At 34.0% G+C, this 72089-nt stretch overlaps 3 protein-coding genes and 1 long non-coding RNA gene across 14 annotated transcripts; 3 read left to right on the top strand and 1 right to left on the bottom strand.

Moving 5' to 3' along the window:
- The first annotated feature begins 22394 nt into the window (after positions 1–22394).
- LOC111917800 (uncharacterized) lies at positions 22395–23171 on the top strand. The gene has a single exon (XM_023913438.1). The coding sequence runs from the start codon at positions 22395–22397 to the stop codon at positions 23169–23171; it is 777 nt and encodes a 258-aa protein (XP_023769206.1).
- A 2370-nt stretch (positions 23172–25541) lies between these two features.
- On the top strand, positions 25542–26675 carry LOC111917801 (uncharacterized mitochondrial protein AtMg00810-like). Its single transcript, XM_023913439.1, has one exon. It carries the CDS (start codon positions 25542–25544, stop codon positions 26673–26675), a length of 1134 nt encoding a protein of 377 aa, XP_023769207.1.
- A 9516-nt stretch (positions 26676–36191) lies between these two features.
- Positions 36192–45476, top strand: LOC111917821 (uncharacterized). Of its 11 annotated transcripts, none has more exons than XR_008231450.1 (12): positions 36192–36444; positions 37182–37215; positions 37301–37361; positions 37556–37631; positions 37785–37813; positions 37887–38001; positions 38104–38137; positions 39035–39167; positions 39418–39857; positions 40683–41796; positions 42449–42817; positions 43600–45476. It is a non-coding gene; the product is annotated as an uncharacterized LOC111917821 (long non-coding RNA). The 11 variants fall into 11 exon arrangements; XR_008231449.1 differs by lacking the exon at positions 43600–45476 and having other exon boundaries at positions 40683–40725; positions 41405–41796; positions 42449–43593; XR_008231447.1 differs by lacking the exon at positions 43600–45476 and having other exon boundaries at positions 40683–41573; positions 41655–41796; positions 42449–43593.
- Positions 45477–46895: 1419 nt separating this feature from the next.
- LOC111917819 (pentatricopeptide repeat-containing protein At1g08070, chloroplastic) lies at positions 46896–50278 on the bottom strand. Its single transcript, XM_023913462.3, has 2 exons — positions 50011–50278; positions 46896–48865 (listed from the first exon to the last, which is right to left on the bottom strand). The coding sequence occupies exon 2, from the start codon at positions 48848–48850 to the stop codon at positions 46991–46993; it is 1860 nt and encodes a 619-aa protein (XP_023769230.1). The 5' UTR covers positions 48851–48865; positions 50011–50278; the 3' UTR covers positions 46896–46990.
- Positions 50279–72089: the final 21811 nt, after the last annotated feature.

Below are 72089 nucleotides of genomic sequence, written 5' to 3'. Positions count from 1 at the left end.
ATAGGCCTTTCCATGAGATGGCTTTCTGACTTCATCGTCCTCAGAATCGGTTGACCAGACCTCCACGCCACCGAACTCATCATCCGCTACCGAACCCTGCACAATTAAAGCATTCATAGAGGGGTTAGCAGTGGATTTCTTTCTTTTGATCTCTTCCAGCTTTTTCAACAGCACAGTTTCTTCGTCTTTCTCCTCATCCTATCTGCCATTTTCTTGAGAACACAATCTTTGGCATAGTGGTTCTTTCCTCCACAATAATAGCAACTCACACCCGAATCTCCTTCAGCTTTTGGTTCCTTCTTTGGTTCTTCTGCCTTCGGTTCTTCCCTAACTTTTTCAGAACTGTAACTTCCCTGCCAATTTCGGTTCTTATTTATAAGGAACCTTTTCTTGATGAACCTCTTTGGATTTGAGACCATCATTGCATAGTCTTCAGAGGTAAGGTCATAATCCTCTAGGTTGAGGTCTTCATCTTCCATCACAGCTTTGCTTTTGGACAGAAGGGCCAATGATCCCAAGCTTGAGACCACATTTTTCTCCTGTAACACAATCTTTTCTTGGGATTTCAAAATCCCTACCAGTTTCGCCAAAGAGTAAGATTTGAATTGCTCATGCGCTTTAACAGTGGACACAACCGCTCTCCACTCAGATCTGAGACCGTTTAAAAATGCAACCTTTTGTTCAAACAACTTCCTTTCAATATCATGTTTAATCATTTTACTAAGAAGATGATTGAAGCGATCGAACGTCTGAGTTACAGTTTCTTTAGGACTTTGCTTGAATTCACCAAATTCGGACAAAAGCAAGGTTTGAATGGAATGCTCGAGATCTTCGTCCGTAGAATATAACTCTCGCAGCCTATCCCATATTTCTTTGGCAGTGCTGCATGAACTCACCAGCCTGAAAGTGTCAGATTGAAGAGCGAATCTGATTAGTCTCAATGCTTTAATATTACACTGAAATTTATCTTTTTCGTCTTGAGCAATATCTTTAACATCTTTCAAAAGATCATTATACTCCTTCTGAGTTTTAATAATTCTTGAAGTTGCTGAATGAGCGAATGGTCCGGATATGATTGCTTCCCAGATGAGATATCCATTATCCTCAGATCCGATGACATAATCTTCAAAGTGATGTGCCCAGACTTCGTAATCCTGGGTGTAAAGGATGGGAATCTTTGTCGTTGATCCAGTGCTGTTTGAGATGTTAATGGGATTAGATTGTGACTCGTCCATGCTTGATCGGAAAACCTGTTTAAAAGATCAGACTTGTAATATATTAAATTAGGGCAACACAAATAAATGTTGAGTTACGTCAATTATGGGATGACGGCTCAATAAATATCAGTAAATGCGGAATAACCCTAATCGCAACCTTTTTCATAGAAAAGAAGTGTATGAATTACACAGCCTCCTGCTTTGATACCAATTGATGATTTAATAAATAAACTTGAAGATCGATTAGATCTTTATAACAGGTAGTGCGAAGAACATAAAACAGTAAACAAGACAAGATTGAATCACAATGTGTCGAATGATTAATTCAAACAATCCTCAGCAGAGCTCGACTAAGAACTTCCACTGTAGAGGACTTAGGGTTACAAGAACGATAATTAAAACTTCTGAATAATGCTCTGATCTATCGTTACTCTCATCTACATAAGATGCATGCAAGCACCTATATTTATAATAAACCCTACTATACTCACGGATGGACAGGCCCATACCGGAGATACAAAAACGGACTAGCTAACGAGCCCAATAGACGCAACACTTAATACAAAACACGACCCAACATATACGAGCATTGAGTGAGATCTACTTAGAGTATAAGATTTACAATAGTTGAATGGTTACACTGGAATAGGATTTCCTAGCTAAGATACTAGTTGTGACATTATCCCCCCGTTAGAGGGAATTTCGTCCTGAAATTCTTTGAAACTAGGTTTGTGTAGGAAGGAAAAAGTGAGGGTACTTCTTCTTCATTTGGTCTTCACGTTCCCATGTGAACTCCGGTCCACGTTTTGCACTCCATCGAACTTTCACGATCGGGATGCGACTTTGCTTTGTACGCTTCACCTCCCTATCCATAATCTTGGATCGTTCTCTGACAAACAGGAGATTCTTGTTTATCTCAATCTCTTCCAAAGGGACGACAAGTGTTTATTCTGATAGACACTTCTTCATATTTGAGACGTGGAATACTGGGTGCACGTTGCTGAGCTCGGCGGGTAGCTGCAACTTGTATGCCATTGGACCAATTCGGGCAAGAATCTCAAATGGTCCATTGTACCACGGGTTCAATTTTCCTCTTTTCCCACATCGAATCATTCCCTTCCATGGAGAGACCTTTAATAGCACACGATCCCCGACTTGAAATTCTAGTGGCTTTCACCGCTTCTCAGCATAGCTCTTTTGACGGTCTCGCGATGCTTGAAGTCGAGCTTTGATTTGGACTATCTTCTCGGTTGTTTCACAAATGATTTCAGTTCCTGTAAGAGCACTGTGTGGCGATTTCCCTCTTGCTAGTTGCGTGTCAGCCACCTCGGCCCAGCATAGGGGCGATCTACATTTACGACCATAGAGAGCCTCGAAGGGCGCAACCTTGATGCTTGTATGGTAACTGTTGTTATAAGAGAATTCGATCAGAGGCAAGTGGGCATCCCATGATTTGCCGAAATCAATTATGCAGGATCGTAGCATATCCTCGAGTGTCTGAATGGTACGCTCACTCTGACCATCCGTCTGTTGGTGGTAGGCGGTGCTCATATCTAGCTTTGTTCCCATTGCCTTCTGAAGAGATTGCCAGAATCTTGAAGTGAATCTACTATCTCGATTTGAGATAATAGATACTGGCACTCCATGGAGTCTCACAACCTCCTTGAGATAGATTCGGGTCAGCTTTTGCATCTTGTAAGATTCTTTTATTGGCAGGAAATGAGCGGATTTTGTTAGTCGATCTACAATTACCCATATTGCATCCAATCCGCCAGCTGTCTTGGGTAATTTTGTTACGAAATCCATGGTAATCCTCTCCCATTTCCACTCAGATATCACTAGTTGTTGCAGCAGTCCCGAGGGCTTTTGGTATTCTACTTTTACCTTGGCGCAAGTAAGACACTTGTCCATGAAAGTGGCTATCTCTGCCTTCATATTAGGCCATCAATATTGCTGCTTGATATCCAAATACATTTTTTCTGACCCCAAATGAATAGAATATCACGTCTTGTGGGCTTCAGGAATGACTATATCTCTAAATCCACCAATTTTGGGAACCCATATTCTATTCATGAAGTAGTGGGTTCCTTCGTCTTTGACTTCGAGCTCCTTCTCCATTTCTTGTAGCGATTCTCTAGCAACATTATCTGGCTTCAATGCGTCCAATTGGGCTTCCTTGATCTATGAGGCTAGATGAGACTGGATGGTGATCGATAGGGTCTTCACACGACGACTTGAATACTCCTTCCGGATCAGGGCATCAGATACCACGTTAGCCTTGCATGGGTTGTATTTGATCTCACACTCATAATCATTTAACAGTTCAACCCATCTTCGTTGCCTCATGTTTAGTTCCTTTTGATTTAGTATGTGCTGGAGGCTCTTGTGGTCTGTAAAGATGGTGTACTTGCTACCATAGAGGTAGTTCCTCCAAATTTTTAGGGCGAAGACCACCGCCCCCAGTTCGAGATCATGCGTGGTGTAATTTACTTCATGAGTTTTCAATTGTCTAGATGCATAAGCAATTACCTTCCCCCGTTGCATAAGGACACAACCTAAACCTTGATTCGAAGCATCACAGTAAACTATGAAGGCTTCAGTTCCCTCAGTAAAGATAGCACTGGAGCACTACAAAGGGCTTGCTTCAAGGATTGGAAGGCAATTTATTGCTTCTTGGTCCAGTTGATAGGTATGCCTTTCTATGTCAATGTGGTGAGGGGTTTGGCTATCTTGGAGAAGTTCTGAATGAATCTTTGGTAGTAGCCTGCGAGGCCTAAGAATTGACGAATTTCCATTGGTGTTGCCGGAGTTGCCCAGCTTTCGATTACTTTGATCTTGGAGGGGTCCACATGTATTCCTTCTTGACTGACTACATGGCCCAGAAAGTTTACACTGTGGAGCCAGAATTCGCACTTGGAGAGTTTCACATACAACTTTTCAACCTGTAGGGTTTCTAAAATCTGTCGGAGGTGTTAACTATGACCTTGTACAGTTCTAGAGTATACGAGAATAACATCGATGAAAACGATTATGAATTTATCAAGGAATGGGTGGCAGACTCGGTTCATGAGGTCCATAAATGCAGCGGGGGCATTCGTTAGACCGAAGGGCATCATGACGAATTTGTAATGACCGTAATGAGTTCTGAAAGAAGTCTTAGGAATGTGCTCCTCTCGGACTTTGAGTTGATGATAAAAGGATCTCAGATCTATCTTAGAAAAGTAACTATCTCCTTGGAGCTGGTCAAATAGATCATCGATTCGAGGAAGTAGATACTGGTTTTTGAAGGTGAGCTTATTCAATTCTCTGTAGTCGATGCACATCCTGAAGGATCCGTCTTTCTTTTTAACGAAAAGAACCGGAGCTCCCCATGGTGAGAAGTTAGGTCTGATGAATCCTTTATTTAGGAGTTCGCTTAATTGGCTTGATAATTCTTGCATTTCTGCAGGAGCCAACCTATAAGGTGATTTGGCGATTGGAGTGGCTCCAGGCACTAGGTCGATTCGAAATTTGATTTGTCATTCTGGGGGTATTCCCAGAAGATCTTCTGGAAACACATCCGGGAAATCACACGCCACTGGGATGTTGTGATAGCTTGCTTCCTCTTTAGTTTTATCCACCACGTGATCAAGGAATGCGTAGTTCTTCTTTTGTAGACACTTTTGCGCTTTGATACTCGAGATAAGGCGAAGATTTGCACTGGGTTTCTCTCCAAAGATTAATAGGGTTTCGTGGTTAGGAATATGAAGGAGAATGGCCTTCTCGTGACACATAATATCGACATGATGGGGGCTTAACCAATCCATGCCGATGATCACATCAAAACTCCTAATATTTATTGGCATTAAGTTTATTTGGAAGGTGTGATTGTTTAGAGTTAGTGTACACCCTACATAGATATCCTTAGTTGATTCAGTCTTCCCATTAGCCATTTCCACCGTGAAGGCTTCATTGAGCTTCTGGGGTTGTTGTTTTAGTAAATGTTTGAACTTATTACTCACAAAACTTCGCTCTGCTCCACTATCAAATAAAATGCATGCATACGAGTGGTTAAGTAGGAAAGTACCGATGACAACGGCTGGGTCCTGCTCTGCTTCACCCTGACCCATTGTCAGTACTCTCCCCGCGGCTCCTGTTCCTTGATTATTCGCGTTTGGGTAGTTTCGCCTAATATGCCCATTTTCCCACATCCGTAACAGGTATAGCTAGCTCCAGTATTGGCGTTGTTGTTGTTACTGTTTTTGTTGTTGTTGTTATTGTTTGTCATCTAGTTTTGCTGAAGCTGAGTCCTACAATGCTTTGTTGTATGGCCTTTCCGATTGCACCTTTTGCAACTCATCTCTCGGAACTCCCCGTAATGGTGGAAGTTGCATTTGTTACACTTAGGGAGATTTCCCGAGTACTGTTTGGAAGCATTTGGTGTAGATGAGGCTGGAGCATGAGGTGTGGTAGTAGCTTGTGTTGCAGCATGGACAAACACCGTTTGTTGCTTCTTAGATGATTCCAAGTTTTGCTTTCCTTTCCACTTGTTGTTTTCCCCTTCTTGTTCTCTTCCTCCTTCTTAGCCTCCGCTACCATTGTCTTGACACCCTTCTTATTGCCATGATCGTACAGTTTCATGGCCAATCTCTTAGCACTATTAAACGTCTTAGGGTTTGCTGCAATGACATTCCCTTGAATAGGATCAATCAGTCCCCAGATAAATCTTTCAATCTTTTTCTCTTCGGAGGTGATCATTTTGGGACACAAAAGAGATAGCTCGCTAAACCTGGATATGTATGCGTCGATGTTGGAGTTTTGGACCGTGAGGTTCCACAACTCTTGTTCCATCTTCTGAATCTTCCCTCTAAGACAGTATTCTGCTAGCATCATCTCCTTTAGCTCTTCCCAAGGCATCGCGTTCGCCACTGGGAGTGTCATGGCCTCTACGTGGCCATTCCACCAGGAGAGAGCTTGGTCAATGAACGTGTAGGCTGCGAACTTGACCTTACACTCATCCAGATACCCGCAAATTTCAAAAACAGACTCTACTTCTCAATCCATCTCTTTAGGGCTATGACGCCTCCTGTCCCATTAAAGGTCCGAGGTTTGGCGTTGGTGAAATCCATGTAGGTGCATGGTCGTGCGGCTCCGTGGTTTGTCCCTTGATTTGTGCTTCCAGCTCCCTACCTGTTGCCTTCTCCATTGTTTCCATTGCGAATTTGCGCAAGTGCTGCAGTGACCGCAGCGGACCCTGCTGCCTGGAATGCAACCTAGTTTATTTCCGACGGGGTTAGTGTTGCGTTGTTTCCACGGTTGGGTCTTTGAGGCATCTTTCTGTCATGGAACGGAAAGACGTTGTGTGCCTATGGTTTTTGCGAGTTTATGATCCTATAGACTAGGGGTATAGCATGTACTTAAGTAATTTCACACATTGACATAAAACAAGGAAGTAAAACACATAGCAGATAACAATGTCATGATAAAACATAAAACATTTTCATTAATACTAATAGTTTTGATACATGAAAATTTGTCAGAAGGCATACAGTACGTAGAACATAAAATCCAGCAACATGACGACCCTATGAGTAGTGTAATCACTTAAACATAGAGTCGATAGTACGTAGCATAGATCACATAACATAATACTGACGAAAGATACGGCTGGTCCTAGTCATGGTGGGATGTGTCAGGGGGTGGTGTTGAGGAAGTGGATGCTCCCTGAAGGCGAGCCACCTGCCGTTCCGCATCTCGGAGTCGAGTCTCCCACCTCACCAGCCTCAGGTGGAACTCTCAGATAACCTCTCGCGTTTCCTATTCCGCCCGCTCAACCGTAGTCCGCATCTGGTGCATCTGATCGGCGGTGCTCTGAGCCAGATCGCGAGTATCCCTCAATCGTCTCAACACGACTAGAAGTGCTCGATCCGCCGGTCCTCCCTCCCTCAAGACATAGAACTCACATGCCATGCCAAATGGGGGTCGCTGTCCCTGTTGCCTGCTCCACCTCCAACTGTCGATACCCCAGTGAGGTGTAGGACCACTCAGGCCTATTCGGTGAGCCGGCACCCTCACTGGGTATGGTGGGTTGATGACTTCGGACTCAGCGTCCGAATCATCATTGTTGTCATCATCAGACTCTTCTTCACCATCGTCTACCGCAGGTTCTGCAGGTCCCTCTTCAATTTCTTCTTCCTCAGGGTCCTCTTCAGGTTCCTCGTCGAACTCCTCTAGCCATCCGTTATTTCCCTGATTAGGAAAGTAGGGATCTCCAGGGTGGTGGAAAACAGCCATACTGACTACACGAGAGTGCATATATAAGTCATATTTTAATTATTCTCATAGTATTTTTACTTAATTGTGTTTGGATTCCCTAGAATTATTGGAGAGTGGGGTAGGCTTTTGGATTCATTTCCCACTATGGTTACTCCCGAACACATGTTGGTCACATTCTGAATAAATATAGTTGAAGTGACATCACCAATTTCACGGCCAGAAAAGACCGATATGTTGATGCTTTGTTTTTTCATTCAGAGTAATCGTTTAAAGAAAATTGTTGCGGAATTTGTTCCCAAAACAAAATATGATTAGAATTTATCAAAAAAATTCTTAAAGAAAAGTATTTTCATTATATAACAAAATCTCGGGATGTCATGTTCCGATACAGACACAAAAGCATAAACATAACTTACATTTATTTACACTAATGATTTACATCTCCTGTAATCTCTCTGTAAAATATGTCTTCGTATTGATACCTGTGATACAAAGAAAACTGAGTGGGTCAGGCTTGGGAGCCTGGTGAGCATATAGATTTTCAACCCACAATAATACATTTATTATTCAATCATCAAACAATCAACCCAAATACCCATCCCCATTATCTCCTTTATTTCTTAAGGTTTTAACCTAAGAACAATTATCCTTCATTCATTCATTCCTAAGAATATACCTAAGGAATTGGCAAGAAGTCCATTGCAGCCAAAATTTATCTATCAGATACTAAATCCATAGCTATTAGGCACTAATTCCATAGTCACTAAGGTTTACTCAATAGGCACGAAGTCACATCGTCACCAAGGTTTATCAAATAGGCACGAAGTCGCATCGTCACCAAAGCTTACTCAACAGGCACGAAGTCGCATCGTCACCAAAGCTCACTCAATAGGGACGAAGTCACATTGTCACCAAGGCTTTACTCAATAGGCATGGAGTCGCATCCTCCCCAAGTATTCCATCTACCCATGTTCTACCTAACATTTTTGTAGATATAAATACAAACACGGTTTAAATCATTTAACACCCGTATAAAAACATCAATTATATGCCCATCTCAAATAGACAAACAATATATAAACACATAGCACGTATTTCATAGCAAATACTTCATATTTATGTGTTAGAAGAAAGTGACTATACAGTCACTTGATCAGAAGATGATCGGACAACACTACGGCTCTAAGAGTAGTAGCTATTCGATGAAACTAGAATATCTTCAAATACATGGCTTCTCGCACGCAGAGCATCAGCTCGAAAACTCCTTTCTCCTCGGGATCTTCAGGGCTTTGGGACTCGCTTCGGGTCTCGGGATGATATCGGGGCTTCAGGTGGGGGGTTAAAATAGGGCTTAGAGAGAGTATCGGGAGTCAGAGAGAAGATACGGAGCAACCAAAATCGGCTGACCCTTGATTTCTATTTATAGGGTGAAATTTCTACACTCACGTCGTGAGTTTTAAGTGTTCACATCGTGAGCACAGTAGGTCACTGCATTCGTCACTCGTCCACTTGCTCTGGAGGCTCCAAAAGGCGTCAGAAGTCAGTTCACGTCGTGAACACTGTTTTCACGTCGTGAACCCTGACAGTTTTGGGGTTTCGCGCCCGAACTTTAGAAATTCATAACTTTCGCATACGTTCGAATTCCATTTTTGATGTTCTTTATATTGACGCGAAGGTGAGATTATGCTCTACAACTCTCATTTAGACTCCGTTGGCTAATTTTGACTTTAATTTTAATATATTATTAATATATTTTTAATAGGTTGGGGCAGGAAAACTCTGTTCGAAACTCATAACTCCTTCATCTGAACTCCGTTTTCGTATGTCTTTTTTATCATTGGACTACTATTGATGAGATCTTTAATTCTCATTTAGAAAGTTTTAGCTAAATATCACTCGACCTCAATCTCGAGTTCCGGGCTGCATATTGCTAATGCTGAAACTTCGAAAAATCATAACTTCCTCATACGAAGTCAGATTTAGATGTTCTTTTTATGCACGCTCTCTTTTTAACGTATTCTATGACTTTCATTTAGATCGCTAAGGCGAAATTGTTGTATTAGTGTCTAAGTCCATAACTATTTTGGTATGTACTTGACCCGATGGTGCATGGTCCTTTTGGGTTGCCTTCACCAAAGCAACTTGATAGGATGAATTATGGAGAGAAAGGATTAAATATGATTTATTAATATACTATGAGAATAATATATTAAAGTATAAATCGTATTGTTTAATTAATATTAGTCAAGAATTAATTGGTAATTAGTTTTGTGAGTAAAAGAGATTAATTAAATTTAAGGGACTAGAATTGTAATTATAACATAATTGCAATTGGGCTATGGATTGCCTTATATTATAAGATTGGACAAATTCTATGGGGAAACCCATTAGAAATCGTCCAAGACCTTTAAGGAAAGGAGTCCATGGGTTGCTTAGTGCTTAAGCATCCAAATTAGGGTTTCCTTGTTAGATAACCCTAATAGTCTCACTATATATAGAGCCCTTATGCTCCAAAAACGTGGTGAACTAATTAGTTAGGGTTTCCACACATTTTTTAGAGCCTCCTTCTCTTCTCTTCTTCATCCTCTTGCTCTTGGTGTTTGTGAACCATTAGAGGAGTAACATTTGTGACTCTAAGCTTTCTAAAGTCAATACAAGAAGGATTTGAGATTGTTATTGCTACATAACAATCAAGGTATGATCTAAACCCTAATTTATATGTTATCTTGTTTATCATATTCTAGATCTAGGGTTTATAGTCTTGGATAAATTGCATGTACAATAGAGAAACCTAGATCCAAGCATTAGGGTTTGTATGAGCACATAGGATGTTCTTATGACCAAAACCCATCAGTGGTATCAGAGACATGATTGGTTTCTATTGTATTGATGCATTATGTAGCTGAAAATCGAAATTTGGCTTACTGTTCGACCTGACTCGGCGAGTCACTACTTGGACTCGGCGAGTCAGCCCTACTCGGCGAGTTCCAGAGTGTGACTCGGCGAGTCGGAGCGTCAGACAGAGGAAATTTCGGATTTTGTTGCTGTTTTGCTTAAGGATAATTACAATATTCGTTTTAAACCTATAAAATACGAATTTTATTGTTTCTTAAAGAATATCCTTGCCAAAACACAAGATAATTACCAATTGATTAGATAATAACTTCCTTATATGATAAAGATTGGATTATTTGTATTAATTAGGTAACTTATTTTGCAAGAAATTGAAATTAGGTCAAATATAGATAATGATGAAATTAATTGTTTAATTTATATTATTCGTTATTTGATCCTTGTGTTATGAAAAGTTTCAATTTTCCCTTTTAGGTTTTATAGTTTAAATTTGAACTCAAAAGTTTAGTTTTGAAATTTAAATAGTTGAAACCCTAATGTTTTGAAAAGGTTTCAAAACTTGCCCTCAAGTTTTGGAATTTAAATTTGATTAAAAGTTTAATTTTGATGTATATTTAAATTCTAAACCTAAATGTTTTGAAATGTTTCAAAACTTCCCCTCAAGTTTTGGAATTTAAAAGTTGATTAAAGGTTTAATATAGGAATGTTAAATTCTAAAACCCTAATATTGTTTTGAAAAGTTCAAATCACACCCTTATGGTTTTATTAATTAATTAAGGTGTATAATTAAAAGAGGTTTAATAAATCCATAAAAAGTTTTGGTTCACAATTTAATTGAATTAAAAGTATAATTGTTAAATTTGACCACCTAGTATTTTAAAAAGTGTAAAATACACCCTATACTATATATAACATTAAAAGTCTAACATTATATATATGTATGAGTAAAGTCAGTCTTACCGTTAGTAGGCCTCATTCACGAAGCTGGTCTATAAGGGGTGTTTAAGGAAATTGTCTATAAAATGGCGATTGAATGGGTATCCACTCTTACCCACCGCACTCTTGACTAGTGGAGGGTCGTTAGCCGAACGGGTAGGATAGGACAAAACCTTCCATTATAAGTATAATGAAGTACAAAAGTAACTAAATGTTTTACAAATTCCCAATCTTAGTTACTTAGGCTAAAGTGAATTGATGCAATTCCATGAAATTACACTTTGTGCCCTTGCGAAGACGTTAGTGGAGCGTGTGTAGTTAACCGGCACACTAAATGGTTCTAAGCAAAGGTAGAAAAGGGTGACTCAATGTTTGTCATAGTTCGGTGGAGCGTGTGTGGTTTACCGACACATCGAATAGGTGACTATAACATGTGAGGGCACCATGTAAGTTTGCATGGTTATTCACACCCAATTTGTGATCCTCGGCATCCCAATCACAAACTAGAGGGGCATATCGAGATTTAAACATGCCATTGAAAAGTTCAATGAATCTCAAAGGATCTAGGAGTTTTCATAGATTTAAAACTTAAATTTCTTTTCGTTTTTCATGTCGGAAATTAGTGAATCGTCTTTCACTTACCTTCAAATATTCTGCAACTAGATTACGACATCCCTTTTCTAGGTTGTAGCGTATTGTGTTGGGTCCTAGCATTAGTATCTCATTTGGGTGATTTACTAAGGACTCAATCAATCAACTAACTTGAATTCGTTTTCTCCTATTTTGTAGATGTCAAAGTTCGACAACTATGGTCTTCCCAAATCCTGTGGAACAAGCTTTCCACATGAAGATGATATTCCACGATTCGATCAAGGAACAAGAGATAATGCTTCACTTCCTCCACCTCCTCCAATTATTCTCCCTAACCCACAAGTTCGAAGGCTTGAAAAGTTCAAACTCACTCAAGCCCTTTTGGAAAGTAAACATAAAGAAGGAAAGTCAGTGTGTGCACACGTCCTAGGGATGAAGTCACACATTGATAGGTTAAGAATGTTGGGATCCGTTGTCTGTGAGGAGATGGCTGTTGATTGGGTTCTTCAGTCACTTCCTAACTCATATAGTGAGTTCGTAAGAGAGTACTATATGATGAACTGCGACGTGACCCTTATAGATCTCACCTATATGCTTATTGCTGCTGAATCAACAATGGTTTGGCGCAATAGAAAAGCAAAGTTGATTAGTGAATCTGCCTTCAAGACCTCTATGGATATAGACAATGGCAACGAAAGACATGCTATGATCAAAAAGTTTGATCATAAGAGAAAGGCAATGTCTGAAGTAGTTCCATGTTCTGTTCCAAAAGAGTCAATTTGCTTTTATTGCCAAGAGAAGGGGCATTGGAGACGAAGCTGCCCTATTTACCTAAGAGATCTAAGAGATGGAAGAGTCAAAATGTATGGCTCTGCTTTAGGTAAAATCCATTGACTAACTCTTTTAAGCTCCTATTCTAGATTCTTAATACATAATGTGATAAGATTACAATTGATGTTTTGTAGGATCGAAGAAAAGAAAGGAAGCTTAAGGGAAGAAGTGAGCAGAATCTAACCGTGAAGAAATGGATTTCGATCGCATTACTTGAATAATAGATTCTCGAGCTGCTACATAGAGTTAGAATTAGATTGCTAAGAAAGATGTATTAGCATAGTTTTTCAATGAAATGCATTGTAAGGACAAATTTTTCCGCAATAAAATAATTTTGATTTTATATTATTTATTTATCCTTGCAATGGCATGCATGAAAATTTGATGTTTGAAGGTTTCAAATATTAGCAATAATGGATTTGATTCTTAATTATGTTGTTTGTGGAAAGTCGAGAATTTACCAAATAGGGAGAGTTTCTCATCGCCCAAGTTTCAATTGCACAGAAATTTGGAATCACGCAACTTGGTTGCATAATGAATGAGAAATTTCATATTTGGAAATTAGACTAATTCGTTGACAAAGTGTCAAGTGAAGGACTAGGAGATCGAGCACACAAAGTTGCTTGTTGATCAAGTCCACCATAAGAGTAACAAAGATATTCGTCATGATTTACTAAAGGTTTAGTAAATGTGATTATACTTACAAGATTAAGTGTAATTATAGATTGATTGAAAAAAGGTTTAAATCAATAGTATAACGAATAAGAAGAATCAAGTAGGCAGAAAGATAAAAGTTTCTCCATTCTAAGAAGAAGGGAGAGTACCTTTTATGCTTTATGATAGGTCTTAATGATTAAGAACCATATCTCAATTGATCCTCTAAGTGAGTCTTAGTAAAATTGTATGTCTAAGAAGAGGAATCAAGAATTGAAGAAATGGTTAAATCAAGAAGTCAATCATACTTCGTTATGAAACAAGTATTAGAGTTAAGATTGTGAAATTGAGTGATAAGTATTAAGAAGGTTTATAACATTTATCAAATGTGGAAAGTTTTGATGTCTAGGATAAGACAAAGACCAACTAGGACCAATTTATGAAGTGTTTTGATAAAAACTACACTAACTCTTGAGTATTTGTTTGTCAAGAAATGTTTATTGACAAGAGAATCTTATATGTCAAGGAGTCAGTGGGAGTCTTAATGGTCTTGAAAGGTTTCAGGAACAAATCAAAATAAACCTTATCGATCATCACTAACACACGGGTTGAGGTTTACAACCTATCGTGTTGAAACTATTTTGTTCCTTCTAACTCCCGCATTTCCAGGCTAGGCATTTTCGTAGATGTAATAGTCTAGGTTAACCCTTGTAACCCGTTTTGAAATAATAGAAGTATATTATTTGAGTATTATGTGTTTTGTGCTTAATTGCTTAATTATGTGATTTGATTAATTAAGAATAAAATGAGCGTCAAAATTTAAGTGTAAAATAAACTTGATATCTTTGGATAATGTTGTAGTAGTTGAAACGAGGTTTCCGAATATATAAAGAATGCCCAAATCCGACTTCGTATGAGGAAGTTATGATTTATTGAAGTTTCGACTTAGCAGTATGCAGCCCGAAATACTCGATTTGAGATCGAGCGGTTTTTAGCCGAAACAATCTAAACGAGAATCGAAGATCTCGTTGTTGGTATCGAAACGATGAAAAGTTAGGCGAGAACAGACGTCGGACGAAGAAGTTATGAATTTATAACGAATTTTTTCTGTCCCGGCCTACTAAAAATAATTAATAGAATTAAAGTCAAAATTAGCCGACGGAGTCTAAACGAAAGTTGTAGAGCGTAGTCTCACCTACGCGTGGATATAAAGAACATCGAAAATGGAGTTCTAATGAAGAAGATATGAATTTCCGAGGTTTATTAAATAATTTGTATTTAAATTTAATCTTTAATTCGGATGTATATCCGAAGGAGTCACCGATCTGATCCGAAGTACGCCCAACGTACAGCGAAGCATGACACGCCTCGCACTCGAGTTCTTCGGATGACGCATGCCATGAAGATTCGGACGCGTACGCCCCGCATACTCCGAGGCTCCAGCCTCCTATAAATAGGATGCAAGGGCAGCCAGCTCATTTGCTCTTTTTCTCTCTTCTCTCTCCCGTTTTGCATCGTTTTACGTGCCAGAAGTACCCCGAAGACCCGATATTATTCCCGAGCCCCGAAGTAAGTCCCGAAGCCCCGAAGATCCCGAGAAGTGCGATTCCCAAGTCGAAGCTCTGCCCGCGAGGAGTCCGGTTTTTGTGAAGATCTTCCAGATCTGCTGAAGAATACTACTTCTATAAGCCGTAGTGTTGTCCGATCATCTTCTGATCAAGTGAGTGTGTGATTACTTTCTTCTAACGCATAATTAGAAAGTATTTTATACGAAGTACGTGTTATGTGTATATTTTGTGTTATATGTGTGAATATATATTCACCCTCTTCTATCTCATAGATCTGATTTGTTTTTCTATGAAATACGTGTTAGGGTGTGTGACTCATTTGTTATGTGGAATATGTATTGATTAAAGCATGCTATATAGGTTTTTAAACTATGTATAAAAATGTATATTTTTATCTACTAATATGTTGGGTAGAACATGGGTAGATAGTTGGTGTGTAATAAACAGATGAGAGGCCTCGTTGTTGTTTTGATTCAGTCATCTAGCGGAGTTTAGATGACGACCACAGACTTTTCTAGACAGTCATGTGGAACACTAGCAGGCTCGCCACCTGTAGGTGTTAATGAACTTGGGTGTTCATTCGCTGTACTCCATCCCCCTCATGGTTGCCTTATTTGACTTATATTGCTGAGGAACCCCCGAAGCATGTGTTGTCGCCCCGATGAAATATTCTTAGACTAGGTCCCTTATGTCAGTTGTCTTAGGGATGTAAAGTGAGAATAACGGGAATGGGTAATTGGGTTATTGTTGGTTGGTGGAATTAAATATAATTATTTATTGTGGGTTGAAAACCCTATATGCTCACCAGGCTCCCAAGCCTGACCCACTCAGTTTTATTTGTATTACAGGAAGTGGCGCTAGGGCATAGGATGGATGAACCATCAAGTTGTTTTGTTTACAAGTCTGTATATGTATATATTGTTGAATGACTTGTAATGTTATCGTTTATGCTTTATGGTCTGTATCGGAACATGACATCCCGAGTTTTGATTATATAATGAAAATACATTTCTTTTATGAAATGCTTTGGTAAACATTGTTTTATCACATTTTGTTTTTGGGAACAAATTCCGCAACTCTTTCAAATCAAAAGGATTTACTCTGAAATTATTTTAAAAGCATAAATGAAAATCGGTCTTTTCTGGCTGAGATTTTGGGGATGACACATTTTTGTGCCATTCCAATTGAGTTAATTATGCATGTGAGTTCTATGAGTTCTCATTTGAACGCATAAAAGGCAGGCACCTTGATCAATGGAAAGTACATTGATAGGAAAGGGTGAGCTGCTTAACTACTTGGAAGACATGGTGGGCAACTGTGTTACCATAAGGCAAGAAGTCAAGATTAAGAAAGTTCGGTCCATATGAGTTTGAATTTGTCGTAAACTTTGGTTTTGTCAAATTCACATGGATAGGAACACATACAACATTAAAATCTAAGTGTCATAAGATTCCTCCTTCATGAAAATGACTATGAGGAAATGCTTTCACTAAGAGAGATTTTAAAAAGATAGTGACTGTGAAAATTGGATTCTCAAATTCGATTATGGTTACGGTATCCCTTTCCATAATTTGAATTGTGAGGTTGGCAATTAGTCTGAATTGATTAGACACACATATGAGTTATCTAAGGGAAAGGTGTGTAAGCTTAGATAAAGGATTATCAAAGCATTAGGTATTAGAAACATGAACTTAAGAAATTCAATAAGTATTGTTTGTCTGGAAGTTAAGCTGGTTTCTGAATACATGTCAAAGCCAGTGGGAGCATAAGTGTTATGTTTATAATAATCATCATGATAGTGGGAGCATAAATGTTATGATTGTATGATTATTATGGAAAGTATTGCAAGTTAGCAATATTAATTATAGAAAACTAGAGTTATACTTTGCAAAGTTGTAAGGGTTAAAAAGTTGTTTTGCTATAATTAAGGGAGAGAATATTATGATTCATTTCAAATTTAAAGGTTTAGGTTGTGAAATGTTAATAAATTTAGTCAAGGAAACATAGTGTGTTCTCAAATTTCGATTATGATTACGACATTCCTCTTCATAGTTCGAATTTTGAGAACGTAGCACATAAAATATTATGGCAGAAGATTGATAAAGTATCAAATCTTTATGTAAGACATTATGCATCGTGTCCCATACGCTTCGTGTATAGGATCGATTGCAAATGCTATAATATTTGACCATTCTAAAATTTTCCAAATGTCTAGCGCATTTAGAGGGAAAAAGGACAAGAATCGGTTTTGACTAAGATAATTAAACAACTATCAAAGGACAATCCAAAGTTCGCCGAGGATTGGTCGCTTGTGAGTAGTTGGAAGCATGATATTGGATGGACCATATCGACATTATTATGAATAGAAAAGATTCTATTAAGAATGAGTTGTCATATGGAAAAATATGGAAACGTGTCCATATTGGGAATTGAATATTGAAAATCCATGTCTAGATTAGAAACTTTTATGCAAAAGGATGTTCAAAGGAATGTACTTTGAGTGAGAGACATCACATCTAAGGAATTGTCTTGTAACAATCTCCGATAGAGGACTTTGTAATTTCATTGGCAATAGTCATCGTGACTTTAGTGTAGTGACATTACAAAAGGATCATTGCATAAAATGTTAGAATCTAGCATATTCCATAAGTGGCAAGAATTTGATATTCTTTCACTTGTGAAAAGGATTGGGAGTTGTGAAATGAGTATGACTGGAAATGTGTTCATTTGATCTATTTCACAAAGTAAGAACCATAGGTAAACATTGTGTGCATGCTAAGAGCATGAGACAAGTGTAATAATTCTAGTAAGAAGTTGATTACCCGAAACAACAAATAATGAGTAATCGATATGGTGATAAATAAAAGGTGTTTTATTTATACTCAAAGGTTTGAGGCCATATGGGATTAGTATTATTCTTGTGTTTCACTTTGCATGTTTTGACTTCCTGAATAATTTAATTGGTTTAGAACAGTCAAATTATTCGAACGGGCCACAGTCGTTCATATGTTGGAAGTAGGTATGAATAAAGATTGTCGTGAATTGGTGTGTGGATTGTCTAAAGAGTATTAGACATAAGCAAATGTTTTCTGCAACGTTCATGAGTGCTTATGAATATGATTTGAGCATTGGATTAAACCCACGCTCACTTGGACCACTCCATGAATTGTATCACGAGTGATTGGTGAGACGATAACATCTTATATTCTTGAATCCAAGATGTGTGAGTTGTATCTTGCAAATCGGTTGCACATTGATAATATGTAAACGCACCAGTAACTTGGTATCATAAAACATATTGTTGTGTGTGATTCGGTGAGTGAGTGCAAGCGAGAATTGAATCAAAGTTTATCCGTCCCTTTTATCCAAAGTAGGATAAAAGTGATATCTTTGGGCCCCTCGATGATTTAGTGATGACAAACGTAAATGCTCGACCGGGCTAGGGCTAATTTGATTTGTTCAATTAGTCAGTCGTCATAAATCAGAAGTCGAGAAATAGTACAGAGAGAATGATTAGAAATCATGTCTCATACGATATCTAGAATGGAGGAATATATGATCCCTTATCTAAAGGACACGCGTATCTGATAGGATCAGAGTTGACAGCGGCTTTGGAAAGCTACGATTGCACATCAGGATCTGAAGTCATACGCATAATAGTTATTAGACTTATCCAAGTGGGAGACTGTTGGATTAGTGTCTAAGTCCATAACTATTTTGGTATGTACTTGACCCGATGGTGCATGGTCCTTTTGGGTTGCCTTCACCAACGCAAATCCCATTAGTTTTGAGATCCATTTCTGGTAGTCATTACCCACCACCTGCTGTTCTAACAGGTACTTGAGACTGAGTTGATCAGTCCGTACAATGAACTTCCGGCCTAACAAGTATGCCCTCCATTTTAGTATGGCTTTAATAATTGCCATGAGTTCCTTCTTGTAAATGTATTTGAGCCTCGCCCTTGCCCCCAATATGTAACTCTAGTATGCTATGGGTCGACTGTCTTGGGTTAGAACTGCTCCCAATCCATGCCCCGAAGCATCAGTTTCAACCACAAAGCTTTTTTGGAAATCCGACATAGCGAGAATCGGCACTGTGGTCATAGATTTCTTCAACTGCTGGAAGGATTCTTTTGCTACTTCATTCCACCCAAACTGATCTTTCTTTAATTGACCAGGCAATGGTGAGGCGATTCTAGCATAACCCTGGACAAACTTTCTGTATTACCCGGTCAGGCCTAGGAATCCCCTAAGTTCCTTGATGTTCCTGGGAGTGGGCCAGGCGGCCATGGCCTGAACCTTCGAACTCTCAACTGCCACTCCTTCTGAAATCTCACGACCCAAGTATGATAATCACCTTTGCCCAAATTCACATTTTTTATTCAAAAAGAGTTGATGCTTTTCCTGTAGATCCAGAACTGTGATCAAGTGTTTTTCATGAGCTTCGATACTAGATCTATTTATTAAAATGTCGTCAAAAAGGACTAGGATGAACCTTCGTTAAAAAATGGCCGGAAAATCTCATTCATGAGAGATTGGAAGGTTGCAGGGGCATTAATAAGCCCAAAGGGCATTACCCTAAATTCATAGTGGCCGTCATGTGTTCGGAATTCAGTTTTCTATATATCTTCCGTCTTCATCCTGATTTGGTGATACCCCGATTGAAGGTCTAACTTACTAAAAATGATTGACCTGTGCAATTCATCAAGGAGCTCATCAATAACGGGAATGGGGAACTTGTCGGGAACAGTAGCCCGGTTGAGAGCCCGATAATCAACACAAAAATGCCAAGACCCACCTTTTTTGACAAGGATAACAAGGCTCAAATAAGGGCTTCTACTAGGTTTATTCACACCTGCCATAAGCATTCCTTGAATTATTTTCTCAATTTCTTCCTTTTCAAAGTGAGGGTACCTGTATGGTCTCACACTCACGGGATCGGTGCCTTCCTTCAACACGATTTGATGCTCAATGTGCCTTTTTTGTGGCAGTCTGGTGGGTTCAACAAAGATTCCTTGGAATTGGGACAAAATGGGCTCCAAGAATTTTGGAACCATCCGAGCTGGTTCATCTTCCCTCTCAATACTGTTGAGCTCAATCAGCACTCCAGTCTTCTCTTTCCTTATCGTTCTATCCATGTCTTTGAGGGATACTAAATACTTTCCTAGTGAGGGGTCCCCTTTTAGGCTCACTTGTTGATCCCCTACGGTGAATACCATAGTTTGGTCCTTCCAATTGGTCTGTGTAGTTCCCAATGTCTCCAGCCACTTCATTCCCAGTATCACATCTAACAAAAAGCTGTAACTTCTCTATCATTGGCTAAGGACACATGCACTACCCCCACAATCAAAATAGTGCTAAGGTCACTAACAAAAGCAAAGAAACAACCAATAAGATTATTTTCTTAGAATCATCTTCCCAAACCTCAGTTTAATGGACTGGACTCGTAATTCATAGGTCCTCTTGGGCCTTGGTCCTCTTACCCTTCCTAGAGTAAACTAGGAGTGGTTGATGCTTATCACAATCCACTGATTACAATTATACAAAGCATGGAAATGATATACAGGTGTACAAGTAGCTATAACTATGAGTCTATAACCCTGTTTGTGTATTTCTAGAAATACCCCTTTGTTCCTAAAACTTGTGCTTATTGATTCTCCTCAGGAAATGATGTGCTTATTTATTTAAATAGAAATTAAATATTCTCCTACTTTTTGTTCCTACAAATCTTCCTACACAATTAAATGATAGCATGTGTCACATTTAATGCTCATTTAATAATATTTTAGTATACTAAAATGACACATGTCATTATTTAATTGGGCAGGAGGATTTGTAGGAACAAAAGTAGGAGGATATTTAGTTTCTCTTATTTAAAAGATGTTAAATATTGCATGGAAAATGCCTTCAGCACTTGTTTAGTAGCCCTGGTAGTTCTTTACAAATTATATTTATTATTTAGTCAAATTTTTTATTTATCTAAAAATTGTACTTTCTTTTAGCAAATTGAGACATTAGGGGAAGAGAAATGCCACATGGTGTGGTCTTTGGGGGGATGAAATGTTAGAAACAAGTGGTGAATATAAAGAGGGTATTTCAAGAAAAACTTCAATTTTTGAGAACACATCATATGCCAAGTGCGATTGTGTCGGTCAATTTTTTATGTAAGGTTCATGACTATGATAGATTTTTTTTTCTTTTTACATTTGTTGGCAAGCAACTTAAGGCATTAAAATAGTGTATATCTATCTAGATTATAGGTCAAATCTTGGATTCATTGAGAGTATGTAGTCCGCTTTCTAAAAACTCTGGATGAAATTAGTTTAATAGGAGAAGATTGTCAAATAAGACATTAGTAGTTGATACATACGATTCACACATGGGGTTAAATTTGGGGATTATGTTTTAAAGGACCCTCATGAAAGTTAGGATTTGATATTAGTTGATACATACGTTTCACACATATGGGATTAATTTGGCCTAAATCAATGTACATTTTTTGTTGCTCCATGGTTTGTTTTTTTTATCAAGTATAGATTTCATGTTCATATATACACTCTTAGGCCTCGCTTGTTTTCTACAAAAGCACTTTTTTGAGCACTTTTCCCTTCTGGCGGGTAGACGTTTCTCAAGTGCACGTCTTCTTCCACAAACATGGAAAAAGACAAAAGACATTTAACCACTTCCAAAACAAACAACACCTTAATGTAAACCCTCTGGTGTCTACATTTCATCACAATAGTTACTGATTTTGTATTTGTGGTAGTTAGTGGTAGAACAAGTGTACAATGTTGTTCTTCCAAAGAAATCAAAGACAGGAAATTGGTACCTTACAATTTACATCATAATTTTGTGTTCTAATACTTTCATCACTGAAATTGTATATATCTGAAACCTTCCAAGATTCCAAGTAGATGGATTTATTAGTGGAGAGTATGTTGAGTAGTATATTATTTTTTAAGGTGGATTGGATACAAACCAAATACTTTATAATTTATTTATCTGCATTTTTTTTAAAGATACAAATGGATGACTTATCCAAGGCATGTATGTCACTTGTATACTAATTTATCCTTGTTGGTTTTGTAACTTTCCAAAGAAAATCAAGTTCATGACAAAACAACTCTTTCTTTTTGGCTTACTTACTATATGTTCAATTTTTCATTGGTGTAGGTCAACTATTAGACTAGGAAAAACTTTATGATGTATATTATATATTTTTTGTAATTCTCATGGTACTAAACTATAACATTTGTAAGTATATATACATATTCTAGTCAATGAGGAAAAGGGAGACGTGTTGAATATTTTACATTTTATTATGGTATCAGAGCGATACCTCTGATCTCCCCAATAACCCTAGCAGCCGAAAACTCCAAGTCACGGCTCAACCTACAGTGTCGATTCCATCTTTATCTTTTTTTTTCTTCCTCGGCTCTTCTGATTCTATCTTCATTATCTCTTCATTGATCTTCTTCTCTTTCACTCGAATGGCTAATCTACATCCTGCTCTTACAGTTACCAACATCAGTAATTTCATTCCTATTGTGTTGGACCATGATGACGGGCAATACACATCATGGGTGGAACTCTTCAAGATCCACTGTCACGCCCATGACGTAATCAATCACATCATTCCCGCTGAAGGATCTTCATCTAAATCACCCGGTGATAAAGATAAAGAAAAGATTAATGACAAAGTTCCATGGAAACTATTAGATTATTTAGTTCTACAATGGATTTACAGTACAATCTCTAAGGATTTACTAATCACCATTCTCAAGCCAGACTATACTACTGAACACGCATGGAAAACCTTGCAGAACATATTCATTGATAGCAAGCCTTCAAGAGCCTTATACTTGGAAAACCGGTTCTTTAATGTCCGGTTAGAATATTTTCCCAATGTTTTTGCCTACTGTCAAGAGTTAAAAACTCTCTCTAACCAACTCTCAAACGTTGATGCACCTGTTTCCAAGGATCGGTTGGTGCTACAATTGATTGCAGGTCTTGGTGAAAAATATGAAAACATAGCAACACACTTGCAACAAACCTTTCCCCTACCTGATTTTTATACAGCAAGGTCCAAACTCATTTTGGAAGAAACCCGAAAAGCTCACATTGCAACCACATCTTCCACAGCACTACTTGTTGCCACAAAAAAAGCTTCAGTAGCAGCTCAACAACCCATCTCACATAGCACAAGTAGTCACGATCGATCCACTTATGATCAGCAACAACACCACACGGGAGGCCATGGACAATAGGCTCGCGGTGGAGGAAACTCAGGTAGAGGAGGGCGTGGACGTGGCTGGGGATGTGGTCGCGGACGTGGGAACAATTTTGGTTAGGGTAATTACTTTTATACACAAACTCCTTGGAATGGTTGGAACTCTAATGGTTGGCATCCTACTTGGCACCAACAACAACAGAGGAAAGCCCCTCCTGCACCATATCCAACCACACCAGGTAACAGACACCCTAACCAAAACACATTTGCAGGTGTTCTTGGCAGCCCACCTTTTGGTTATGCAGACTCATATACACCAACAAACATCGAGCATGCTATGTACACAATCACTCTCAATCCTGATCAGAATTGGTATTTGGACTCCGGGGCTACAAATCATATGTCAAACAATAAAGGTAACATTTCCCGTTATTTCAATAATAGTATTTAAAACAACATAGTCGTTGGCAATGGTTTTCAAATCCCAATTCATGGCACCGGTCATACAACCTTACCACCACCCTTTCCACTGTTACAACTCAAAAATGTTCTTCACGCACCTAAACTAATCAAAAACCTTTTGTCTGTTCGTCGTTTAACCACTGATAATAATATATCCCTTGAATTTAACCCTTTTGGCATTCTTGTGAAGGAATTTCAGACGCAGATTCCTATCCTCCGATGTAATAGCACATGAGATCTCTATCCTCTATCTTCGTCGTCTACTCAAGTCACTCCTTCCAAATTTGTTGCCCTGTGTCAAGACCTATGGCATCTCCGCTTGGGGCATCCTAGTTCATCATTATTGCGTGTTTTGAATAAGAACAACTTTATTTCTGTTGGCAAATTTTCTGATAAACATTTATGTCAATCCTGTGTGTTTGGGAAACATATTAAATTGCCTTTCTATAGTTCTTTGACTTGCACCTCCATGCCATTTGACATATTGCATAGTGATTTATGGACCTCCCCGGTTGCAAGCACAGGAGGTCAGCGATATTACCTCTTTTTCCTTGATGATTACCAACTATCTTTGGACATTCCCATTAATTAATAAATCACATGTGTATTCCACATTTCTAAACTTCTACAAATTTATCAAGACACAATTTGAGTGTGATATTAAATCGTTTCAATGTGATAACGGAACCGAGTACAATAACAAATCCTTTCATGATTTTTGTACTAAAAATGGAATGGTTTTCCGTTTTTCATGCCCCCACACTTCACCACAAAATGGTAAAGCCAAACGTAAAATTCGATCAATTAATAATATAATTCGGACTTTACTTACACATGCCTCTCTTCCCCCCACCTTTTGGCATCATGCACTCCAGATGGCCACATATCTTCTAAATATTCTACCTACTAAAACCAAAAACCATTCCACCCCTACATACTTTCTATACCGCAAACATCCCACATACCATCACTTAAGAACCTTTGGATTCCTTTGCTATCCTCTATTACCTTCCACTTACACTCACAAACTCCAAAATCGATCCACCCTGTGTGTTTTCCTTGGTTACCCCTCTGATCATAAGGGATACAAATGCTACGAGCTATCCACACGCAAAATTATCATCTCAAGACATGTCGTCTTTGATGAACATGTTTTTCCCTTTGCTACTCGCCACTCCACCCCTCCATCTTATGAATTTCTCCACTCGTCTTCCGATGAGCTACATCCCACCATATGGAAATCAGTTTCTATGAACCAAAACACTACCCCACCACCTCCACCTACAAACCAACACACTACTACACATCCTTCATCTCCTACCCCACCCCACCCCCATCACCTTCCTCCCCTCCTCCTCCTCGCTATGATGCCACTCCCTGCTATGTTTATAGTCGGCGTCCAAAACTCACCGCACCCCCACACTTCGACATCTGTCACTACCTCTCCCACACCGAACCCCACACCAGTACCCCCTACTCAACCAACCCGCACTATGACAACTCATAGCATGATTGGGAACACAAAACCAAAACAACCCCTCAACCTACACACCTCTACTACCTTTGAACTATTACCCCATAACCTCACCGAGGCCCTTAACAAACCCGTTTGGAACCGTGCCATGACTAATGAGTTTAATGCTCTTATTGACAATAATTCTTAGGGATTAGTACCTCGTGAGCGGCATATGAATGTTATATGTTGCATGCGGATTTACAAAGACAAGACCAAGTCAGATGGTTCACTTGAGTGCTACAAAGCGCGACTGGTCTGTGGCGGGAGAACACAACAGGTTGGGGTCGATTGCGATGAGACATTCAGCCCGATTGTCAAACCGGAAACTATACGCTCAGTTCTTAGTATTGCATTATTTCACGGATGGGAGATTAATCAATTAGATGTCAAGAATGCTATTTACATGGACATCTGGCAGAGACGGTTTATATGCATCAGCCTGCCGGTTTCCGTCATCCATCTGATCATCATCATGTCTATAGACTTAGGAAATCATTGTATGGTCTAAGACAGGCACCACGGGCATGGTACCAAAGGTTCACAGATTATGTCACCACTTTGGGATTTCACCATAGTTCATGCAACCATTCACTATTTGTTTATAGAAATGGTCACGACATCGCTTACCTTTTACTCTATGTAGATGATATCATTCTTACCACGTCATCACCGATATTAAAGCAACATCTCGTGTCTTGCCTATCACACGAGTTTTCCATGAAGGATTTAGGGCCTTTGCATTATTTTCTTGGTATTGTTGTCACCAGAAATCCAGGAGGCCTATTCCTATCTCAACAGACATATGCCACAGACATCCTCCGTCGTGCTAATATGAAAGATTGTAATTCAGTTGCTACGCCTGTTGACTCTGAAGGAAAACTAAGTCAATCTCCAGGAGACCTTATAGATGATCCAACCACTTACCGGAGCTTGGCAGGTGCCCTACAATACCTGACTTTCACCCAACCCGATATCTCATACGCGGTACAGCAGGTGTGCATGCATATGCATGCTCCTCGTCTAGCACACATGAATGCTCTTAAATGCATTCTCAGGTATATTAAGGGGACTCTATCTATGGATCTTCACATGCATCACAGTAACCCATCTATTCTTATAGCATACACAGATGCTGATTGGGCTGGTTGTCCAGACACTCATCACTCTACTTCAGGATATTGTGTTTTTCTTGGTGATAACCTTCTCTCATGGTCCTCTAAACGGAAAACCACAATCTCACAATCGAGTGCAGATGCAGAATATAGGGGTGTTGCAAATGCAGTGGCTAAAATATGTTGGCTACGTAATTTATTACTCGAATTGGGTCATCATCCAATGCGTACTTCTCTAGTATATTGTGATAATGCTAGTGCGATTTACATGTTGGGCAACCCATACAACATCAACACACTAAACATATTGATATTGATATTCACTTCGTTAGAGAAAAGGTACAATGCGGCCAAATCAGGGTTTTACATGTCCCGTCACGATACCAACTTGCCGATATATTCACCAAAGGTTTACCACGAGTATTTTTTCAAGATTTTCGATCCAGTATAAGTGTCCACAATCCTCCCCCTTAGACTGAGGGGGTATATTAGACTAGGAAAAACTTTATGATGTATATTATATATTTTGTAATTCTCGTGGTACTAAACTGTAACATTTGTAAGTATATATACATATTCTACTCAATGAGGAAAAGGGAGACACGTTGAATATTTTACATTCTATTATCAACAACTTGGAATTGTTGGATGACATGGCGGAAATGAGTTCCACATACTATGTTACACGATTATATAACAGAGCATATGATGGGTGGTGTATAAATGATAAATTTATGTATTTTTCAATCATTGATGCTCAGTTATGTGTGTGTGTGTGTGGTTGGTTATTGCAGTGTTATGAATGCAGTGGGGGGTTTTAATTCTTTAATCCTCTTGGTGTTCAAAAAAGGTTAAGGTGTTGTTTGGTTGTGGAAAATTGTTTCATTTTTTAGAAAATAGAATTGAGTTTTAGTTTTCAATTTTCAATGAAAATTTTAGAAAACGCGTTTGGTTGAAACGGAATTTTCATTCTCCATTTTAGAAATTTAGAAAACTGTAAAACTCACTTTTCTAATTTACATATATAATTTGACAAACTAAAAGTTTTCATTTTTTTTGGACATCTTTTGAAAACTGGATCAACCAAACGTGTTTTAAAAAATTTCATTTTCATTTCAAAATTTTCGACAACCAAACACACCTTAAGCATCTCTTTGTCAACACCAATTTTTCCCTCAGAATTAACAATTTCCTTTGATTTCAAGAGGTCATCAAGCCTTCTTTCAGCGAAGTCTCCCTTCTGTTTGAAATGTTTGGTTCCCTGTTTTCCTGCTTTTTTGTCTGCCACATGTCCTCCCCCTCTTCTATTTTGAAAATTTTGTTCTATTTTTTAATTCAATTTTAGATTAGTTAGGGTTTCACTGCTTCCCTGATTACATATGGCCATCTGGTAAAACCTAATTGCATCTCCAAACTGATATTTGTTATACTTTCCTTGATAATTATCTTTCTGTTACAAAAATATCTTACTAATAATATCTTATTTTATCCCTTGTTATAGTAGCAGTTGACAAATTAGTTGTTTCTAATGCTTTAATGCTTTTGTGCTTCACTTATTAGAGGGCAGTGGTTGTTTAATTGAACCCTAAACAAATGAAAAATCTATCTGCATGTGGGATCAGAACATAGTCAACCCCAACAGCAAGGCTGCCAAGTACTTTGACTTTATAATGTATAGTTTGTTTTCTTTTACTGCCTTATGATTTGAAATTTGTTTATATTTGTTGTTCTTTTATTACAACCTTTTCTTGATTTTGGAATGGAAGAAGCAATCAAGGTTGGTTTTTTTCATGAAAGATAAGCATTTCAAATTGGCTTTATAGTTGTATGGAGTAGTATTATGAATCTTGGGTTGTTTGGCACTGTTGTCTACACACCATTAGGATATCATGTAAACAGGGCAATTTTTTTTACTTGTCCATGTCATCTTCATCTCTTTCTATTCCATTTTCAAGGAGCATGATGAAATGTCAACAAAATTTCTCTCTTTCCTTGGAAACTATTGTCATATATGTTGAAGAGGCATAACTAAACCCTAAATCCTCAAAAAATAAACCCTAAATCTTTAAAAATAGTATCTTTTTGAAAATATGATACTCATTTCATTGTTTGATAATATTATGTTTGGTCTCTTGTTCTCAACTTTAGCAGCCTATATGTTAAATTTATTATAATGACCATTTTTCCAATGTATTCTTCATCTCTTCCATTTGCATGTTTAAGGAGCATAATAACTATCTCCTAATAATCCCAGAAAAGATTCTCTAAAAAGAATATTTTTTGAAATTTCGGTACACATTTCATGGTTCCATAACGTTTTTGTTCCATGGGTCTGCTTTGGTGCCTTAGACCCACTAAACCTAGTGAGGAAACTCACCTTGAATGCTTAGTCTCATTGAAATAAATCCCTAGTTGTTGGCCTGACGACTCCCCGAGCTGACAATACAAAATAACACCGAATAAACACTTGGGTTCCATTCCAAAATAAATGATCCAATCTTAGAGTAAAATGACCATTTTACCCCTGACCTAATATGATCCAAAACCAAGGCACAAAACCACTTTTTTCCTTCAAGGCCCATTTATGGCCCAATTTTCCAAATTAGGCCCAAACCCCCAATATGGGCCTTATCCCTAGGCTCAATAAACTCACTCAGTCCAAAGGCTCGATTTCAGATGTCCCATTAAGGCCCAAAACAATAATGTTCAAGGAAATAGCCTACCTGAGGCCCAAAAGACGCAAAGCCCAAATCATTGAGTGTACCGGGGTGTACTCAACTGCACGCTAGGCATACAAGCTGCATGGCTTATACGCTGTGCGTACGAGCTTGTACGCCCATCGTACTCACCCATTAAGCTCTTTCTCCATTAAGCTCTAAATTACTTAAGTCCAAGAGTCCCAATCACAGATCAGAGTCATATGCAACATATTAAACCATAAAGTCATTAAGTTGGTAGCTTTGCATGCCCCAAGTGAACCCAAACCTGAAATGCAACACTCTACTTCTATTAAATTAACTCCAACTCATGCATGGATGGTTCTAAGCTTCAAAGATGGCAAATTTATGTCTCTAGGACCAAAAGAACACCAATAGTAGCAACTCTAAGCTTCATAAATGATAATAATCCACAAGATCTCATCTATGGGACGAAAAGGGTCTAAAAACTCAAACAAAGGAGATCTAAGCATTAACAAAGCAAGTTCTAAGCTTTATACCTCAAATGAGGGCCAAATGATGATGATAACCCGAATCTTCAAGCTCAAGTTTCAACAACTCTTCTTCACCAACTTATTCTTCTTCCTTCCAAGGCTCCAAACTACCAAAAATACACTCCACAAGGTCAAGAACACACCAATATGCTATAGGGTTCGGTATTAGGGTTTCTGGACAATAGATGATGATAAGGAGGCTAACAATTGAGACTTAATGACATTATATAGGGATTGAACCCTAGAAATTAGGGTTTTGAGTTTGACCACGTATGTTGCACGTATCACCTTTTACGTTGTGCGTACGTGCATGCCTCCGTGTTCCTTGAGTTCCATTACACCCTGCATACACTAGGCTTACGCCCAGCGTACGACCTCGACTAAGCCCACTCATAAAGGCCCAATACACTAATCCCAGAACAACTTACATGATTTATAAAATGAATAAATAATTAAATAAATAGTACCTTATGTAACAACCCGAAACTTTGCTTCCTCGTCGTAACCGTTCCGTCAAAACTCGTCTTAAGCGAATTGTTCCGATTTCGTCCTGAACTAGGTCAATTAAGTCTAAACCTTTATTTTGACTTGGTAAGTATCCAAACATGTTGGAGACATGCGAAAACGTCCCGAACTAGTAATTTGAAAAATTATAGTTTCGACCATATCGGGTAACGACAACTTAATCGGGTGCGACCCAAAGCATCGGTTAACGTTGGTATCGGGTAAAATTCCACCGTGTATCCAATTCAAACCATATTTAAAGTGGATTAAGCCTCATTTGAAGCTTTTTCACTCTCTCTCTAACCTCTCTCCTCAAATCCATATTGTTAAGCCAAAATCAACCATTTCAAGCCTTAAAACACCAAGGTAAGCATCCTAGCTCCTAGTATAACATCCTTAGCTTTCAATTTCGTGTTTAAATCATGTGTTAGGACCATAAACATGTGTTTACGGCCCTGGATCAGCCTTAGGCCGTGAACACATGTAATTGGGGTTTTTGAGCCTTAAAACCCTTCCAAATCACCATAGGAGCTTAGATAAGGCTTAAGGAATTACTGGAATGGACTTGGAACACCTTGAATGTCAATTTTAAGGAGTAAACATGAGTTTACTGCCCAAGAATATGCTTGGGCCGTAAACTCATATAAATGGGTGGTAAACTCCTCTTTTGGGTGTTAAAATGCAACTTACACACCCCTTAGGCTTTGGAATAAATTATGGAACCAACCAAAAATCATTTAGGGGCCTTAAACTCATCATAAACACTCTAATTGAGAGTTTACGGCCAGAGCATATGCTCCAGGGCCATAAACTCCTAGATGGATGCCATTTGAAGCCTTAAACTCACCCTAAGCCTTGTAAAAATTAGTTGAATCACTTGTGATTAATCCTTGGCCTTCAAAATAATTAAGTTGGATGTGGGTGAGAGTTAACGGCCGTAAACTCTTAGTTTATTTCCCTAAACTCTTCTATTAATTCATATAATGATTTTGTCCCTTTCAAATGTTCAAAAACCAAACCTAGCAACACCTCTTAATTGATTTAAGGCCATTTATCTCATAAAAACACCCACCATGAGTTTACGGCCGTAAACTCATGGGGATGTGGTTTTTAGGCCGTGAACACTCCCTAGAGTTTACCCTTGAAGAGTAAACTCTATATCCTAGCCATTCATGTCCTGAAACGCCACCCGGGTCACTTCAAACGCCCATTTTGGAGTATTTTCGCGTCTTAGAATGTTCAAGTGTATCTAATTAGTTATCTAAATCTAATTAGATATATATTGTGTATTATTTAATATTACATAGGAACCACACTCTTATTCAAGCCTCGGTTCGACGTTTAGCATCCCATTCGACACTTTCCGCATCTGGTGAGTTCATATCCCTACCCTTTTTCAATGGTTTTTCAATGTTTTCAGGGGGGGGGGGGAATACAAGCAAGAGTACAAGAATATCTTGTACTTAAACTTATGATTTTAGTTAAATGATTTCATACTTGTACATTTTTAAGGATTGAAAACCCTTTTAACAAACTGTTTTAACTTGCAGAGTCATTTGTTTAAAAACCGATTTTGAATTCTTATTATATACTGTCATATTGTATACTTCACATTTGATTGTTCATACTTATATTGATAGAAAACATAAAACATTGTAAAGTCTGTAATAAAATACCATAGGTACGAGTATAAAAGTCAGACACCATAAAGAACACATAAAACTTCGGTATGTCATTAATAATACACCTAGGCTCGAGTGTAAAGGACAACAGTCATTTGATAATATAGAACATTGTAATGTCTTTAATAATGCACCTCGGCTCGAGTGTAAATGGATAGTCGTCATTAGAAAACATAGAACATTTGTAATGTCCTTAATAATAACACCTAGGCCCGAGTGTAAAGGACAGACACGTTAGAACTTAGTTAGTCGTAGATACTTCTTCCCTAGGCGAGAAGTGATGATTAATCTTAAAGATTGGAGACACGTCCTTTGTAACACGTCCCGTGGCACGAGAGTGGAGGATTACCCTTGTAACCAGAATCTCCGAACGTAGGAGAGCGTGACTTGAGTGTATAGATCTATACGGGACTGACAATCCCGCACCTGGCTGCTACCTACAGCCGAACCGAAAGGTTCAAGGGTGACGAAAGTCATAAAAAGGATACTGGCCACGACTCGATTCATATCTAGTCTGAGTATGGTTAAGGACTCGCAATCTAGATTATTAACGTTTTAGACTCATTTTCTAGCTTTATGTACGTAGTAAAGCTAATGTACGTTCAAGGATGACAGGCACACACATACACACATTCAGGAAAACATAGGATTTTCCTGGGGAGAACACTAAACATAACCAAAATCGGTAATGATGCACACACACATTCAGGAAAACATGGGGTTTTCCTATGGATAACAATGAACATAATCAGAATCGGTAACAGTTAGCATACACAGAATTGGTAATAGTACACACACACACACATTCAGGAAAACATGGGGTTTTCCTATGAATAATAATGAACATAATTGGAATCAGTATCAGTTAGTTCATACTTACACATATAGGAAAGTATAGGATTTTCCTGAGTAACAATAGTTTGTAACCAGATAAGTGTAATAAGTTAAATAACTAAACTTTACAAATTATAAGAACAATCATGTTTTCATTGTACATCTTTTACATTACAATTTGGATTTGGTATCTAACACTTAAGAAAATATGGGATTTTCTTGGTTAACCACTTTTTCAGGAAACTAAAGGAACTCGTTCTTTTCATAAAATAAATTGTTTATGAACTCACCAGCTTTCTGCTGATTTTCAAACCGTTTGTATTCTCAGGTCCACTTTAGACAGGTACCCGACGATCTCTTTTGGTGAAGACGGAGTGCGTAGAAGAATCGTCTTTCTTTTGTTTAAACTATATATTTATGAAAATTGTTCTACTTTACTTTTCAACTGATGTAATGAAATCTATGTAATGTAATATTTTGTGTTTTACTTCGCTTACTATGTACATTGGTTATGATTCACATGAAGTCACCTCCGCCCCGAGACGTTTCCGCCTTCGGTTTCGGGGTGTGACACCTTAGAACTATCGGGTGTTGCAATTTTGTGGGTTTTGAAGGATTCATGCTTGATTGTCATTTATCTTATGTTTATGATTCTAGTTCATATTTCTTATGCTTGTTTAATACTTTGATCATGAGGTTGGTACTTGAATGAGCAATTGTTGGTTTATTTCTTTGGTTAATCATTGAATTTACTTAGAACAAGGCTTTATGATGATAGAAGTCATCTCTAGCTTATGGATCATAACTCCTTTATAGATGTGTAAGCATTGACATCCTCTAGGAATTGGGGATTCCTTCATTCTTAAGACTATTCAACTTTCTTGGGTTTAATTGCTTCAATTGAATCCTTGATTTTTATTAAGAAGGTGTGTTGTGGGCTTCCCTAACCTCCATACTACCTATGAGGAATCTTGGCATATCGTGCTTCATGATTGCTATAACGAATTCCTTTTATTAGAGAGGTTTTAAACAAATTTTCCAAAGAAATAACAGCTAAACTTATAATATTTTGCAATACTTTATATATAATATGCTACTTTCGTAGTCAAACCCTATCATTTCGTAGTCAAAACGTATATTTTTTAAAAAAAATAAAATAAATTGCGCAAAATCACAGATTAAACATCTGAGGAAATTGTAGACGAACCAAGTTCATCTGCGATTTTAGTATTGTATTTATACCGAAAAAAATCAAAAAAACTAAAAAAACCATTTACGAACGTACAACTGCCGATGCACGCCCGTGCTTTAAACACTTATACGTTTGTAGTTCAATTTGTAAAATCGCAGATGGATTTAATCCATCTACGATTTTGTAGGTTATTTTTGTAATTTGGGGTTTTTTTGGCTATTTTCTGCAAAATAATTAAGGAAAATGACTAAATTTGTAATTTTCTCATGATTTAATATGTTGTTTTTATAAGGTCTAATTACAAAAACAACATTATCCAAATCTCATATAAATGGGGCAGGAAGGTAGGATGAAAACAGTACTTAATTTTACGATTTAGGGTACTAACCATGGCTCCCTTGTTTAACCTGTTAATACCTGTATGTATGTATGTATGTATGTATGTATGTATGTATGTATGTATGTATGTATATATATATATATATATATATATATATATATATATATATTATGTACAATTATTCAATTTAGAAGAACGTGATTATAGAAACGTGAAAGAAATCGACACAAAAGTAAAAATCTAAAGTATTTGAGGATACCTATAATTCCTAATTTGGAGGAAAACTTATCCTCCGATAAGTGGAACAAAAAGAAAACTAAAAAGCTTTAAACTTATGTAACTTTGCTAACTACTCAGACTGAGAACCGAGAACCTGAGACGTTGATTAAGTGATTATTCATAGAATTAGAGGTGATCGACCGAATGAATGATCGAGTGCTCATGTATCTTCAACAATTGATGTGTTGTCGTTTCTGCCTTTTGGTGTGTGGTAGACTGATCAATTAGTATGAATGGGTCTGGACTATCGCTTAAGCTTTTGCCTGATTCATGAATATAGTATAAAAAAAAGTGGGCCCCTAAAAAATTGGGCCAGATGCCCACTCCCCCACCCCCTATTTTCAAAACTGTCCTTAATCAGTGCATTTGATTTTCTATAGGCTACAAAAAATATCATACTTTTCAAAATGAGTTATTTATACCATGTTTTTGTAAAGATTTTAATGAATCACCTTATGTTTTTTCCTGAGATTCCTGAATATAGTATAAAAAAGTGGGCCCCAAAAATAATTGGGCCAGATGCCCACTTCCACCCCCCCCCCCCCCCCCTCAAAACCGGCCTTGAGCATCACGTTTGATTTTCTATAGGCTACACAAAAATATCATACTTTGCAAAACGAGTTATTTATAAAGTAAATTACACGAGTGATCCCTATGGTTTGGGGTAATTTCTATGCTTGGTCACTAACTTATTTCTTTAACTCGAAAGGTCCTTAATGTTTGTATTTGTTACGTGATTGGTTTTTGTCTTACCTAAAATAGTATTGATGGATGATTGGTTCTCTACTTTATCTAACTGTTAGTAGACCGTATATTATGTTTGTTACTTGTCTATGTGCTAGGTACCAAGCTTATCTGAATATATCACATTTGACAGCAGTAAAACAAATCTTCCGATATCTGAAGGGCAGAAAGGGTTTAGGACTTTGGTACCTAGCAAAACACGACATCAATCTGCAAGCTTTCACATATGTATATCATGTACAATGTAGATTTGACAAAAAAACACTTTAGGAGGATGTCAATTCCTCGGTGGAATATTGGTGAGTTTGTCATCCAAGAAGCAAAATTGTGTTTCACTCTCAATCGCATAAGCAAAATATGTCATTATTGTCGGTTGTTCCCAAGTCTTATGATGAAAACCCATATTTTTGTCCTATAAATTTGGTTGATTAAAATCAGTTTAATCCATCATTCTTTCAACTAGATAAACTTATATCATCATATTTGAATACCAAGTTCTCAAAATTTCCTTCTGTTCTTTCTTCATCCAAGATATGTATCAACATTTAAACATCTAGCATATATTTATATGAAACATCATATGTAACATGACAATTTATGTATTTCTTTGTATGATTTTTTATACAGTTACATTTTGACATATTTATCATTATGAATCTAGATTGCCCTCCTACAAGTACTACTTTTTTAGATCTTAATTGCAACGAGTTATAATAAATCTCTACCATCACGAGGAACAAGACAATTACTAGTTAAAGCATGTATTAACCTTCCATTCAATAGAATTGTACAACTTTTTAAAAAACATAGTGATATTGCAATGGAACCAAAGGAAATACACATAATGTCTGGCTTATCAAGAAGAAGGGGAGAGAGATGAGAATGATACGATGGATAGGAACAATTCACAAACCAGAAGCATGTTGATGAACGAATAAATAAGAAAAGAAGGAAGTGGTGGGGTGGGGCTAAGTGGTGGGCCCATTTCTTTTTTAAATAACAAAAAATAATAATTAAAATTAAAAAAAGTTGAGGGCAAAAAAGTAATTTCATATAGATTTAACTAGAAAATTTTAATAGAGGGTTAAAGTTATAATATTCAGGGACCATTTATGTCAATTGTTTGGAATACATATGGTAGTTGGGGGGAAACAAACTGCATTTTACAAAACTCACGATCCGGAGACGTGTAGGTTAGAAAGGTTTTAATTTTGGAATTGGTTTTATAAATGACCGTTGGAATTGGGAAGCCAGAAGGTTTGGGTCGGTGTATTGGCGCATAAAATATTACCTTCTCCACTCTTCCTTCTTCACTTCACTCATCCCGCTTCGTTCTCCGAACACCGTCGGAGACGACTCATCGCGACCTCTGTAATTCAGCTCACCGGAGACACAAGCACCCCCACCCTTCGTAAGACACTCACAACCATGTCGGTAATCCTAAGAAATTATCTGTAACTTTTCATTCTTTTTCCCTCTTATTTTAGTTCTCTAGGGTTTTCTGTATTTCAGATGTTGTAATCTCCTCTGTATGTATGGATACGAGAAAAATCGAAGCATACTCTAGTTTTCTAACTATACAAGTTGTATTGCGACTTAAAAACAGAAGGAAACTACATAGTTTTCATGTAGTTTTGTTGTCCGTTTCATAAATGTTTTCTTCTTTATCTTTTTATTGATTTTTTTTCACTGTAAAATCTGATTTAGCGTGTCTGGTACGCTTGTTTCAGAATGTGTTCTTATGAATAACCAATTTTATCAGATCACGATGTTTTACTCAAATCTCTTTTTGTGGAAGATTTAATCACATAATGATTATTTTGTTTCTTGTTTCTCTTCTGTTGATTTGCACTTGAGTAATAAAATAACTCTGGTCAAACTCTTGCATGGTTTGAGTCATTGAGTGTATTAGGTTTACCATATTATAGTTTGTTGGTTTGTTTTATGAGGTTAAATCACATTTTGATTGTTTATTAACATTTTTACTCGATTCTAATCTTATTTTAATATTGCCTAACAACAAAACAACATTGTTGTCACGGGTTATTATTAGGGTCACATAATCTGCCACATTTATCAAAATATAGTTGGATTCCCCATGTTACATGACTTTTTGAAGATTGTAAAGCTTCCATATGTATTTCAGTTACTAATTTATGGTTATTTGATAGGATAACTGGAGAAGTCAAGGCAAGAAACTAAATTGTACTTTGCTGATTACTTAATATTAATATACATGCAAAATGTCTAATAGGGTAATAATGAAAAAGCCTTTCCATATCGTTTACAGGCTACAGAAGTTCAATTTGCTAATGTTGTATGCATTGGATGATGGACAACCAAATGTTGAGGTATAAATAAATGTATATGTTTACATGTTCACAACATTCATCACATGTTACTATGTTTTCCTATTAAGTAATCGTTTACTAGCCAATTTAACCATGTAGTGTTAGCTGTTTGATTTAAAACCTTCTAGTAGTGTTTTCTCATTCAAGTAGCTGACAAAAGAGCAGTTAAAAAAAGGTTATTACTGATGATGCAGGAAACAATGAGGATTCAGACTTGTACTTAGAGCCATCCATCACCAATATAAATAAAATTAGAAACTATTCCCATCTGTAAGTTTTTACACACAATTCTAAGAGTTTAAATGTTATCATTTTAAAATTATTTTTAGTTACTTGCCCCTGTAGCTTCTTCTCAACCTGATTTTGTATCAACATGGTTCCAATTTTTCAATAAAGAATTTATACTCAATGTATCCTTTGCAGACCATGAAGCCTTTGATCATCTATTACATGTAAGTTTTTAAAGTGCATTGTTTCTCATTCTCCCATTTAAATTACATGGCTTTAATTATAATGAATATGCAGGCCTTTTGGTTGTTTCTTTAAATGACACGGATCCTATCAACAGGTTTGTGGATCTTTTTAACATGAATCAGTTACCCCTGCTTCTGATCATGAACTAAATCCATGGGAATTGAATGTTAGTGCATTTCATGTGATACAATTTGTTTCCATCTTTTCATAAAGTGAAAGTTGAATGACATGGATTTTTTGACATATGTCTAATGCTTCTTCTGGTCAGCATGTTGGCTTTTTGCTCAGCAAAGAGGATGTGGGTGAGGTTCTTTCTGAAAAAAAACAGTTTTATATATCAGCATGTTGTTTTTCTTTCCTACCTTTTCTATTTTAATCCTAAGAGCAACTTAATTAGGGCGTCTGTGGTTCAAGGGTTCCATAGAAGTCTGAAGGAATTGGAATGGAAGATTCCTTAAGTTACACACTTGGTTGACAAAATGGATGGAATTGGATTCCATTAAACTCCACCAAAATCTGTATTCAACAGATTTATCATTCCTATGGAAGAATTGGAATTCCTTTCTTTATTTCTTGATTAAAAAGACTAAATTTGTCCTTACAACCAAATGTTGTTTTTTTGAATCTTACACCTTCTTCTTTATTCTCACCCCTATTTATCCTAATATACAACTCTATAAATGCAGATATTTATAATCAATTGTTATATTATTAATTAGTTACCTATCTTCATTTTTAATGGCATTTTCCTTTTTTTCATTGTTATAATCAATTGTTATAATCAATTAGTTACCTATCTTCATTTTGTCTCTTGTTCTCAACTTTAGCAGCCCATTTTGGCAATGTCTTCTTCATCTCTTCTATTTGCATGTTTAAGGAGCATAACTATATCCTAATAATCCCTGAAAAGTCTCTCTAAAAAAGAATATTTTTTTTAAATTTTGGTACTCATTTCATGATTCCATAACAGTTTTTGGTCCATGGGTTTTCAACTTTAACAACACAGATATTAAATATTTATTTCAAACATGAACCATTTTGCCCTTGTCTTCTTCATCTCTCTCATTTCCATGTTCAAGCAACAAGGGTTTTCATTATTAAATAACACCCAACAAAATTCTTCTCTTTCATTAATAAAAAAAAAAAAAGTTTCATCTGATATCTGATATGTTTAAAAATTATTGTTGTTATTGTTTCAGATCATCAGAAGACACAAATGTATTTTCAAGATCCTCTTCAAAAGAACTTTGTCTTCATGGGAGCTTCCAAGATCTCTCTCTTGCGAATGGAACTTAGAAGATACTTGATACAGTTACTACTTCAGGTGTACAGGTAGCTATAACTATGAGTCTATGACCCTGTTTTTGTATTTCCAGGAATACCCTTCTGTTCCAAAAACTTGTGCTTATTTATTATCCCCAGAAAATGATGTGCTTATTTAGTTAAAAAAAATGATAAATATTGCATGGAAAAGTCCTTCAGCACTTATTTAGTATGCTTGGTAATTCTTTACAATTTATATTTGTTATTTAGTAAAAAAAAATATTTATTTAAAAAGTGTACTTTCTTTTGGCAAATTTAGACATCAGGGAAGGGAAATGCCACATGGTGTGGTCTTTGGTGGGTTAAAATGTTAGAAACAAGTGGTCAATATAAAGAGGGTGTTGGTGTTTAAGGTAATAATTCAATTCTGTTTTTGTGAATAAAAATAAAAATATGAGAATTTTGTGAAAAAACTTAAATTTTTTGAAGGAACCTCTTTATTTAGCTGTGATGCTTGAACAGGGATCTTATTGTTGTTACCTTTTTAGCCAAACCAATGATATTAAGAAAGTATGGATTTCATCTCATTCTTTCTGATGATCTTGTTATTGCAACTTTTGTTAATATTTTAATAGATAATTTTTATTTAATATTTACTGATAATAGCAATGTATTTATAGCTTTTCATCCAAAAACAACAATCGTTAACTTGAAGAAACTCTGATTTTGGGGATTATGTTTTCAAAAACAGTCAAGAAGGTTAGGATTTGATACATACGTTTCATGCATGTAGGATTAATTTTGCCTAAATCAATGTACATTTTTGCTGTTCATGGTTTGTTTGTTTTTTTTATCAACTGTAGATTTCATATTCATATATACACACTTAATGTAAACCCTCTGGCCTTTACATTTCATTAACCATAGTTACAGATTTTGTTGTTGTGGTAGTTAGTGGTAGAACAAGGGTTTTCATCTCCTATGCTATGGTATGTGGGGGAGATTATTATTTAACAAAATAAAAGACAACTTACTTTTGTTTATGGTTTCAGTTCTTTTTAGGGCTAAATGCAATATATAACAACTTACTTTCCTTTCTTTGTGTTAAGTATCCTAGTTTCATTTTTTTTTCTATTACAGTATTCTACTTTCAACTTTTCAGATTAAGAAATTAATAATTATTTAAGTAAAGATACCATTATTATTGAAGAAAAAAATTGCAGTTAATGGTTTTTCTTTGTTTCTCTTTCATTGATTTGCGTCTTACTAGTAAAATAACTATGGTTAAAATGTTGGATGAGTCATTTGGTCTAAATGTGTTAGGTTTGACATATTGTAGTTGTAGTTGGTTTGTTTGTGAGGTTCAATCATGTATTGATTTGTCTATTAATATTTTTACTCCATTCTAATCTTATTGTAATGTTGGCTGGCTAACAACAACACCTTATTATTAAGGTCACATAATCTGCCTGCCACACTTATCAACACATAGATTGATTCCCCATGTTATATAAATTTCTAAAGATTGTAAGTAAAGCTTTATTTATGTATTTAATTTCTAATTTGTTTGTGGTTATTTGATAGGAAAAGCTGGAGAAAAATCTAAATGACCATATACAGTGCCAAGGTAAATAACCAAACCCTACGTTTGTATGTTGTAGTTGAATGTTATTTAGATGCTAAGCTATAAAATCTTATATTAAAATATTATACTTTCATAATCTAACCTATGATATGAAGACATTGTAATTTTATTATTTTTCCTATTAGGTCACTGTACTTTGAAAAACTAAACATGTTTGGTTTTGGATACCATTTATAGCATTATAAATTCAAAGTTTTTATTGTGAAGATAGTTTACTATCAAAATCTAACCAATTGCCTGCAAAATAATACCCCAAATCGTAAACTTATAGTTTCAAAATCCACCCTTTTAAGACAATGTAGTTTTAATACATTCTACTTTAGAATCTAAACTTGTTTAACCATGGTTACCAATTATAACATTATACTTTATATTTATTTTATTTTTCATATTAAGACACCATAGCTATTCATTAACAATCATTTTTTTAGTTTTTAACAGGCTTTGAGTAATTATAGTTCTCGTGTGTTAGTGAGTAATAAATACACTGTCAAATTATTCATTTCTCTTATTGGAAGTTGCATCTTTCCACATAATTGAATCTCACTCAATAAAATGTTTAAGTGAATGAAGCTTCATTGATTTAAATTTAGTCATGTAATGTTTTCTGTGTTGATTTTCATATTAAAAATATTAATTCATTTTGAATAATGGCAACAAGAGAGGCAGAGATGAATCATCAGATGATGCAGCAAGTTTCTTTACCAATGATGATGGATATCACCAAATTGGTTACGATAACAACAACCCTCAAAACATATGTTAAATTTTGAAGGGAAATTGTGGGAAATAACAAATAAGGGTGTTCTTATCATTGAATCTCAAATAAGGTTAATTATGCCTTCATGTTAGGAAATTACCATCTTCTATCCACTGATTACTAGCTGACAAAACATGGAAGTGATATGCAGGTAGCTACGAGTCTATGACCATGTTTGTATATTTCCAGAAATACCCCTCATTTTCCTAAAACATGTGCTTATTTATTACTTCGGGAAATGGTGTGGTTTGTGGTGGGTTGAAATGTTAAAAACAAGTTGGTGATGTAAAGAGGTATTAAACAATTCTCTTTTGTTAATAGAAATATTTTATACGAGAATTTTGTTAAAAAAAACTTCATTTTTTACAGGAACCTCTTCATTCAGCTATGATGCTTAAATAAGCTTTTTATTATTGTTTCTTTTTATCTAAACCAAACCAAACCAGTTATATTAAGTGCGGATTTCATTTTTAAAATCAACCATATTAAGACATTGTTTTAATTTCTTTTTTCTAGTAAGACCATGTATTTCTAATTTCTTTACCATTAAGATTTTTTTCGAAAATCTAACTACTTATATTATTATACTTTCAAAATCCAACCTGTTAAGAAGTTGTTTATTTTCCTGTTAATCTGAAGGCTAAACTTGATTAGCATTATAACTTCACTTATTTTCTATTAATATTGTACTTCAGTTATAACATGATACTATTTCTTATGAAATTATACCTTCAAAATCTAACATATTAACACACACTTGAGACACAATGTACCTTTTTTTAATCTTCTATTATGACCTTTTGTTTTACTATTAGTATTTAATAGATTTTTTTTCTTTAATATTTATTCATAAGAGCAATGTATTTATAGCTTTTCATCCAAAAACAACAATCGTTAACTTGAAGAAACACTAACAGTTTTTTTTTCTTATTATTATTTTTTTAGTGGACAACTAGGGTAATTCGAGAAAAACTTCAATTTTTTAGTTGAAGTTCTCCACTACTTTTGTCACTCTGAAATCCAATCAATACCGATGAAATGCTTAAGAGCTTGGTCAGGTTGAGATGATTATGTCTGATAAAAGCAGGACTTTAACTTGTAACCAAATGGAGTTCAGGAAATGCTAAAGCAGCTATTGCTATCTCTGTATCAGAAATTACACAGATGGATTCGTTGAACTTACCTAATTTTCCCTTATACATTTTCATATCTTTTTATCATTCTAATGTTCTGATTTGTTAAATGTGCAGACACCTGAGATTCTTCATTTGTTAAAGCAGATCAAGGAGAAGCTGAAAGAAGTTTGATCAAATGGTAAATTCTTTTGGTAGCAATATTTAACAATTTTAAACAGTACAAAATGCAATTTTATAATTTAAACTAAGACAAATATATTACATACTACCTCCGTTCCAAATTAATTTTCCACATTTGACTTTTGAAGTCTTTGTTCTTCAACTTTGACATCAAATGATAATACTTGATGCAAAATATATGAATGGATTGTATTTTAAATTTCTTTTCATTGTTATAAGTTTTATCAAGTAATATATAACACAAATAAAAATATTTAAAGTCAAAGTTGAAGAAAAAAGACTTCAAAGTCAAAAGTGGACAATTAATTTGGGAGTATATTAAAATGGAAAAAATACCATAGGAACGAAATTCGTTTTATTCCGTTTTTTTAAATTGCAAAGAAAATATGAATTCTGTCGGACTGATTCATTAGTTTTTAGTCCGCCTTTTTCCTCTATGGATTTCCATCAAGGTTCTTGAATCTTTACTTTTAAGTCCAACTGAATTTTGGAAAAAAAAAAAAGAAGCTTATATCAGATTGTGTATTGTTCCTGATATGTGGCACATAACTTTTTTTTTCTCAAGAAGTGTTGCACTGATAATGTGCTACCTAGATTAAAATGTCTTATATTTTCTGGATTTGTGTCTTATCATCTGGTATGTTGTTACATTCTTTTTTGCTATAACTTGATATTGTTTATTTTTTCTTATAATCTCTGAGGTTTTCATGTTTTGCATTTGTGTATTCCACAAGGCAAAATATATTTATGAGTTTTTAAAATGTGATCTACTAATTTCAGGTCTAGCATTCCCTCTCTTTACTTCTATAGTCAGGTTGCTGGTTTATGTCCAAGAGCTAGGGAATCTTTTTTCAAATTTGGTCCTTATTTCATGGTTTCTCAATCGCTTTTTGTACCTGGGTCATCACCTAGATGTTAAACAACATGTCCTTATCTTCGTCTCTTTCTTTTCCATTTTCAAGGAGCATGATGAAATTTCAACAAAATTTCTCTCTTTCCGAATATGTTGCAGGAGCATAGCTGAACACTAAATCCTTAAAAATAGTGTCTTTTTGAAAATATGGTACTCTCATTTCATTGTTTGATAATACTATGTTTGGTCTCTTGTTCTCAACTTTACCAGCCCGTATGTTAAATTTATGATAATGACCATTTTGCCAATGTCTTCTTCATCTCTTCCATTTCCATGTTCAGGTATCATAAATTACCCCCAACAAAATTCATCACTTTTCTTAAAAATTATATGTCATACGTTTAAGGAGCATAATTATATCCTAATAATCCCAGAAAAGATTCTTTAAAAGAAAAACATTTTTGAAATTTTGGTACTCATTTCATGGTTCCATAACGTTTTCCTTAATGAGGATTCAGACTGGTTATTGCTGATGTTGTGATCATAGTCACTTGGTTCGCTAAACTAGCCATGAACTGCGAACTAGATCGTTTCGAACTGGATCGCGGTACAAAAGCGTACCAATCACCGGTGGTTAGTGGTTCGCGATCTGGATCGTGATTGAAGGCGTACCCGATTTTGTACCAAGAGTCGGTGGGTCGATGTATCAGTTATTTCTTATTCGCGATTTAAATAGTCTGGGAACACGAACTCGCCATGGCACCTTAGATGCATGGCTCGATGTACCATTAATTAATGACTTCAATTCTCACCTTTCACATTATATTAATAGTTTGACTTCAATTTTCAATTTTCAGATTAACATTAATAGTTCACTTCATACGAAAAGTCATTATAACTAATTTCTTATTTCAAATTTTAGTTCTACACTCTTAGTCACTGCATATACCGACTTCATCATCCTCATCAGAACATCCCAATTCCATATTACTTTCTCAATATCGCAGTGGGAAAACTTAATTAGTTGAAGAGGTTGTTGATAATGGGAATGGAAAGACAATGAGGAAAGACTAATTTTGATTAGTTATGTGTCTTAATTATTTTGAATTTTTTGATGGTATTTGTCTAATGGGTTATGTATTAAAGAATTTTATCGAATAATTAATATTTGATTATTAATATCAATATATTTTTGTTGGAGCTTGGAGTCTTGGACTTAATGATTTTTTATGTGGTACATCGTACCACTTTAATTGGTACATCATACCGTATCGAACCGAAATGAACCTACCCCCTTTCGTACCGGATTTTGGGGACCTAGCGAACTACGAACCGCGAACCCGTTCCTGAACCGGAGCGAACCCCGTTCCATGTGACTATGGTTGTGATGCTAAAAACCTTCTCAGATATGTTCCAAGCCCTAGGTGAAGAAATCAACTCTGTGAGACTCACTATCGATGGATTCAGCGAGTCTGAGTGAGAGTGTGTATTTTCTCACCACTGTTGACGGTGGTGCAGGTGAGCGGAGTGTGGTGTACAAGCTGCAAGTTGCTGCCATGTTCGACCTAGAAAAGGCATTCTCTCAACCATAAAAACATTTGTTCTTTCTCCATCACCATTCAAATTTCTCAACCGCCTCAATCATCTCATCTAATTGTCTGTGTCTATTGACACCAACTCTATTCCTCTCTCCTGCACATCAGCAGTCATTAATGGTTTGTTGTTTGTTCCGCTTCTGCTCTATCTTTTCTTCTTGTATGAATAATGATTTTCCTTCAAATGGTAGATAAAAGAAACTTGTACATCGTAATTGTCAAAATTAGGTTTCAGATAGTCAAAATTAGATCTTCACAAACCAAAACTTGTTTGTTCATTACATGCCTAGATAATGAACCGAATAGAGATTAAACCAAGTTGAGGATGAAACAAAGATTTCGTCCATCACTAACTCCAAAAATGGATTAGAAACCCAGAAAAATCAATTACAACATCATGGAGACTAAATGAGAAACACATCTCCTTCAGATGAAACCCCATCTCATTCTTCTGGTTGCAGGTTTAAAACTTTTCTCCTACTATTTGTTGGTTTTATATACATTCGTTTAAGAATATGGGTAGTTGAAGATGATGTTGATGTTGATGCTTCACTGAATCTGTATTCACTTTTGACGTGGGTTTGCCTCTTTGATCTGGATTTTTCTCATCTGATTTGCAGGTTGATTTGCAGTTGAAAAGGGAGAGAGAGAGAGAGAGAGAGAGAGAGAGAGAGAGAGAGAGAGAGAGAGAGAGAGAGAGAGAGAGAGAGAGAGAGAGAGAGAGAGAGAGAGAGAGAGAGAGAGAGAGAGAGAGAGAGAGAGAGAGAGAGCTCATTTTTTAATAAATAAAATGAATAAATAATTACTAAATTTAAAAAAATGAATTTAAAAATAGAAAATAAATACCTTAGTGTAGTGTAGTAAAGTCATTTCAGTTTACAGAGGGATCAAAAACACAACCAAACTAGCTCAAAAGGACCATCAATCCAAAAAAATCATGATTTGGACAAAAACCCCTAAAAAATGTATACCATAGGGACCATTTTTTTCAATTTTGTTGAAAATATATACATTTTTAATTGTATTCTGAATGGTATAGTGTGTAATCATTGGATAATCTGAATAGGAGTTGTAGGTTTGGATAATTAATTTTTTTTTTTCGGTGAGAGATTAATGGTAATTTAAATGATCCTCGTTTTTCGTGAGAGATTTAATAGATTAATCCAGATCGAATAGAAGGAGTTAGAAATCAAGAAGAAAGAAAGAAAGAACCGTAAGAAATGGAAAAGAGAGAGAGAGAGAGAGAGAGAGAGAGAGAGAGAGGTGGGTCCTCTCATTTTTTTAATAATTAAAATGAATAAATAATTATTAGATTTAAAAAAAATGAACTTAAAAATAGAAAATAAATACCAAAGGGTAGTAAAGTCATTTTAGTTTACCGAGGGATCATAAACGCAACGAAACTAGCTCAAAATGACCATCAATCCAAAAAAGTCATGGTTTGGACCAAAACCCTCAAAAAAATGCATACCATAGGGACCATTCTTACAATTTTGTCGAAAATAAATACATTTTTAATTATAGTATGTAATTATTGGATAACTTGAATAGGAGTTGTAGGTTTGGATTTTTTTTTTTTCGGTGAGAGATTACTTGGAATTTATACGATCCTCTTTCTTCGTGAGAGATTGAATAAATGAATTTACTTCCATTCTAATTTTGTTAGTTATTACAAAATTGCAGATGTTACAATATTTTCAAAGTAATATATCGATAATGACTATCACCAATAATCTCCACAACTACATACACCATCCTTAAAACAATGAAATCTTTTCGCATCTCTAACAATAATTTCTCTACATTCAATTCGAGATATAAACTTAATAACATTATGACAATCCACACACACCCGCAAGTTCTTCATCACTCTCAACACATCACCATCCAAAGTGCTTAGAATCCCAAATGCAATCGCCAATCTTTCACTATGACAAAATACCATCTCCTCCTTCGTTTCCTCATCAACTTTTTCAAACACAACACTTGTTTCAGGAACATAACCTTCAACTTTCATCCGTTCTTTTACATACTTGAGATAACTATAAATCTCTTTTGACATCACATGTGATTGATCAAACACAAGAAACGTGTGAATTTGGCCTGTAACTTCAATGGAACTCCACCCGGGTTGCTTTTCCAACTTCAAATCTTTTATTTTTCCCCACATTTTGGCAACTTGATCCCATTTCTCACAAGTTGCATAGATGTTGGACATGAGCACATGCCATCCAGCATTAGTTGGATCCAATTCAAGAATCTTGGATACAACTCTTTCAGCCATTTCAACATTTTTATGAATCTTGCATGCGGTTAACAGCCCACCCCATATCATGGAATCAGGTTTTACAGTTATATGTTTCAGAAGGTTTTCGGCTTCATTTAATCTGCCAGCTCTACCAAGCATGTCAACCATGCAACTATAATGCTCTAAAACAGGCTTTACATTAAATTCATCAGACATTTTCTTGAAATAATACCACCCTTTTTCTACCATGCCATTGTGACTAAAACCTGACAAAACTCCAACAAATGTTATGGCATCAGGTCTTAGACCATGACTCACCATACGAAGGAAAAGAGATTCTGAAAGATGGGCAAGTCCATGCATTCCATACCCACATATGATTGATGTCCACGCGATGAGATCTTTTTTTGGCATTTCTTCAAACACATGATGGGCTTCTTCTATGCTACCACATCTAGCGTACATGTTAATCAGAGCTGAACTTAATTGTACGTTCACCACCATTTGGGTCCTTATTATTTGCTCATGCACCCATCTTCCCTGTTGTAAAGCACCCAAAGAGGCACATGACTGAAGTACCCTGACCATGGTAATGGTATCTGATGGGATCCCCAACTTCTTCATTTCATTAAAGAGTGATAAGGCATCATCGAACTTCTCATCCAGTACAAACCCAGCCATCAGGGCGTTACAGCTTGCGGTTTTCTTCACTGGCATTTCATCAAACAGTTGGCGTGCGGAACTTAAATCGCCGCACTTCCCATAGACGTCAATAAGAGCGGTGATAACAAACTCGTTATACTCGCAACCGAACCACAAAACATCAGTATGAACCCTTCGACAATCTTTAACCGACTTCAACCCAGCGCAAGCGGGCAGCACAAATGTAAACGTGAAGGCGTTCGGTTTGTATCCACTTCGAACCATCTCGTAATAAAGATCGACTGACTCTCTGTAACGACCTTTCCTTGCATAACATTTGATCCTCTCATTCCAAAGAAACAAAGGTGGGTTCTTGATGATGCTGACAACAAATCTTTCTCCAATATTCAGGCAACCAAATTTGAGGTAAGCGTGAGCTAGACGTGTCAACAGGAATACGTTCCGGGAGAAGTGAGTCTTGAGAATCTCAGCGTGAAGTTTATGAAGTTGATCAACAGAGGCACAAGTTTGGAGGGTAGAGATGTAGAAATTAAGCCCCTTTGGTGGTGTTGTGGAGACCGCTTTAGGTGCAGACAATTCTTGTGAAGCCGCGGAAGCATATTGGGAAATCTGACGAGTTCTTAAGCGGATCGGCTTCAGGAGTAGCATACACTTGATGTAACTCGAAAGCATCCGCACATTTGTTCCCTATAAAAACAAGTACATCCAAACTTCCAACTGTCCCAACTAACCATATAAATATTAAATGGAAAATGACCCTCTAAATTTCCACATTTATACTCTTTCCCAGGATTATCAATTATCATCGACTAATCCATACTAGTCTATACAAATATAAATATACATTTTTAAGAATAACTGTTTTGGAAGAAAAACTATTTACTTGATAAAAAACAACAACATACCTAGGAAATTCCATTATAATGGGATAGGAAGGTAGTCGTGTATCCATATAAAAAAAAAAAACTACTTTGTCACAATTCACAAAGATGATCTCTTACATAAAATATTTACTTTATGTATCTCATAATTTGTAACTCATCATTAGTGTTTTAATTGCTTAAACTCACATAATCCAAATTAATGTCATCACATAAAATGATACAGCATATTTGTTTTGAATTTGAGTTTGAAAGTGTGAATCTTAACTAGTCAAATAGCCTATTGAAGAGATTTTGGGTGTTAGGTGAAATCATGTATGGAGAAAGAAGATTTGAAGGGCTTTGCATAAGAAAATTATTATTCTCCAATAATTATAGTTTCTGTTGCTGTGCAAAACAGGGCTTAAATTAGGAAAAGAACAATTTTTTATTTCAAAACTAATTTTTGATTTCTGATTTCACAAAAAGGGCAACAACTCAAAATAAATCAAATCCTAAAACATTAACCTCAAAAAATATTAGGAAGAAAGGGAAAGCTTCCTGTTGTGACTTGCTTCTATGCAATTTGATACAGGGAAACAACTCAAAACAAATCAAAACAAATATGACACACAAGAAAAGGGCAACAACTCAAATCAAATCAATTTTTTATTTCAAAACCAATTATTATTCTTCCTGTTGTTTCTATGGAATTTGATACAGGGAAAGCTACAACTTTGTGAACAACAATGGCAAACAAGAAATAAAAGTCTAGCTCTCAAGCATAACCGATTTCAAAAATTATTAAGAAGAAAGGGAAAGCTTCAATTTGATACAGGTAATTAAAATTTCAGATTTATTAGAGCAAATCGGATTCTGATTTTATACATTATACATCAGATTGCATAACATGATAGCATAAGCGATTCTGATTTCAAATAGTATTAACATAACAGGAGAAGATTAGCTTACCCGTTTTTGATGAATTACAGTGATCTTGAATGACAGGGAAAGCGAGAGAAATTGCTCGGAGATGGCGAGTTCTCTTTAGCCGGCGAGATGGTGGCGAGACGGCAGCTAGATGGCGGCTAGATGGCAGCGACGAGTGAGATGGCGGTTAGCTATCGATGGAGGAGGCGGCGATTTTTGTGTCGCGCTTTTTTTTTAGGTTACGATTGAAAGAATGGGTATCGGATAACGAGGGAAGAAAGATAACAGAGGGGTAGAAGCGTTCTTATTCCCAGTCAGCTTACAAAGCTGACCGGGTAAGACATTTGACCGAGTCAGCCTATATCTCTGACTCAGACCCAGTCAGACGGGTATCAAACACCCCCTAAGTTTGTATTATTTACGCTGCATTGATATACATATGGCACCCATAAACTACTTAAAAGTAATCGTCCCTCTCCTTTGTTCAAAATTGTATTTTTTAACTTGGATCATTTTTAAGGGGTGTTGCTTCTAAAAATAGCTTATTAATTTTTCAAAAAACTAATAAGTTCAAAAAAATATTCAGGCATCTAAAAATAGCTTTTGAAAAGTTTTTACATAGACAAAATATGAAGCTTTCTAAAAGCTAGAAAATCATGATTTTTTTTATTACATTTCAAGGTTTTTAACAGCAAAATTACAAAAGTATTTGGGCATTTAAAATAGCCTTTGAAACAGTTTTTTGAAGCTTTTACATAGACAAAATTTAGAGCTTTCTAAAAGCTAAAAAATCATTGGTTATATGTTTAACTGTGAAACTATGAAAGTGGTTATATGTGTTTGCATTGCCTTGGTTTGATGTTAGTTGTGTTAATTGTTAGTTTGTTTACATCTTCATATTATGTAATTCTCAAATAATGGATGAAAACTACACTAATGTTGTTAAATGTGAACCATCTAAAAAAGAATAGAACAAAATGTGTATGGGATAGTAAAACCTTGAAGAAGTTCGTTGATGTGTGCATGATTGAATTTAATAAAATGAATAGAAATGGTGGTCACTTCAATAAGATTGGGTGGGAGAAATAGGAAAACATATGAAGGAAAAAACAGGGAAACCTATGACAAAATACAACTTAAAAACAAATGGGACAACATGAAAAAATATCGGAACCTTTATGACCGGTTAATGAGGCTTGAAACTGGAATCGGTGGGACGAGAAGCTTAATAGATGCATGGCCTGAATGGTGGGAGGAAAAAATAAATGTATGCTTTACTATTCTTTTTAATTATTTTATGTTATGATTGCATAGTGAAATCGATGAATTAAACATTGTTTATTTTGTAGACGAATAAAGACTGTGCCAAATTTAGGGACGCGGATTTTAGCATGTTCGGCACTAAATATGTTCTTTTGTTTTGAGATTCTGTTGCCACTGGAAATCAGACTATGACTCTGTTAGAGTTTCAAATGAAGAAAATATGGAGAGCAAATGAGATAGTGATGAAATCAATTTAGATTATGAACTATTTTTTATCGGTTTCCTTGAAAGTAGTTCAGGTAAACGGAAGAAGTCTAAGAATGTCGGCAACAACCGATCAACCAAGAGTAAAACTTCAATTTATGAGGAAAAAGTAGATGCTTTATTGGATGCCATATCAACGAAAAGCACACAAACGTTTCTACAAAATAATTACTCGCCTACAATATCACATTACATGGCGGTTGTCATGAAGTTTTCCGGTTTCAATGAAGGTTCCAAAGAGTATTCACAAGCATTGCTTGTCTTCACCAAAAACCAAAATTGTGAAGCTTTTAAGTTTCCAATGAATGGTGAAGCGAAGATGGAGTTCCTTAAGTTACTAATAAAATAATGATTTGTGTTATCCTTTGACATCATGTGTTATGACTTTGGCTCATGGATGTAGCAATAGATGTGTTCAATAATTTTTTTAATCATTCCGATGAAACGATTCATAGGCTTTTCCATTTATTTTTGGCATTTGTACTTAAGATGAGTGTCAACATCATCAAACCAGCCGAAAAATATAATGATGATGTTCCAAAATATATAAAGGCATCAGTTCCATAAAAGGAGGAAATGAAGTACATTGGTTGAAAGGAATATGCTACAAAATATATAATGGGTTTTTGTGATTTTAACATGTATTTTACATTTGTGTGGGCCATATGGGAGGGGATTGAACATGATACAATAATTTTCAATGAAACCTTACAAAGACCGAATCTTCATTTTCCACATCCAAGGGGTGGTTAATGTAATTTTTTTATACACACAAGTTCTATGCTTTTAATACTTTTTTGAAACGGATAACAAATCTTTGTTTTATTTACAGATAAATAGCATGTTGTTGATGTCGGATACCCAAATATTAAAGGGTATCTTGCTCCATACAATGGTACTAATATTCGATATCATATACCAAATTTTTGACATGGACAGACTGTTGCTATGCATACGCCTTGTGGATCGAAAGAGACATTTAACTATCACCACTCATTATTGCGAAATATCATTGAAAGAACTTTTGGAGTATGGAAAGCTATATGGGTGTTATTAAGAGACATGCATCTTAATTGCAGGTGCAAGAACCAAGTGCATATTATGATAGCATCGATGGTGATACATAACTATATTAGAAAGGCTAGTAGGTTTGATGAAACATTTAACAAGGCACAACAAGAATACTACAATCCCACAAGAGGTGACGCTAGTAGTGAAGGTCATGAAGAAAGTCCATTTACATGTTGCATGAATAATGATGATTCGTATATGGAAGCGATACAGGATATTATTGCACAAGATATAATGGAATTGTATGGATGAATGTAATATTATGTTACTTATGATATTTTTATGAATTATTTACAATTTGTATTCTACTTTTGTATAAACTCCATTTTAGTATTATTATTATTGTATAATAAAAAAAACTATTTACTTTGTAAAAGAAATTGATATTATATATTTTTTAAAATGTGAGTTATTACATGGGAATATTGACCTAATATGCAAGAGGATATTAGGATTGTAACCATTAAAGTTTCTCCTTTAGCATTTTATCCGATAATGCTCTAGTAACGGATAAGGTAGTTAAGTGCAGGAATGGTTGTTGCTTTTCTTCTTATGATGGTTGCACTCTCTTGTGCGTATCGCTCGAATGTAGTTTATAATAGAGTTTGTGTACTATTCTAGCATGGTATTGATTGGTAGACTGGTATTTAATGACCAAAGATTGGATGTGGGGGTATACGTTTGAACTATGTATGAGAATTACTCATGTTAAGAGTGCTAAGATGAATGGTGTAGCTTGCAACATGAATAGAAATGGTAAAACATATGTAGTACATATAGTGCTATATATTATGCATATCGAAAGAGAAATGTTCTTGTAGATGTATGATAAGGAAACAATTATAGTTTAACCACAATTGAGATAAATGGTCAAGTTAATATTTAGGTATGGTGGAAACACCAGTTGTATACCTGAATATGAATGATATATGTTTAGAACCACTTTTACATAAAGAAAGCTAAAAAAAAGGTATATGTAAATGATTGTTCCATGTAGGACAAAATATGAGAAATACTACCAAGTACATAAAATGGGCTATATTAGGTTAAGAATGTATTAGGATATGCTGTAATATCTATTGCAAATGGATTGGTAGAGAAATTTTATTAGTTAAATAAGAATGCAAGAAAATAGCAAAGTAGATTGTTATATTGTGTAATGTGAGTTAGACTAGAAATAACCATGAGAGAAATCATGGAATTAAATAAAGGATGCCCATGAAAATTTTGAAAATATTTTGAGAACAAAATCATTTTAAGGAGGAGTTACTGTAACATCCATAAATTTTGAAATAGTTGTCTATAGGTGAATAATTGACCAAAATGGGTAATTTGGTAATTTGTATGAATATCATGAAAATATGAAGATGTAGTTTCGTTAATTAGTTAAAATACATTTAAGTCATTTTTAGGATAGGGTATAAAGTTGGTTCAAGTGAATAACATCGTAAAGCAGTGCAATGGGACCATAGGGGTAAAATGGGGATTTTTATGATATGTATTGCCAAATTTGTGGCTTAATAGGTTAATACCTATAGGAACTTAGTCATAAGTGACTTTATAGAGTTGTAAAGCTCATTCCCACCTTTGTGTGGATATAAAGTTCATGGAAAATAGACTTAAGATGAGGAAATGATGCATTATTGATGTTTTGAATAGAAAATGGGCAAAGGTAGAATATAATCAACAACGTAGTTTGCTGAAACGCAGGAAACACGGTGCAACTATGTTAAGGATGTGGCGTGAAAAGGTGAAATTTAGCTCAATACTCAATTAAGATTTAAGCCGCGATGCGGCCACACCAACTTCGAATGGGTTTTAATCTGTGTAAACAGAGCAGTCAAACTCTTATCCTCCTAACTTCGATTTAGATCTCAACTAGGGATAAATTAATGGGTTTCAAACATCTTTATGATTTAGGAATTAAATTATGCAAGCCATAATCTTTGGAAGCTCTCAAATTTATGATTTTTCTCTTTAGTGGATCTTTAAGATTCAATGGTGAATTCTTGAGTTTAGCTAGAAACTTGAATTAATCGACTTATGTCTAGATTATGATATTACTATAAGTTATTAGAGGACACAGACAAGCATTATATGATGTTTCCATGGTGAAATTTAAGAATTTTATTAGTAGGAGTTATAAACCGTAAATTGTGAAAGTCGTGAAATTGGAAAAAATAAAAAATAAAAAATAAGGGCTTAATGAATTAAGCCATATGGAAGCTTAATACATGAAGCATAATTGGTTTTGACACAAAAAGTTGAAATGATAAATTAATAATCAATTAAGTGATAATTTTGAATAAGGATTGCAATTATGTTGTTAATGTGTTAAGACAAGTTCAAAGGAGCATGGCATGTTATGTGAATAGGTTTTTGTCAATAGATTGATCGAGTGCATTGATTACAGATTTAAAGGTCAAAGTGATAGTTAGTCTTCAGTAACCAGCAAGGTGACTCATTTGGAACATGTACATAAGAAATACATCGCTTAATGTATTAAAGATCATGCTTTAAAGTACTCTTTGCAAGAGTAAGTATTTTTTTTTTGTGTTTATATGATTCTTTGAATAAAATAATTATGATGTTATATAGTGTTACTAAATGGTTGGTTATGGATTTTTTGTTAGACATAACATTTTATTTGTAATACAATCCTTAATGAATTCCAGATTACGAAATAAGAGCATATCCCAGGTTGATTATATGAACTCTTGTAAATATAACAATTGTAATCAAATGATAGAAGTGAGTCGTATATACTTGTTATGGAGGAATACATGAATAGTACTTAATGATTTAAGTGCTTATTTGATCACGAAAAAAATACAAATATAGCAACGTACTTTTATTTATTTGTTTATTATAGCCATAATTGGGAACATTTTTGAAAGTACAACACTATAAGTAAGATGTTATAATAAGCATGTATATCTTGCATTTAAGAGGCAAAATATACTGAATTTAAAGTAGTTCATGGTAATTGCAGAAATTATAAAATAATAGCATGACCAAAGGCTATTGAGAAATATATTAGTGAAAATCTAACTCATAGATGCATAGTAGTTACAGAAAATTTTACTTGATCTTACCCAAATGCAAATAGAGTCCTTGGATTATGCTTTTCTTTCCAACCACTTAAGCAAATTTAGTTGCAAGATATCGGGTTGGCTATATGTGAAACAATATATATTGTACCTGTACATGGAACCCAAACCATTCCATAAGCATAAACTTGCAGGAAAAACATCAACTTCAGTAATAATAGACCATAAACATAAACTTTAGTGATAATAGACCATAAACATAAGTTGGATTTAAAAGCAATCATTTTCTCAAGCCACTATTGTAGCATCTTTTCCCTTTTCAACCTATAACAGATGAAACAGATATAAACAATATATCTACTCCCAACAAAAGAAACAGATATAAGTTAATTTGTAACTCAACCAAAAATTTAGGTTCACTTGACTATAACCAATGTATGCTCTTTAAAATAAGTTACACAACAATTATTTAGCTCAACCCTAACACTTATCCTGTGAAAATCAATTAAATCATCTTTTAAGTTTGGAAAAGTTTGACAAAACTGAAATGGAATACAATGACATACTGATAAATACAAACATACAGAGATACCAAGGAGTAATTTGAAACCAAAAAGATTAGGGCTTACATTCATATAGTTGCAGGGAATTAAAATCTTTAAGAAATCGAACATACAGTTGAAGCAGATATGGTGGAGAATGGCGATGGGAGCAGGGCGACGACCGTTAGTGGGAGATGTGAGGCGGGCCTGACTTGCAGGGAATTAAAATCTAGAAGAAATCGAACAAAGATTAAGCATCTACATTACATTCTTCAAATTAATAAATAAAAAAATAAAAAAATAAATAAAAAACTAGGTTTTAGCTTTGTGGGAGAAGAAATCGAGCAAAGAGGGGTAATGACGGATGAGCTATGCTGCCGGAGAGGGAAGGAACGTCGGAAAATGGGTGAATGCGTCGGAGAAGGGACGAGCAACGAGGGGGTTTTGGGTGGCGTTCACAGAAGACAAAAGGTGGGAAGACAGAAGCGAGAAGGAGTCGATTTGAAGGTAAGCGTAGGAGTCGATACCTGGAGGTGGAGGCGGACAATAAAAAATAAGAAACCCTGAACTGAAGAGGCCCAAAAAAAATATGAAAAAAGGGGGTACAGGACTCGAACTCGGGTATATTGAATACAAGACAATCGAAAACACCACTTGGCTGGAAATGCCACATCCGTACCAATCTTGACCGGTGAACCTTTTAACCACTTCCATTATTATTATTATTATTATTATTATTATTATTATTATTATGATTATTATGATTATTATTATGATTATTATTATTATTATTATTATTATTATTATTATTATGATTATTATGATTATTATTATTATTATTATTATTATTATTATTATTATTATTATTATTATTATTATTATTCAGCTAATTATTATTATTATTATTATTATTATTATTATTATTATTATTATGATTATGATTATGATTATGATTATGATTATGATTATTATGATTATTATTATTATGATTATTATTATTATTATTATTATTATTATTATTATTATTATTATTATGATTACTATTATGATTATTATTATGATCATTATTATTATTATTATTATTATTATTATTATTATTATTATTATTATTATTATTATGATTATGATTATTATTATTATTATTATTATTATTATTTTTATTATTATTATTATTAGTAGTAGGAGTTATAAACCGTAAATTGTGAAAGTCGTGAAATTGGAAAAAATAAAAAATAAAAAATAAGGGCTTAATGAATTAAGCCATATGGAAGCTTAATACATGAAACATAATTGGTTTTGACACAAAAAGTTGAAATGATAAATTAAAAATCAATTAAGTGATAATTTTGAATAAGGATTGCAATTATGTTGTTAATGTGTTAAGACAAGTTCAAAGGAGCATGGCATGTTATGTAAATAGGTTTTTGGCAAGAGATTGATCGAGTGCATTGATTACAGATTTAAAGGTCAAAGTGATAGTTAGTCTTCAGTAACCAGCAAGGTGAGTCATTTGGAACTTTTACATAAGAAATACATCGCTTAATGTATTAAAGATCATGCTTTAAAGTACTCTTTCCAAGAGTAAGTTTTTTTTTTTTTGTGTTTATATGATTCTTTGAATAAAATAATTATGATGTTATATAGTGTTACTAAATGGTTGGTTATGGATTTTTTGTTAGACATAACATTTTATTTGTAATACAATCCTTAATGAATTCCAGATTACGAAATAAGAGCATATCCCAGGTTGATTATATGAACTCTTGTAAATATAACAATTGTAATCAAATGATAGAAGTGAGTCGTATATACTTGTTATGGAGGAATACATGAATAGTACTTAATGATTTAAGTGCTTATTTGATCACGAAAAGAATACAAATATAGCAACGTACTTTTATTTATTTGTTTATTATAGCCATAATTAGGAACATTTTTGAAAGTACAACACTATAAGTAAGATGTTATAATAAGCATGTATATCTTGCATTTAAGAGGCAAAATATACTGAATTTAAAGTAGTTCATGGTAATTGCAGAAATTATAAAATAATAGCATGACCAAAGGCTATTGAGCAATATATTAGTGAAAATCTAACTCATAGATGCATAGTAGTTACAGAAAAGTTTACTTGATCTTACCCAAATGCAAATAGAGTCCTTGGATTATGCTTTTCTTTCCAACCACTTAAGCAAATTTAGTTGCAAGATATCCTGTCGGCTATATGTGAAACAATATATATTGTACCTGTACATGGAACCCAAACTATTCCATAAGCATAAACTTGCAGGAAAAACATCAACTTCAGTAATAATAGACCATAAACATAAACTTCAGTGATAATAGACCATAAACATAAGTTGGATTTAAAAGCAATCATTTTCTCAAGCCACTATTGTAGCATCTTTTCCCTTTTCAACCTGTAACAGATGAAACAGATATAAACAATATATCTACTCCCAACAAAAGAAACAGATATAAGTTAATTTGTAACTCAACCAAAAATATAGGTTCACTTGACTATAACCAATGTATGCTCTTTAAAATAAGTTACACAACAATTATTTAGCTCAACCCTAAAACTTATCCTGTGAAAATCAATTAAATCATCTTTTAAGTTTGGAAAAGTTTGACAAAACTGAAATGGAATACAATGACATACTGATAAATACAAACATACAGAGATACCAAGGAGTAATTTGATACCAAAAAGATTAGGGCTTACATTCATATAGTTGCAGGGAATTAAAATCTTTAAGAAATTGAACATACAGTTGAAGCAGATATGGTGGAGAATGGCGATGGGAGCAGGGCGACGACCGTTAGTGGGAGATGTGAGGCGGGACTGACTTGCAGGGAATTAAAATCTAGAAGAAATCGAACAAAGATTAAGCATCTACATTACATTCTACAAATTAATAAATAAAAAAAATAAATAAATAAACTAGGTTTTACCTTTGTGCGAGAAGAAATCGAGCAAAGAGGGGTAATGACGGATGAGCGATGCTGCCGGAGAGGGAAGGAACATCGGAAAATGGGTGAATGCGTCGGTGAAGGGACGAGCAACGAGGGGGTTTTGGGTGGCGTTCACAGAAGACAAAAGGTGGGAAGACAGAAGCGAGAAGGAGTCGATTTGAAGGAAAGCGTAGGAGTCGATACCTGGAGGTGGAGGCGGACAATATAAAATAAGAAACCGTGAACTGAAAAGGCCCAAAAAAAATAGGAAAAAAAGGGGGTACAGGACTCGAACTCGGGTATATTGAATACAAGAAAACCAAAAACACCAATTGGCTGGAAATGCCACATCCGTACCAATCTTGACCGGTAAACCTTTTAACCACTTCCATTATTATTATTATTATTATTATTATTATTATTATTATTATTATTATTCTTATTATTATTATTATTATTATTATTATTATTATTATTCTAATTATTATTATTATTATTATTATTCTTATTATTATTATTATTAATATTATTATTATTATTATTATTATTATCATTAGTATTAATATTATTATTATTATTATTATGATTATTATTATGATTATTATTATTATTATTGTTATTATTATTATTATTATTATTATTATTATTATTATTAGTAGTAGTAGTAGGAGTTATAAACCGTAAATTGTGAAAGTCGTGAAATTGGAAAAAATAAAAAATAAGGGCTTAATGAATTAAGCCATATGGAAGCTTAATACATGAAGCATAATTGGTTTTGACACAAAAAGTTGAAATGATAAATTAATAATCAATTAAGTGATAATTTTGAATATGGATTGCAATTATGTTGTTAATGTCTTAAGACAAGTTCAAAGGAGCATGGCATGTTATGTGAATAGGTTTTTGTCAAGAGATTGATCGAGTGCATTGATTACAGATTTAAAGGTCAAAGTGATAGTTAGTCTTCAGTAACCAGCAAGGTGACTCATTTGGAACTTTTACATAAGAAATACATCGCTTAATGTATTAAAGATCATGCTTTAAAGTACTCTTTGCAAGAGTAAGTATTTTTTTTTGTGTTTATATGATTCTTTGAATAAAATAATTATGATGTTATATAGTGTTACTAAATGGTTGGTTATGGATTTTTTGTTAGACATAACATTTAATTTGTAATACAATCCTTAATGAATTCCAGATTACGAAATAAGAGCATATGCCAGGTTGATTATATGAACTCTTGTAAATATAACAATTGTAATCAAATGATAGAAGTGAGTCGTATATACTTGTTATGGAGGAATACATGAATAGTACTTAATGATTTAAGTGCTTATTTGATCACGAAAAAAATACAAATATAGCAACGTACTTTTATTTATTTGTTTATTATAGCCATAATTGGGAACATTTTTGAAAGTACAACACTATAAGTAAGATGTTATAATAAGCATGTATATCTTGCATTTAAGAGGCAAAATATACTGAATTTAAAGTAGTTCATGGTAATTGCAGAAATTATAAAATAATAGCATGACCAAAGGCTATTGAGCAATATATTAGTGAAAATCTAACTCATAGATGCATAGTAGTTACAGAAAAGTTTACTTGATCTTACCCAAATGCAAATAGAGTCCTTGGATTATGCTTTTCTTTCCAACCACTTAAGCAAATTTAGTTGCAAGATATCCGGTCGGCTATATGTGAAACAATATATATTGTACCTGTACATGGAACCCAAACTATTCCATAAGCATAAACTTGCAGGAAAAACATCAACTTCAGTAATAATAGACCATAAACATAAACTTCAGTGATAATAGACCATAAACATAAGTTGGATTTAAAAGCAATCATTTTCTCAAGCCACTATTGTAGCATCTTTTCCCTTTTCAACCTGTAACAGATGAAACATATATAAACAATATATCTACTCCCAACAAAAGAAACATATATAAGTTAATTTGTAACTCAGCCAAAAATATAGGTTCACTTGACTATAACCAATGTATGCTCTTTAAAATAAGTTACACAACAATTATTTAGCTCAACCCTAACACTTATCCTGTGAAAATCAATTAAATCATCTTCTAAGTTTGGAAAAGTTTGACAAAACTGAAATGGAATACAATGACATACTGATAAATACAAACATATAGAGATACCAAGGAGTAATTTGATACCAAAAAGATTAGGGCTTACATTCATATAGTTGCAGGGAATTAAAATCTTTAAGAAATCGAACATACAGTTGAAGTAGATATGGTGGAGAATGGCGGTGGGAGTAGGGCGACGATCGTTAGTGGGAGATGTGAGGCGGGACTGACTTGCAGGAAATTAAAATCTAGAAGAAATCGAACAAAGATTAAGCATCTACATTACATTCTTCAAATTAATAAATAAAAAAAATAAAAAAATAAATAAAAAAACTAGGTTTTAGCTTTGTGGGAGAAGAAATCGAGCAAAGAGGGGTAATGACGGATGAGCTATGCTGCCGGAGAGGGAAGGAACGTCGGAAAATGGGTGAATGCGTCGGAGAAGGGACGAGCAACGAGGGGGTTTTGGGTGGCGTTCACACAAGACAAAAGGTGGGAAGACAGAAGCGAGAAGGAGTCGATTTGAAGGAAAGCGTAGGAGTCGATACCTGGAGGTGGAGGCGGACAATAAAAAATAAGAAACCCTGAATTGAAGAGGCCCAAAAAAAATATGAAAAAAAAGGGGGTACAGGACTCGAACTCGGGTATATTGAATACAAGACAATCGAAAACACCACTTGGCTGGAAATGCCACATCCGTACCAATCTTGACCGGTAAACCTTTTAACCACTTCCATTATTATTATTATTATTATTATTATTATTATTATTATTATTATTATTATTATTATTATTATGATTATTATTATTATTATTATGATTATTATTATGATTATTATTATGAATATTATTATTATTATTATTATTATTATTATTATGATTATTATGATTATTATTATTATTATTATTATTATTATTATTATTCGGCTAATTATTATTATTATTATTATTATTATTATTATTATTATTATTATTATTATGATTATGATTATGATTATGATTATGATTATGATTATGATTATTATTATTATTATTATTATTATTATTATTATTATGATTATTATTATGATTACTATTATGATTATTATTATGATTATGATTATTATTATTATTATTACTACTATTATTATTATTATGATTATGATTATGATTATTATTATTATTATTATTATTATTATTATTATAATTATTATTATTATTATTATTATTATTATTATTATCATTATTATGATTATTATTATTATTATTGTTATTATTATTATTATTATTATTAGGAGTTATAAACCGTAAATTGTGAAAGTCGTGAAATTGGAAAAAATAAAAAATAAAAAATAAGGGCTTAATGAATTAAGCCATATGGAAGCTTAATACATGAAGCATAATTGGTTTTGATACAAAAAATTGAAATGATAAATTAATAATCAATTAAGTGATAATTTTGAATAAGGATTGCAATTATGTTGTTAATGTGTTATGACAAGTTCAAAGGAGCATGGCATGTTATGTGAATAGGTTTTTGGCAAGAGATTGATCGAGTGCATTGATTACAGATTTAAAGGTCAAAGTGATAGTTAGTCTTCAGTAACCAGCAAGGCGACTCATTTGGAACTTTTACATAAGAAATACATCGCTTAATGTATTAAAGACCATGCTTTAAAGTACTCTTTGCAAGAGTAAGTATTTTTTTTGTGTTTATATGATTCTTTGAATAAAATAATTATGATGTTATATAGTGTTACTAAATGGTTGGTTATGGATTTTTTGTTAGACATAACATTTAATTTGTAATACAATCCTTAATGAATTCCAGATTACGAAATAAGAGCATATGCCAGGTTGATTATATGAACTCTTGTAAATATAACAATTGTAATCAAATGATAGAAGTGAGTCGTATATACTTGTTATGGAGGAATACATGAATAGTACTTAATGATTTAAGTGCTTATTTGATCACGAAAAAAATACAAATATAGCAACGTACTTTTATTTATTTGTTTATTATAGCCATAATTGGGAACATTTTTGAAAGTACAACACTATAAGTAAGATGTTATAATAAGCATGTATATCTTGCATTTAAGAGGCAAAATATACTGAATTTAAAGTAGTTCATGGTAATTGCAGAAATTATAAAATAATAGCATGACCAAAGGCTATTGAGCAATATATTAGTGAAAATCTAACTCATAGATGCATAGTAGTTACAGAAAAGTTTACTTGATCTTACCCAAATGCAAATAGAGTCCTTGGATTATGCTTTTCTTTCCAACCACTTAAGCAAATTTAGTTGCAAGATATCCGGTCGGCTATATGTGAAACAATATATATTGTACCTGTACATGGAACCCAAACTATTCCATAAGCATAAACTTGCAGGAAAAACATCAACTTCAGTAATAATAGACCATAAACATAAACTTCAGTGATAATAGACCATAAAAATAAGTTGGATTTAAAAGTAATCATTTTCTCAAGCCACTATTGTAGCATCTTTTCCCTTTTCAACCTGTAACAGATGAAACATATATAAACAATATATCTACTCCCAACAAATGAAACTGATATAAGTTAATTTGTAACTCAGCCAAAAATATAGGTTCACTTGACTATAACCAATGTATGCTCTTTAAAATAAGTTACACAACAATTATTTAGCTCAACCCTAACACTTATCCTGTGAAAATCAATTAAATCATCTTCTAAGTTTGGAAAAGTTTGACAAAACTGAAATGGAATACAATGACATACTGATAAATACAAACATATAGAGATATCAAGGAGTAATTTGATACCAAAAACATTAGGGCTTACATTCATATAGTTGCAGGGAATTAAAATCTTTAAGAAATCGAACATACAGTTGAAGCAGATATGGTGGAGAATGGCGGTGGGAGCAGGGCGACGATCGTTAGTGGGAGATGTGAGGCGGGACTGACTTGCAGGGAATTAAAATCTAGAAGAAATCGAACAAAGATTAAGCATCTACATTACATTCTTCAAATTAATAAATAAAAAAAATAAAAAAATAAATAAAAAAACTAGGTTTTAGCTTTGTGGGAGAAGAAATCGAGCAACGAGGGGTAATGACGGATGAGCTATGCTGCCGGAGAGGGAAGGAACGTCGGAAAATGGGTGAATGCGTCGGAGAAGGGACGAGCAACGAGGGGGTTTTGGGTGGCGTTCACAGAAGACAAAAGGTGGGAAGACAGAAGCGAGAAGGAGTCGATTTGAAGGAAAGTGTAGGAGTCGATACCTGGAGGTGGAGGCGGACAATAAAAAATAAGAAACCCTGAACTGAAGAGGCCTAAAAAAAATATGAAAAAAGGGGGTACAGGACTCGAACTCGGGTATATTGAATACAAGACAATCGAAAACACCACTTGGCTGGAAATGCCACATCCGTACCAATCTTGACCGGTAAACCTTTTAACCACTTCCATTATTATTATTATTATTATTATTATTATTATTATTATTATTATTATTATTATTATGATTATTATTATTATTATGATTATTATTATGATTATTATTATGAATATTATTATTATTATTATTATTATTATTATTATTATTATGATTATTATGATTATTATTATTATTATTATTATTATTATTCAGCTAATTATTATTATTATTATTATTATTATTATTATTATTATGATTATGATTATGATTATGATTATGATTATGATTATTATTATTATTATTATTATTATTATTATTATTATTATTATTATGATTACTATTATGATTATTATTATGATTATGATTATTATTATTATTATTATTACTACTATTATTATTATTATGATTATGATTATGATTATTATTATTATTATTATTATTATTATTATTATGATTATGATTATTATTATTATTATTATTATTATTATTATGATTATGATTATTATTATTATTATTATTATTATTATTATTATTATGATTATTATTATTATTATTGTTATTATTATTATTATTATCATTATTATGATTATTATTATTATTATTGTTATTATTATTATTATTATTATTAGTAGTAGGAGTTATAAACCGTAAATTGTGAAAGTCGTGAAACTGGAAAAAATAAAAAATAAAAAATAAGGGCTTAATGAATTAAGCCATATGGAAGCTTAATACATGAAGCATAATTGGTTTTGATACAAAAAGTTGAAATGATAAATTAATAATCAATTAAGTGATAATTTTGAATAAGGATTGCAATTATGTTGTTAATGTGTTAAGACAAGTTCAAAGGAGCATGTCATGTTATGTGAATAGGTTTTTGGCAAGAGATTGATCGAGTGCATTGATTACAGATTTAAAGGTCAAAGTGATAGTTAGTCTTCAGTAACCAGCAAGGTGACTCATTTGGAACTTTTACATAAGAAATACATCGCTTAATGTATTAAAGACCATGCTTTAAAGTACTCTTTGCAAGAGTAAGTATTTTTTTTTTGTGTTTATATGATTCTTTGAATAAAATAATTATGATGTTATATAGTGTTACTAAATGGTTGGTTATGGATTTTTTGTTAGACATAACATTTAATTTGTAATACAATCCTTAATGAATTCCAGATTACGAAATAAGAGCATATCCCAGGTTGATTATATGAACTCTTGTAAATATAACAATTGTAATCAAATGATAGAAGTGAGTCGTATATACTTGTTATGGAGGAATACATGAATAGTACTTAATGATTTAAGTGCTTATTTGATCACGAAAAGAATACAAATATAGCAACGTACTTTTATTTATTTGTTTATTATAGCCATAATTAGGAACATTTTTGAAAGTACAACACTATAAGTAAGATGTTATAATAAGCATGTATATCTTGCATTTAAGAGGCAAAATATACTGAATTTAAAGTAGTTCATGGTAATTGCAGAAATTATAAAATAATAGCATGAGCAAAGGCTATTGAGCAATATATTAGTGAAAATCTAACTCATAGATGCATAATAGTTACAGAAAAGTTTACTTGATCTTACCCAAATGCAAATAGAGTCCTTGGATTATGCTTTTCTTTCCAACCACTTAAGCAAATTTAGTTGCAAGATATCCTGTCGGCTATATGTGAAACAATATATATTGTACCTGTACATGGAACCCAAACTATTCCATAAGCATAAACTTGCAGGAAAAACATCAACTTCGGTAATAATAGACCATAAACATAAACTTCAGTGATAATAGACCATAAACATAAGTTGGATTTAAAAGCAATCATTTTCTCAAGCCACTATTGTAGCATCTTTTCCCTTTTCAACCTGTAACAGATGAAACATAAATAAACAATATATCTACTGCCAACAAAACAAACAGATATAAGTTAATTTGTAACTCAACCAAAAATATAGGTTCACTTGACTATAACCAATGTATGCTCTTTAAAATAAGTTACACAACAATTATTTAGCTCAACCCTAACACTTATCCTGTGAAAATCAATTAAATCATCTTTTAAGTTTGGAAAAGTTTGACAAAACTGAAATGGAATACAATGACATACTGATAAATACAAACATACAGAGATACCAAGGAGTAATTTGATACCAAAAAGATTAGGGCTTACATTCATATAGTTGCAGGGAATTAAAATCTTTAAGAAATCGAACATACAGTTGAAGCAGATATGGTGGAGAATGGCGATGGGAGCAGGGCGACGACCGTTAGTGGGAGATGTGAGGCGGGACTGACTTGCAGGGAATTAAAATCTAGAAGAAATCGAACAAAGATTAAGCATTTTACATTCTACAAATTAATAAATAAAAAAAATAAACTAGGTTTTACCTTTGTGGGAGAAGAAATCGAGCAAAGAGGGGTAATGACGGATGAGCGATGCTGTCGGAGAGGGAAGGAACATCGGAAAATGGGTGAATGCGTCGGAGAAGGGACGAGCAACGAGGGGGTTTTGGGTGGCGTTCACAGAAGACAAAAGGTGGGAAGACAGAAGCGAGAAGGAGTCGATTTGAAGGAAAGCGTAGGAGTCGATACCTGGAGGTGGAGGCGGACAATATAAAATAAGAAACCGTGAACTAAAGAGACCCAAAAAAATATGAAAAAAAGGGGGTACAGGACTCGAACTCGGGTATATTGAATACAAGAAAACCAAAAACACCAATTGGCTGGAAATGCCACATCCGTACCAATCTTGACCGGTAAACCTTTTAACCACTTCCATTATTATTATTATTATTATTATTATTATTATTATTATTATTATTATTATTATTATTATTATTATTCTTATTATTATTATTATTATTATTATTATTATTATTATTATTATTATTCTAATTATTATTATTATTATTATTATTATTCTTATTATTATTATTATTAATATTATTATTATTATTATTATTATTATTATTATCATTAGTATTAATATTATTATTATTATTATTATGATTATTATTATGATTATTATTATTATTATTGTTATTATTATTATTATTATTATTATTATTATTAGTAGTAGGAGTTATAAACCGTAAATTGTGAAAGTCGTGAAATTGGAAAAAATAAAAAATAAGGGCTTAATGAATTAAGCCATATGGAAGCTTAATACATGAAGCATAATTGGTTTTGACACAAAAAGTTGAAATGATAAATTAATAATCAATTAAGTGATAATTTTGAATAAGGATTGCAATTATGTTGTTAATGTGTTAAGACAAGTTCAAAGGAGCATGGCATGTTATGTGAATAGGTTTTTGTCAAGAGATTGATCGAGTGCATTGATTACAGATTTAAAGGTCAAAGTGATAGTTAGTCTTCAGTAACCAGCAAGGTGACTCATTTGGAACATGTACATAAGAAATACATCGCTTAATGTATTAAAGATCATGCTTTAAAGTACTCTTTGCAAGAGTAAGTATTTTTTTTTTGTGTTTATATGATTCTTTGAATAAAATAATTATGATGTTATATAGTGTTACTAAATGGTTGGTTATGGATTTTTTGTTAGACATAACATTTTATTTGTAATACAATCCTTAATGAATTCCAGATTACGAAATAAGAGCATATCCCAGGTTGATTATATGAACTCTTGTAAATATAACAATTGTAATCAAATGATAGAAGTGAGTCGTATATACTTGTTATGGAGGAAGACATGAATACTACTTAATGATTTAAGTGCTTATTTGATCACGAAAAGAATACAAATATAGCAACGTACTTTTATTTATTTGTTTATTATAGCCATAATTGGGAACATTTTTGAAAGTACAACACTATAAGTAAGATGTTATAATAAGCATGTATATCTTGCATTTAAGAGGCAAAATATACTGAATTTAAAGTAGTTCATGGTAATTGCAGAAACTATAAAATAATAGCATGAGCAAAGGCTATTGAGCAATATATTAGTGAAAATCTAACTCATAGATGCATAGTAGTTACAGAAAAGTTTACTTGATCTTACCCAAATGCAAATAGAGTCCTTGGATTATGCTTTTCTTTCCAACCACTTAAGCAAATTTAGTTGCAAGATATCCGGTCGGCTATATGTGAAACAATATATATTGTACCTGTACATGGAACCCAAACTATTCCATAAGCATAAACTTGCAGGAAAAACATCAACTTCAGTAATAATAGACCATAAACATAAACTTCAGTGATAATAGACCATAAACATAAGTTGGATTTAAAAGCAATCATTTTCTCAAGCCACTATTGTAGCATCTTTTCCCTTTTCAACCTGTAACAGATGAAACAGATATAAACAATATATCTACTCCCAACAAAACAAACAGATATAAGTTAATTTGTAACTCAACCAAAAATATAGGTTCACTTGACTATAACCAATGTATGCTCTTTAAAATAAGTTACACAACAATTATTTAGCTCAACCCTAACACTTATCCTGTGAAAATCAATTAAATCATCTTCTAAGTTTGGAAAAGTTTGACAAAACTGAAATGGAATACAATGACATACTGATAAATACAAACATATAGAGATACCAAGGAGTAATTTGATAGCAAAAAGATTAAGGCTTACATGCATATAGTTGCAGGGAATTAAAATCTTTAAGAAATCGAACATACAGTTGAAGCAGATATGGTGGAGAATGGCGGTGGGAGCAGGGCGACGATCGTTAGTGGGAGATGTGAGGCGGGACTGACTTGCAGGGAATTAAAATCTAGAAGAAATCGAACAAAGATTAAGCATCTACATTACATTCTTCAAATTAATAAATAAAATAAATAAATAAATAAATAAATAAACTAGGTTTTAGCTTTGTGGGAGAAGAAATCGAGCAAAGAGGGGTAATGACGGATGAGCTATGCTGCCGGAGAGGGAAGGAACGTCGGAAAATGGGTGAATGCGTCGGAGAAGGGACGAGCAACGAGGGGGTTTTGGGTGGCGTTCACAGAAGACAAAAGGTGGGAAGACAGAAGCGAGAAGGAGTCGATTTGAAGGAATGCGTAGGAGTCGATACCTGGAGGTGGAGGCGGACAATAAAAAATAAGAAACCCTGAACTGAAGAGGCCCAAAAAAAATATGAAAAAAAGGGGGTACAGGACTCGAACTCGGGTATATTGAATACAAGACAATCGAAAACACCACTTGGCTGGAAATGCCACATCCGTACCAATCTTGACCGGTAAACCTTTTAACCACTTCCATTATTATTATTATTATTATTATTATTATTATTATTATTATTATGATTATTATTATTATTATGATTATTATTATGATTATTATTATGAATATTATTATTATTATTATTATGATTATTATTATTATTATTATTATTATTATTATTATTATTCAGCTAATTATTATTATTATTATTATTATTATTATTATTATGATTATGATTATGATTATGATTATGATTATTATTATTATTATTATTATTATTATTATTATTATTATGATTATTATTATGATTACTATTATGATTATTATTATGATTATGATTATTATTATTATTATTATTATTACTATTATTATTATTATTATTATTATGATTATTATTATTATTATTATTATTATTATTATTATTATTACTATTATGATTATTATTATGATTATGATTATTATTATTATTATTATTACTATTATTATTATTATTATGATTAGGATTATTATTATTATTATTATTATTATTATTATTATTATTATTATTATCATTATTAATAATAATATTATTATTATTATTATTATTATGATTATTATTATGATTATTATTATTATTATTGTTATTATTATTATTATTATTATTATTATTATTATTATTATTATTAGTAGTAGTAGTAGTAGTAGGAGTTATAAACCGTAAATTGTGAAAGTCGTGAAATTGGAAAAAATAAAAAATAAGGGCTTAATGAATTAAGCCATATGGAAGCTTAATACATGAAGCATAATTGGTTTTGACACAAAAAGTTGAAATGATAAATTAATAATCAATTAAGTGATAATTTTGAATAAGGATTGCAATTATGTTGTTAATGTGTTAAGACAAGTTCAAAGGAGCATGGCATGTTATGTGAATAGGTTTTTGTCAAGAGATTGATCGAGTGCATTGATTACAGATTTAAAGGTCAAAGTGATAGTTAGTCTTCAGTAACCAACAAGGTGACTCATTTGGAACTTTTACATAAGAAATACATCGCTTAATGTATTAAAGATCATGCTTTAAAGTACTCTTTGCAAGAGTAAGTATTTTTTTTTTGTGTTTATATGATTCTTTGAATAAAATAATTATGATGTTATATAGTGTTACTAAATGGTTGGTTATGGATTTTTTGTTAGACATAACATTTTATTTGTAATACAATCCTTAATGAATTCCAGATTACGAAATAAGAGCATATCCCAGGTTGATTATATGAACTCTTGTAAATATAACAATTGTAATCAAATGATAGAAGTGAGTCGTATATACTTGTTATGGAGGAATACATGAATAGTACTTAATGATTTAAGTGCTTATTTGATCACGAAAAGAATACAAATATAGCAACGTACTTTTATTTATTTGTTTATTATAGCCATAATTGGGAACATTTTTGAAAGTACAACACTATAAGTAAGATGTTATAATAAGCATGTATATCTTGCATTTAAGAGGCAAAATATACTGAATTTAAAGTAGTTCATGGTAATTGCAGAAATTATAAAATAATAGCATGAGCAAAGGCTATTGAGCAATATATTAGTGAAAATCTAACTCATAGATGCATAATAGTTACAGAAAAGTTTACTTGATCTTACCCAAATGCAAATAGAGTCCTTGGATTATGCTTTTCTTTCCAACCACTTAAGCAAATTTAGTTGCAAGATATCCTGTCGGCTATATGTGAAACAATATATATTGTACCTGTACATGGAACCCAAACTATTCCATAAGCATAAACTTGCAGGAAAAACATCAACTTCAGTAATAATAGACCATAAACATAAACTTCAGTGATAATAGACCATAAACATAAGTTGGATTTAAAAGCAATCATTTTCTCAAGCCACTATTGTAGCATCTTTTCCCTTTTCAACCTGTAACAGATGAAACATAAATAAACAATATATCTACTGCCAACAAAACAAACAGATATAAGTTAATTTGTAACTCAACCAAAAATATAGGTTCACTTGACTATAACCAATGTATGCTCTTTAAAATAAGTTACACAACAATTATTTAGCTCAACCCTAACACTTATCCTGTGAAAATCAATTAAATCATCTTTTAAGTTTGGAAAAGTTTGACAAAACTGAAATGGAATACAATGACATACTGATAAATACAAACATACAGAGATACCAAGGAGTAATTTGATACCAAAAAGATTAGGGCTTACATTCATATAGTTGCAGGGAATTAAAATCTTTAAGAAAT

This window comes from Lactuca sativa, chromosome 4, assembly GCF_002870075.4.
Source record: "Lactuca sativa cultivar Salinas chromosome 4, Lsat_Salinas_v11, whole genome shotgun sequence".
In the NCBI taxonomy this organism is placed as follows: domain Eukaryota; kingdom Viridiplantae; phylum Streptophyta; class Magnoliopsida; order Asterales; family Asteraceae; genus Lactuca; species Lactuca sativa.
This window is presented reverse-complemented; position numbering and strand designations above follow the sequence as displayed.

Coding starts and splice junctions, on each gene's coding strand:
- LOC111917800 (XM_023913438.1), top strand. CDS start 22,395: ATGGCTAATCTACATCCTGCTCTTACAGTTACCAACATCAGTAATTTC.
- LOC111917819 (XM_023913462.3), bottom strand. CDS start 48,850: ATGCTTTCGAGTTACATCAAGTGTATGCTACTCCTGAAGCCGATCCGC.
- LOC111917801 (XM_023913439.1), top strand. CDS start 25,542: ATGCATCAGCCTGCCGGTTTCCGTCATCCATCTGATCATCATCATGTC.